The sequence below is a fragment of the Oscarella lobularis genome, chromosome 9, assembly GCF_947507565.1.
Source record: "Oscarella lobularis chromosome 9, ooOscLobu1.1, whole genome shotgun sequence".
Classification (NCBI taxonomy): domain Eukaryota; kingdom Metazoa; phylum Porifera; class Homoscleromorpha; order Homosclerophorida; family Oscarellidae; genus Oscarella; species Oscarella lobularis.
The window spans coordinates 1,817,681-1,889,132 of record NC_089183.1 but is presented as its reverse complement, the minus strand read 5'-3'; the positions used below and the strand labels follow the sequence as shown (position 1 = coordinate 1,889,132).

The window sequence follows — 71,452 nt, the reverse complement described above, 5'->3', positions numbered from 1 at the left end:
CGACGACGATTTTCGTATTCGGAGCCACGCGTATACGCAGATGGAAAGGCAAACGGAAAAAAAAGAGGAAGATCGTCATTGGATTCTTTATCCTGCCAACGCCTCCATTCATTTGTTGATCAGGTACGCTCCCACCAATTTATTCAAAAATCTTTGATTCAATTTGCAGGGTTTCGTTTGGTTACTGGCTGGGGCAAAGCTGAGTCTGGCGAGAAGAGGAGATAGGCCAAGATTTCTTTCTTTGTTCTTTCTAATTTTTTTCTCTTTAGCTTTTTCTCTGAACGGACCTTACTGAAGGCGAAACGAAAAGAAGAAACAGTCATCTTTTTGCATGAGTTTTTTGCATGAGCATAGTTTGTTGTTGCATGAGGCTTTTGATCTTCAGGGTATGGAGACAAAAGCAAGCGCGGCTTTCGAGCGACTCGCGCGCGCCGCGCGCTTTGGAGTTGCGCGAGTCGTCCGGGCCTACACGAGCGTGAGCACGTCGTCCGCGCGCGTTGTACGTCAGATGCACGCGAAAGTAGGGAACACCATGTTCAAAATTTTATTAAAGATAAAGTATACAAAAAATCTGTCTGGCGTTTCTGCGTATTCCCTCCCCTCCCCCTCCCGGTGTGCCCCACCCGCCCCATACAGGAGCAGGCGAGGCACGGATGAGACTGAGACTGCAGTCCCCACAGGTTTATGTGCCTGCTTGCGTACTCTGTCGAGGCATGCAGGCACGTTTTCTGTAGGCGTCATTCTCCTGGAGAGACTGCCAATGAAATATAGCAGCCTCTATTAGAAGATACACGCCATGAAGTTGGGCAGTTTTTCGGCTCGTGCCCAGGAGACGCGGCAGTTTAGACGTTATTGCCTCATATCCGGAGGAGGCATACAGGCAGTTTAGGAGACAGCGACTATGAGGAAGTCGCCAATCTCCGCGGTCAGGCCGTTGATACCGACCCGTCGTGCCGAGGACGTTGGGACCTTGCGGTCTACCTCTTCGTCACCTTGCTCTTCATAAATGGCTCGATCGCGAATCGAATTTCTAAAGGTTTCAAACGATAGATAATGGTCGTCTTACAAAGCGCACCGTTCAGGCAGCGAAGACGAGTAAACGCATCAAGACACGTTCTCGGTGCATTATAAAACGCGAGGAAGAGTATCGTACCTTGAGCATTGTCCGCTTCGAGGAGCGGGTAAAGCTACTTCGTTGCGAAAACGGTTCGGAGCCGAGCCGACCGTGTGCTCTGCTTGTTGTAGCGGCTGATGTCGAGCGAGGGAGATGGCTTTCATAGCTGCAGAAGCTGGAGATCTCACCCGTACAGTCCTTTTCTGCAAGCGAAGAGCCCCGGACGCGTACGATAAACACCCGAATAGTTTTACGCACGATCGCGCACACAGGATTCCTTTCACGATGCCGTTTGCAGTCGCTTCCTGCAAATGGAAACTGTAAGACATACCCGTACAAATGACGTAGGGATTAGTACGCTAAACATACGGGCATCTCTTTCAGTTTCCATTTGCAGGACCCACAAAGGCTAATGAAATTTGATAAAATTATAAGCAGAGAATATCTATTACACCTGAACAATTAGGAACTCCATCACGCCCCTTTATGTAGAGCAAAAGAAATTCTACAGCCGAAGAATTGTGAAAGAAAAGTGAGAAAAGAAGAAAAACAATTAAATTATTTTTTAATTATTTTTTATTATTTTTAAGTAATTAATAATGATTTTAATCCTAATAAAAAATCAGGGTACTAAATTATCCTTATGTGTAAGAGTTAGTCTGTCATTCTTAAGTGACTGTGTAACGCTCTATATGGTGTTGGCTAACACCTGCGCGAGGCTCGCCGGACCTAAGGGCAGTGAGGTTGAGAAAACACCAGACAAAGGTGTTCCGCGAAGCCCAATAGTGGTTCACTCCTGTGGCAAGCGTTTTGAACCACAATCTGGGATGCAGCGACACCTCCTATTTTAACAGTGTGATGACGCCTCGATGTTATAAAAAATCGAAATAAAGAGAGCCTTTTTGACACTCAATACAACAAAAACCGTGTGCTTTACAAGTCGCAACATGCAACAGTCAACTTACAACTTGTAACTTGAAACTGGCAACTTTTAACATGTAACCTGTAACATGTAACCTGTAACCAACCGGTTTCTAACTTGTATTTATCCAATTTTTAGATTCTTTTCTAGTAATCTGTGCGCTATTCATGCTAGGAGAGTGACGACAATGCCGAAGGACATCCAGCTAGCTCGACGTATTCGAGGAGTTGACAGAGCATGACTTTGCCAATACAGTACTGCAGTGTTATAACGTCTGATTGCAATAGCAATAGCAATAGCCCATATCTTTCCCTTTACAGTACCAGTCAATACACTATATACTAGCTGTGTACCCGTCTTCGACGGGTATATAAATGTGTCATCGTTTGTAAATAAGTGGGGATGATATGCGTGTGTTTCGGCGTTACCCAGGCCACACCAACGGGGAGGTGCACACGCGACGTGGCCCAAAAATGTTGGGGGTGCTGTTGCACGTGGTTGCTGATTACAGTGGTATGGTGAAGAAAGGTGTAATTTTTTAGAGTAGAACTTCGGTATAAACAACATTCGCTGTTTCATCTGATTCGGAGAGAATGTGGATATTGTTGGGGCTCCTTACTCTGGAGCAGGCAACGTAGAATTGCCCGTGAGAGAAACAGGGGGTAGTGAGGAAGAGGCCTACCGTTTTGAGTGTCTGTCCTTGGGATTTATTAATAGTCATGGCAAAGGAGGAACGGATAGGAAATTGTAGGCGCTTGAAAGGTATGGTGGTGTCGGAGGGAATGAGAGGAATTCTTGGAATAAAAATTGTCTCTCCCCGATATTGTCCTATGGCTATTTCGGCTTCGATGATGTAGCGGCGAAGTCGTCTGACAATTAGTTTGGTTCCATTGCAGAGTTTAGGGGGATCGAGGTTTCTTAGAAGGAGTATGGGTGTGCCGATTTTAAGTCGGAGTCTGTGGGGTGGCATACCCGTAGGAGTCAGAGAATTGAGGAATTCCGTTGGATATTGAACGGCGTCGTCGATTTCGGTAGTGGTATCTATGGATAGGTAGATTTGCTCTTCGGTTGGTATTTGGTCTAAGAGAGATTCGTTGATCAAGTGAACGCTTTCATTCGTAGGTGCTAAAATTGCACGTTCGGAAAGCCAATCGACGTCGAAAAAATTCTGGGAAACATCGGGAAAGACGCTGTCTTGGAGCTTTTCTAGGGTGTCGACCAGATTTCCGCAGGGTATTTTGATAAGACCGTTAGCGGGGTTAGGTGGAATTTTTCCGTCTCCAATTCGAAGGAGGAGATCGGCGTATTGACCTGCACGAACGTCGTGAAATCTGTGAACTCGCATGTTCTTTTCAAGATGAAACGTTTTAACGTAAGGCCAGAGGACTTTGGAAGATTTCAAGCAGGCACTGATTTCGTCGGCTCGGGTTCCACGTTCAATTATGGGAAGTGTTTGTCGGAAGTCACCTGCAAGCACCAAAAGTAGTCCTCCTATCAGTAGCTCATTGTGTTGCAGGTCTTGGAGTGTTCTGTTCAGGGCTTCTAGAGCTTGCTTGTGAGACATCGTGCATTCGTCCCAGACTATAATCTTAGCACGTCGAAGTAGTTCGGCTCTTGCGGTACCTCTCTTTATGTTGCAAATGGGCCTATCGGTGTTATGTAAATTTAGCGGTAGTTTAAAAGTGGAATGCGCCGTTTTTCCGCCTGATAGAAGTGTTGCTGCTATTCCTGATGAGGCTACTGCAATTGCTATGTCGCCTTGCAGTCGAATTTTCGCTAGGAGTAAATTGAGAAGAAACGTTTTCCCTGTTCCTCCGGGGGCGTCGAGGAAGACGATGCTTCCTGTTTCGTCTCGAGCGAGTTGCAGAATTGCGTCGTAGGCTGTGCGCTGGTCTAGTGTGAGAAGGGGTGTTCTGTGATCTACCATTTGCTGTAATTCATCTCTGTCATAGGCGTATTCGAGTGCGACTTCTCTGGGCAGATCGGTAGATGATGCGGGATGAGACCTATCGGGGGCAGGCAAGCTGTACTCTGTAAGAACTTGTCCATTTGGAAATGAGTGTCTTGTCTTCAAGGTATATAAGAGCTCTGTTAAAAATGGATTCGGCGTAGTCAAAATTGGGATTTTCGATAAGACGCCGTTGGTAAAAAAGGAAGTCTTCGGACATTGATTCTTTGTGAGTTTGCCAGAGCGCGAGTGGTTCCGACAGAGAACACGTGTGAAGCATTATGGCGAACATATCTCGAATGTGCTTGGGCATTCGGGTAAGTGCAGCTTCTGCAAGAGCTTGATCCCAATGAGCGTCGCATTCCAGAAGGCCACGTCGTTGGCACGCTTCCTTGTAGATAGCGCAAACGTCACCGTCGACGGTTTTGAGGTCTTGGAAAGACGTCGGTCGTCGGACTACGTGTAGGAGAAGGCGTAGGTGATAGCATTCCCTGTTGTTCGGGTGCACGGTGTAGACGCGTCCAATCGCATCGGATTGTTTGACGCCGGCGTAGTTTAGAACCGGTGTTCCGCGCTCTCTTTGTTTCCAGTTTTTGTTTTTCCAAACGTAATATTTGGGCAGTTCGTTGTACAGCAGAGTTCGGGCAAAACCGTCTTTGGAACATAATTCAAAAAATCGCGTGAGCGTTGTGTGCGGTGGCTCTTCTGCTTGGTCTTTTGCTGTTTGCGGAGTAAAATAAACTCTTTGTCCATTTTCTAGGTGAACGTGAAGTTTTTGCAATGTGGGAGAGTGATCGTGAATTGAGAAGGAGAAGGTTCGCCAGATTGCTTCGTTGGTGCTAATGTACCTGGCCGCTTGAAAGCACTTGATTTCATCGTTTCTATCTTGGTCACGCACGCCAAAAACAGCCATGTCTTGACCTTTGTTGATGTATTTACAGATGTACTTGACTCCTTTGACAGAGCTGCAAATTTTGACGTTAAGATGGCACTGGAAAGTGCGTAGCAGATAAGGATTGTACGGAACGACCACTCTGTTATCTATTGGCATGCTGCGTCTAGACAATCGTGCTTGGATTCCTCCTTGTTCGGGAGATCTTCTGCGGTATTGGGGATATCCGTCATTTCCGGTAATGGTGTGCTCGGTGAAGGACTTGGGAAAGTGCTTTGTGCAGTGGCGGTCCATGAGGTAGACCGCGTTTTTGCCATTCTATCAAGTAGACGTGAGCTCGACACGGACCAAGGACATTTTTTGTTGATTAACGACATCAATTTTTTAACTTTTAGGTGAAAGACTCTCGCTATCAAATCTTGGCGGTCCTGCGGCTTTTGGTTAGGAAGAAGTTCCGCGGTTATTTCGGGCCAGTTGGGATTGCACGTCATGGTTACGAAAAGGTCTGGTTTTCCGTAGTTTTTGACGTATGACATTGCGTCTTGAAATCGTTCGTGCATGTATCTGGGGCCTCCTATAAAAGTGGACGGGAGGATGACCAATTGCCCTATGTCTTGAACGTTGCCATCGTTTTGAATAGCGTCTCTAAGATGACAGTAATCTTCAACCCGGATAGTTTTTTGATTGTAGCGAAAGTAGTTCAGTCTCTGAGCTTCGATTTTCGCATACATATCTACGAAGTACTGGTGAGAAAGCTTTTTGCCGCGGAGGAAGACGTTGAAGTCGTCGTCTCGCATCATCATTCTGTAGCTGTAGTACTGCAAAGGTGATGCTCGTTTTTCGATGTTTTCTTCGCGCGTATTGGGGTCTATTTGCCAAATTTCTAGGTAGTAACCGTCCTCTCCTCGAGGAAAGAGGAGAGGATATTGCCAAGCATCGTAGCTACGGTGCGTTTCGTTTACGCGTTTCAGCGGACCGTCTCTTTGGGTAAGGATGACATTTCTGTGGTTTGCTTCATCTTCCTCTACAATCAAAGCAGCGACGTCTGCTGTGGATGGAGCATTGTATCTGCCGGGATGTTGTCCGGTCGGCGTTTTGTCGGCCCGAATGACTATCGTGTGGTTTCAAGGAATGTTTTGCTCTCGGGCCGTTTTGAAAACCGAAATGTAAGGGTTGCAATCGGCAAGCATTTGTTGAATGTGTAGAACTGTTTGGAAATTCAACTCCGCTTCTCCACTTCTTTGATTTCGAATTCTTTGGTGGGCTTGCTGAACGTAGTCATCGATGAAGTAGATTTGAAGAAATGCGGCTTGTTGGTCGTCATCTGCCGCTAAAGAGCCTATTCTGTGATAGACCTGGCCTTGAATTTTAAACGTGGGCATGAAACCGGGTTCAATGATTCTTCGATTAGCGCCAAACGAAGTCATTTGGAAGCAGGCGTTGTATTTACGAATTTTGTCTTGAAAAAGTAAGGCGTCGCTGTCAGTAGACGTTAAGAGATGGTGGAGTGGCGGCGGTGGTGGAAGCGAAGGGGGAAGAGAGACTTTGCCTAAGTTGCAGCACATGCAGGGGGTTTCGGAAGACCATTTTCGGGCATGGCATTTCGGACAGGTAGCTGTCATTCTTCCAATGTCTGCGTCATTGAAAGAGGCTGCCCGATCGTAGGTAAAAGCGCGTCGTGCAGTTCGAGGGCGTCGTCGAGCCTGGGTTACTGTTTCGGTTTGTGTACGTTCGTTGCGGACTGGTACTTGAGGAGACGGAATTTCATCGGGCACTGTAGCTTGAGGCTGAAATCTTACCGTTGTAAAAGGAGTCGACTGTGATGAGGATGTCGGTAGTGCTAATGTGCGAAGATCGACGAAAGGAGGTAACACAACACGCAGAACAACAAAATTGGGGGAAGCTACGGCACTATGGCAGTTGGTGGTAGCGCTACTAATGATGCCATGACGTTCTGCGCTGGGAGCAAGATAAATGCGATTATCATCAACGGTGGAGAGAGTGGTATTTATAGGTGGTGGAGGATTCGGGGCATCTTGGGGTCTATCGGAGTGAGAAGTACTACTTGCGGTAAGAATATCATGAGTGGTTGTGTTGGGGGTAACATAAATATGATCATGGCTGAGAGTAAGGACAATTCGATCATCATCGACGGTAGAAAGAGTGGTGGTATTGATAGGGAGGGAAGAATTCGGAGAAGTTTCTGTTTCATTGCAGTGAGAAGTGGCTGAGCAAAGGGTACTTTGAGAGACTGGACTAGACAGATAATAAAGGTGATCGTGATTCTGATTCTTTGAGTTGTTGGAGGACTGCTGAGCTTGACTTTTACGTTCAGAACCGATGGACTCTGGAAGGATGGAGAGCTGCTCTTCCTCAGAAAGTCGTTGGTTGGAACTTGGGAAATCTTCTCGGATTCGTCGCTTCCTTTTGGCGTTTCGAGAATTCCTGTCCAAATTGGCTAGATTATGGCGTCTTTTTCGAGTTCTTCGCTTTTTGGCTTGGAGAGCAGTCACAGAATCTAAAGAAGAATTGCGAATTTCGGGTAGCATTTCGGTCGTATTAGCGATTTTAGTGTTTTTTGGTTTAATTCGGAAAATTCGCAATTTGGGTAGCCTGCAGCAAAAGGCACTGCAAGGCTACAGCGGTCGACTGCAGCGATCACCGACAAACAAATACCTACATAAGAAAATAAGCATGCACCGTGCGTCTGGTAAAGAAAGCCTACCGGGTGAAGCAGTCGACTCGCCGAACAGCGAATTCGTTGTCGCAAAAGAAGCGAAGCGTCGTCGCGCAGGCGAGAGCTGCCCTCCACTGGATCGACGCCGAGAAGACTGACGAAAACGATCCGAGACGAAAGGCGCCGAGACGGCAGGCGCGCCGAAGAAAGTGCCAAGAGCGGACGGAAAACGGCGAAAAGAAGCTTAATCACGACGCTGCGACTTCGTCGTCGAAGAAGAACGGAAGCGTCGTCGCGGAGGTGAGGTCTCTCCACTTCGGAATGCCTGACGCAACGATCGAAGACGACAGGCGCGACTGCAGGCGCGACGGAAGGCGTGCGCGTAAAAACGTTCAGAGCCGACGGGAGACGGCGAAAACCCGCTCGAAGACGACGCTGCGACGGCGGGCAAGATGCGGCGCGAGGAGAAGAAGACTTGACGGCGTTCGAAGCCGCGAACGGTAGCGAAGATTCTTGCGAAAAAGACATTGCGTTGAGATAATCCAAACAAAGAACATACGGGACGGCGAAGGGAACCCGACGCTCTTAGGCGAACCCCGCGAGGGCCCCTCGAAGAAGCGAACCAGCCTACAACACGGTCGGACGTTCGACAAAGAGGCTCGCGAAGAAGCGCGACGATCCGAAGCGAAACGGCGGCAAATAAGGCGGCCAAAGATCGGCAAGATGGCGCCGTTCAATTCGGAATCTTAGCGCGCGCTCGGACCCTTAGCATCTTTTGAGTATAGATACAATTACCTCTAATATCAACTGGGTCCGTGTACCATGTGGCCATTTCCTTTTTGTAAATTCTAATTTCTAATTTCTAATTTCTAACTCTAAATTTCTAATTTTCTAAGTATAAGTAAGTAAGTAAGTATGTAAGTAAGTAAGTAACTAACTAACTAACTAAGTAACTAAGTAACTAACTAAGTAAGTATAACTAAGTAACTAAGTAACTAAGCAAATAAGTAAATAAGTAACTAAGTAACTAAGTAAATAAGTAAATAAGTAAATAAGTAAGTAAAGATAGATAGTTAATCGGTTGGCTAGTTAGTGAATTAGTTAGGTAGTTAGCTATACTTAGTTAGACAGACATTGCGTTTGAAGCCATCTCTCAAGGCATCTTGAACGAACAAAAGAAGACATGCAGCTGGGTCGTCACGTCTAGCCCCACCAGCTCGGAGCGAGCCGCTATTTTAATTAAGCGGAAAAATTTTGAGCTGCCACAAAAACGTACAAAAATACATTCCACGAGAGAAGCGCATTATTACTTTGGATTAGCCAGGTTTCCTGTCATTTAAAGCGGATTTTTTAATTAAATACTCGTAAGCGCGCATGTACAGCCCCGGCTTAGAGAACAAAAGCAGATCGATCGGTTTGATGGACGATTGGCCGAAAAACTAAATTTTCCGTATGACCGAATTTATGTTTGTGTTTAGCGACACAATGAGTATTGGAAGTGCGGCGAAAAAAAGGAAGTTCGTTTCAGAATTTTGACGTGCAACGTGGAGCTGTCGTTGACTCTTCACAGATCACTCTGCCCCCGAGCTATTAGTGCAAAGAAGAAAGGATCGAAACTCGATAAAGGTCGCCAGTCTGCGTTAGCGAAGTGATTGCTCATGCCATTAGCCGACCTTTGTTTGGCCGAAAGGCAAGCACTGTTGCAATGCTACCACGGTGACGTCATGGAATTTGACGGCGCGGTCTCCTCGCAAGGGGTCCCTTATGGAATCCGAGGCCGTCACCCGGTAAGGACTTCTCATCCCGTCCCATGTAGCGACGCGCGAGTGCGCTCCACAGCCTATCGGAAGAGAAGTTTCCGAACGAATTGGCTCACATGAGACGCGGTTCCTGGTGTACTCAAAAGTCCCGTAAGCTCCTAAGATCTTAAGTAGTAGAGTTTAATTCAGAAAATCATACACATTGCTGGTATATATGTAGATAAAGTTCGAACCCAGAGTATGACATCAAAGGAAAACCATCTCTCTGATCCTAGGAACAGCAAAAGACAGAAAAACAACTCTTACGTTAGCTCCAAGCCATCTCCAGCACCAGTGACAAAACTGTCGGTAGCCCATATGACGAAAACTTCTGAAAAGTGAAAAATAATATTAATTTTTATTAGGTATTTCATTATACTCGTTAGTCGGAGGGCCATCTTCTTTGTCTCCATTACGTTGGCGATACTGGAAGTAGGCAGTTCGCAAAACATGGATGTCCAAGCAGACAGTTGGTAATCCACTGTGCTCAGTAATGCATTGAGGAGGAGGGGTTTCAGCGCGTGCCAACTTCCACTATTTCTCTGCAGCAGAGAGACTCTGTGCTAGTAGGCATAAGACGGCAATTCCTACAGACACACCTATATATACATATATATATGTATATATGTGTATATACAGTGGGGTGTAAAGGTTAGGGGCACTTCTCAATATTGTTTTTGTTTCGCTTACCTTTAATTAACCCATAGCTTAGGGTTAGTTACATGTCTTCCATACCTCTTCGCAAGACTTACAAAAACCTTTTGTCATTTAAAGAAGACAAAACATTTAGATTTAGAATACATGTATTGCCTTTTGCGAGCTAAAAGGCACAGTGTCATTAAGTTGGTATTATGAATATTTCGCCAACTTTGTTTTAATCCTAAAATAAGGCTTTTATCTGCAATGTCTATGCTCACCTTCTACTCGAAGGTCTTCCAATCACTCTTCAGGCGATAACTGGGTCCCTCCGAAGCGTGGTTTTAGCATTGAAATTTCAAAAAACCACCGTTTGAAGTCAATCGGGCTGAATTCTAGCGTACATTTTAGTCCCTTTGATGCAATAGCGTAGAAAACAGTGCTCAGGGCTCCGTTCCCTAAAAGTCAATTGGACGATTGGAAGATTTTGACCATTTCGGGTCCTTCAGAATTTTCAAACGCTTTGATTACTTCTTAGTTGAGCACCTTTCTCTCGACGTCTAATTCGTTGATATCAACAAAGCATCTTCTTTCATTCTAGCAAGAATGAGAACAATAACGCTAAATTCTACGCAAAAATTGAAGTTCGATCACGCGAGGGAGGCTATTTTCAATGCTCGAGATAATGGATGACGAAGCCGCGAGTAGCGTCTTCTCGTTGTCGCCGAAACTAAAATTGCGAGCTCTGGCCAAATCCATTTGCCAAAAACCTATTCAATCTTTTGCACCCTTTCTTTTAGGTATATACCGAAGGAAAACTACAATCGCAATAAAGCGATTCTGGGAAAACTGTTCATTTGTGCTTTTCGACGACTCAAAGAGGGATCTGCTATATCTAAATGTGTTTTTACGGCACAAAAGCAGCGGAAGTTCGATCGCGAATCGCTGGAATCGATCTCATCGCTCAAAGGTCAAGTAGAAGTCAAGGTGCGATATTGTCTCTGCACGTGACAATTTTATTTTGCAGGTCCGCCTTTATCTAGGTACTGTCCCATAAACAAGGCAAACGAACCGTTGCGGCCAGGCAACTTCTCAAGACGAAAACCTTCGAAATCGCTGTCGTCGCCGTCACTTTCAGTAGGATTGAGTTGAACGACTGCTGGTGGTCCAGAATTCATTGCTTCTTCTGCGGTCTTTCTGAGCTCGCGAAATATTGATCGAACGTGGCTTACGTTCTGACGAGCCGTTCTTTTGGTGATGACTGGTGCTTTTAGAGCACAATTGACTTTGAGAATTTTTTCTAGAAATTGCTTACGTTTGAGGAGTGAAAATCTTCGTCTTCACTTGAAGAATCTTCCTCTAGTGATGAATCAGACGAAGATGCTGTTTCTTCGTCTTCTTCTGGTATTTCTTCCGTTCTTGCTCCTATTTCTAAAAATTTACCTAATAATGTCTTCATAGTGTTAGAAAATTTTCCATCCGCTGATCCATCTTCGCTTTGTTTCGCAAAGAGGTTGGCTGCGAAGAGATAAGGACGCGAATGAAATCGTCATCCGACTCGCAATCGACTAGCACCGCCACATCAAATAGGTTGCAATCGGCATCTTTTGGTGCCGACGCATTTGCGTCGATGAATTCAACGCTGGATGTATAGGCGGATATCTCTTGTGGCACGGTGATGTTTGCCTCGTTTTCGTCTTCTCTTGCGCTCGGTGGCAATTTGGGGAGAGGAGATGAAACATCTTTCACATTTGGCGTAGGCAGGGCCCCTTTCGGAGCCCGAACCAAGATTGCCGATTTGAATCTCTTCTCGTAGTCGGTTTACCGTTTCGGCGGGACACTCTCCTGTCGAGATAGGAGCGGGATTGTGCACGGCTCCAAAAGGGTATAGCCATAGATAAAGATTGCCCGGCCCTCGAGATATGCGCGCTGTTGTTTGCAAGCTGCGCCTGCGCATCGGGCCGCCGAGCATATTCTTCGGCCGTTACCAGTTTGTTTGCCCGGGCCTAATTGCTTGCGGCGTAGTCGCTGTTGCTCCAACTGCTCATCGTTGGACATTGCACCGATCGTTCTCGCTTCGGTAGTCGGGACCTCAGTGGTATCGTCATCGTGGCTCACCACGTGCCCTCTTGGGCCTGTCGGCGTCGATGTGCGACGCGGTAGTTCTTGCGTAGACATCGCTTCTTCGTCTTCTTCCTCGTCAGTGCCAACATATACGATATGATCCCTCAGTGAGAAGACAGCGCGTGCCTGCCACGGTGGGATGGACATCGTCATCTCACCGTACGTCGCACCCATAAGGGGTGGTCTGCCCTCTCGGCAGCGTCTTCCTCTACGTCCACGTCGTGTTCCCTTCAAACAAGTTAATTTAACGGCTAAAATGTAAAGGAAATCCACTTACGAATGTTGGCTAATCTCAATGAGCGAATGAAAATGAAATCGTTTCATTGTGACTTAGTAAGGCCAATTCCCTCTAATACGGGTCTGTCTTTTCTAGCAAAAAGAGATAGGCGGAAAGGTACGTGCGCGGTGTTCGGGAACACGTAAAAGTAATGCAGCGTCTCCAAGAAATACATAATGTAATGGTTGAGGGCAATCTTGAATAAGTTCCGACTGAGGTATAGATAGTTGATATGATTCGAGGGCCCTTCCGAAATAGGAGTTGCTGAGAAAGCCGCCTTCCGAATGGCTTCCGTAGTCGCCGATACTGTGATGTGTAAAACACTATTCGGCGTCGCAGACTGCCAATTATGCTTATAGTGGTAATATAGAGAGCCAGCTCCGCTTTTTCCTGAATAACTATTAGCTTTCCGTCTATACTGCCGATTTGCGTGGCCAGTGTGGAAAACACACGAGAGCGTCATCAAAAGCTGATATTCTGAAAATACCTCAGTGTTTAGTGGAGAACGATTGCACTAAGCAAGCTTCATCTCTAAGAAGTCACACGTCGTTCCCGCGAATGGAGCCGTCTCAGTTAATGAATTTGTCAGGTTGTCATTGTTGACATATTCATATCTCGGCTCCACTTTGCAGACAAGGCCCGCATCACGGACGCATTCGGCCCACCCTGAAACAACGCAGTTGAGAGCCCAAACTGGACCTCCCCCGAACTTGCAAGTGAGCAAGTGATAGCCCCTCCGGTCGATGTTTGCATTGCATTCGCAAGTGGAGACGCCCGCAGCAAAGGGAAGAGGATCACCCAACCTCAAAGATGCCGCTAAGCGAAAATCGCAATGTTTCAGTGCGAGCATCCATGAGGTGGGCAAAGCCTCCAACTAACGGCCAGCGAGTTTCCCTTGGCAGGAGCGAAGACGAGAGAGGTCGTGGTTGTCCAGCGCTAACGAAAAAACGCTTTCATGCGAACTTCATCTACTTCGGACTTGAGGCGGTGCTGAAGCTTGTCCTCCGGTGATGGTAGATCGCTGATACATTGAATCGGCGAATCCGAAGCTGAAGAACCCAAAAGCTTCCGGTAGCTGGACAACGCGCATTGTAGGGCGATCGAGACATACGACCCTGGCAGCAAGATAGCGTCCGCTTGTAACATGGAGAACCGATCCGGAAGTGATTGCACGGTATGGCTCCAGCCAGCCAGAAAGGAGGCATCTACGACAGACGATGGTAATGGGACACCAAACCCCCCCAAACGGATGGGAAGGGTCGCCTGTTGCCATTGAGCGAGCGAAAGATGGTTGAGGATGAGGGACGACATGAAGGTCGATTTCGTCATATCATCATGCAGTGATGCAGCTCGAGAGAGCAACTCCGATAGAATGGTTCTACCGAGATGGTTCAAATTCGTTGCATGACAATGCCGCAGAAGGAGCAACGCGCATTGAGGGTCTTCCAAAGCCGAAATCTTGTTGCAAAGCTCTTTCCCTTTTGAAGCCAATTTCAAACAACTGTCAGAGACGAAGTCGTCCGAACCAATTGGCGATCCCAAAATTATCGTGCCGTCGGAGCGACAAGGCAGCTGTTGCGATTCCGATGTAAACGTCGTCTTGCGCGAGAAGATTTCGCACTTGTGATCGGCTACGATAAGGTGAAGGTCGGAAAATGAAGACTTTAGCTGATCAAACGCTTTCAAAGATGACGATTCAAGACCGATGATGAAAACATCGTCGAGATATGCCAGGACAACGACGTCGGGATGGCTCTCCTGGAGACGTGAGATTGAGTCGTGTATTCCGACGGCAAACAAGACAGGCCCCAACGGGTCACCCTGATGAACGCCTTCCTCAGATGAAAGAACAATCGGACCAGAATCCGAAGCGAAAACCAGAGATCCGCGAAGACCATACATTTGCTGGAAATGCGGAAATATAGATGGAAAGTGTGACGCCAGGCGATCCGCAACAGCACGGCGACTGATCGAGTTAAAAGCATTCTTGACGTCAGTTTTCAAGACGACCCAATCGGCGTTCTGGTCAAGAAGAAGCTGAATGTGATGAATTAAAAGCTCCGATCCGCAGGCCGTTGAAACCCCGTGTTGAATAGGCGAAAAGTAATCGGAGAAGTGATCTCTCATTCTGAGGCAGAGTGCTTTTGCAGCGACACGGCGGAATGCCTCTCCAACAGCTATTAGACGCACGTCACCATTGCTCTTAGGGAGAGCAATGAGGCGCGACGCCGACAAAGCCCGGGAGGCAAATTCCGGAAATCGACCAGCAGCAATGAGCGAGAGAACCTCGATGAGGAGATTTCCCGTGACCACACCCGAAAGTAACATTTTCAGATGCTCGAAACGCCACCCGGATCAACCCGCACTTGAACCACGAGGAGACCGTTGGAGCGCACTCACGATGATATCACGAGGCAGCTCGACGGAATCGAAAGAAGCCGAGTCAAAATTCTCAAATTCGCCATCAGAGGAATAGCTCAGGGGGTGCTTTGATCTTAGGCGCTGAATTGTATCTTCATTTGCATCTGCGATACCACAGCTTGTCAAAGCGCGGGCAGCGCGAGACAGTTCGCCACAACGGCAGAGACGAAGGGCAGCCTTTCTCCTGAGCTGATCGTCGGGACAGCGGCGAGGGCTTTTCGGGCTGGTGTAATAAATCAACTCTTCCCAGCGATACGACAAGAAATCGTTGTACGCCTGACGGACGGATGAACGGCAAGAGCGTCGAGAAATAATCATCCGCGGCAGCAGAAGCAAAAGTTTCCATGCGTTCTCGTCAGACGGGTCGACAGAGATCTTTTTTAGCGGAATCTCGGCGCAATCGCGATAAACAGCTTGAAACCTTGACGGTATATCTTGGACTGTTGCAGCGACGGGGAGTCCCAAAATATCGTCAAGAGAAAGCGTAGACACAAAATGCCAAGCCTGATCTTGCGGTGAAAGCCAGGGATACTGGACAATAGGGATAAGAAACGCGCGCGTGACCTATTGTAACGTCATAATACATGCGTGACTCGGCACGCCCCCCTCCACGTCCGTTTGAACTCTCTTAAGTAATTCCCCGATTTCTCGAAATCCAAAAGCTCGAGAGCAAGTGAATAATTTTGGCAAGGTTGCAAAATGTCTTTTCAACATTCTCGAAAGTCGTTTTAAAGCAAAACGATGATGTCCTATAGACGATTTCGACCCGTTTCCCTACAGCACCCCATCACCGTGACTTTGTGCAATTGTTATGATCGTTCTAGAGGTTTTTAGAACCCCAAAGTTCATTCAAATTGTTGACAATATACCTCAAAGTGCAACTGTATTGCCCAAAATCATTACTGGTTTCTAACCGTCAAAATCGAGACGATTTTCTGCTAAGCACCTCTATTGGCAAATTGCAAAATTGCCTTTAATCTGGTGATTAGGAATGACAGACGATCTTGGGCAGGACAGTTGCACTTTGACGTTTATAGTCGAATATTCGAATAGACTTTGGGGATCTAAAATCCTTTCAAACAATCATAACAATTGCACAAAGTCGCGTGCTGAAGAGAAACGGGCCAAAATCGTCGTAAGCAGCCTCGTTTGATAAAAACGACAAAAGGAAATTAATTCGTAGTCAGTTCCAAACCTTGCCAAAATATTAGAAGGCTCTGCAGCTTTCAGATTTGGAGATATCGATAATTATTTGACAGAGGTCCAAGCTGGTGAAGGGGCGTGGCGTGTCACGCATCATGCGTCACAATGTACACCGCCATGCGTGCGTTTCTTATCCCTATTGTCTAGTATCCCTGGTGAAAGCGGCGAGATGATGGATGGGACTGGCGGGGTGAGCTGGGGATTATGGTGGGAGTTGTCATCGGTAATTTGCTGCGAAGTGGGCGTGGCAATATCTTGCGAGGCGTGGGTAACACCAGGCGATGGTATGACGAAATCCACGGCAGCGACAGCCCCCACGGCCGCACTCACGCGTAGCATAACATTTCGGAGTGTGGGAAATCAGACGGCTGTACCAAGGTAAGCATTTGGGACACTGAGAAAGACGAAATCGCTCAATCCAAGAGGGAGGCCAATCCTCTGCCCGGTGAACCTTCCAAAAGTGATCGAATAATCTCCCCGAGTTGCCTTTAAAGCCGCAGCCAGCAGCGACGCACAAAATATCGTTTCCCGACTGACCCGACATGAGAAAACCTATCCTCCACCGAAGTGCGCCGCGAAAACGGCGCAGGCGGCGAGCAGACGAGAGTATGACACTTCCAGCAACGAAGCCGGACACGCCGAGAACGATTTTTCCTTGAGAAACGGCTCTTTTCACGGAGAGAAATTTGAACCAACCGTTATATCCGGGAGAGAGCGAGAGAGAGAGAAGAGAGATTTATTGAGTGACAAGGAAACTTTAACAAAGGTGACGTGCACTAGGGAAATACAACCAGCAGAGACTACTAAAGAAAAAGTCTGAAGAAAACACTAGCGAATGTGAAGTTGAACTTCACACTCGGTCGACAGGTCAGGGCGGGAAGAAACACCAGAGAGACGAGATAATTTGTGGGACAGAACACTAGAGTTACAGTTTTGAAGGAGAACGGACAATCGTCTTCGCCAAAAGCACGCGAATTCATTTCTTCGTACCTTTCCCTCGGACCGCTCGACGTGACTCACGAGGAGGGAAAAGAAATCGCAAGCGTGTTTGCCCCAATGGCCGAAATGTTCAGCGACGATAGGGAAAAATTTGGCAGCTGATCGTGATGGTCGGATGTTAGAATCGTATTTCGTAATCTTTTTTTTGCGGATGGAGGCGGCGGCACCATCTTCGACGGCAGATCGACGAGAAGCTTCCGATGCCCACGGGTGAGCAAGTGATTTGTCAAGTTCAAAGGACTCGCCAGAGCCGGAACCGAAGGCTATGATGTCAGGACGGTTTTCGTTATTCAGATAGCTGAACCTCGGCTCAATTTCTCAAGAGAGGCCCACGTCTCGAATGCAGTCGGACCAACCAGTGACAAATCGGTTGTGAGCCCAAACAGGACCACCTCCGAACTTGCATGTCAGCATGTGGTAGCCATGAGGATCCATTGTTGATCCGCATTCGCAGAGAGACACGCAAGCGGTGAAAGCGAGAGGACAGCCAAGCCTCGCTGATGCCGCTAAACGAAATCCGTAAGGTTTTAGTGCGAGCATCCTCGAGGTTGGAACTGCCTCAAGCCATCGACCGGCGTGCTTGCCTCGGCACGAGCGCAACCGGGATAAATCACGGTTGTCGGCAGCAGATGATAAAATCGATGAGAGTGAAGCAAGTTGAATTTCGGATGACAGTAACTTTTGGAATTTTGGCTTTGTTGAGGCCAAATCGGAAAGAGTCTCCAAAGCTGATTCTGCGGACGTTGATCCCAGATGAGCGTGGAATGTCGATAGAGCAGCACCCAGTTGGGATTAATAGATGGCAACGAAAGGATGTCATCCGTTGTCCACTCGTCTGGGTAACGGTCCGGGATTGCATTCAATGAACTGCTCCATCCAGAAAGAAAAGCAGCATCACAGATTGTCGATTGTCGAGAGAGAGAGAGAGAGAGAGAGAGAGAGAGAGAGATTTATTTAAATAGACAATGCACAAGACAGGCCATAGGCTAGGACAATGTCAACAGTAGTAAAGATAGCTAGACTAACGCGGGTGAGTTAGCGGACGTGGGCCTGAGCCTCACGATCCGAGACGAGGTCGGGACGGGAAGAAGAACTGCAGATACGAGACAACTTATGGGTAATCACATTAGAGTTACAGTACTGGAGTAAGACGGACAGACGACGACGCCAATAACACAGGAACACGTTTTTCTTTGAGCGGCCCTCCGAGCGCTCACCAAATCTGCCCAAAGATTGAAGAAAATTTTGGGCGAGCTTGCCCCAACGACCAAAATGTTCGGCTACGATGGGTATGAAAGTGGAGGTCAAGCCTGAAGAACGCTGGTACGATTCGTATTTTGAGATCTTTTTCTCCTCCCTGATCGAAGCCGCCGCACCGTCCTCACTCGCTGAGCGGCGCGAGGCCTCAGAACTCCACGGGTGGGCGAGAGATATGTCGAGTTCGAAGCACTCCCCTGTGCCCGTGCCGAAGGCAACAATGTCGGGACGATTGTCGTTGTTCAGGTACTCGTGCCTGGGCTCTACTTTGCAAGCGAGGCCGGCATCTCTGACACAGTCCGCCCAGCCGGAGACAACACAGTTGTGCGCCCAGACCGGACCGGCGCCTGTTTTGCAGGTGAGCAGATGGTATCCACTGCGGTCGATGGCAGAGCCGCAGTTGCACGAGGTGACGCAAGCCGCGAAGGGAAGAGGATCACCCAGCCTCAAGGATGCCGCTAAGCGAAAATCGCAAGGTTTGAGCGCGAGCATCCTTGAAGAGGGCAAAGCCTCCAACCAACGGCCAGCATACTTGCCCTGGCACGAGCGGAGACGAGAGAGGCCACGGTTGTCCGGAGCTGCCGAGAAAACCGAGTTGACACGTACTTGATCGATGACCGACTTGAGTTGATGTTGGAGTTTGTCGCCAGCCGAAGGCAGATTGGAAACCGAAGCGATCGATGACTCAGAGGTGGACGAGCACAAACTTTCCTGAAACCGGCGTAAGGCGAACTCGAGGGAACACCTCACCGACGACCCGACAAAGGGGAAGTCGTCCACCGAGCACAGAGATGGAAAACGGTCGGGGAGGGCTTGAGATGTGTGGCTCCAGCCCGCCAAGAAAGCTGCATCCAGGATCGGCGAAAGCAAGGGCACACCAAAACCGCCCAGGCGAATTGGAAGAGATGCCTGAAGCCATTGATCGTCCGAAAGATGGCTGAGGAGCAGTGACGACATGAAGGTGGATTTTGAGAGGTCGTCATGAAGTGAAGCGGCACTGTGAAGCGCCGTTGATGAGATTGTCCTTCCGAGATGGTTGAGCCGCGTGGCGTGGCAGTGTCGCAACAGGAGCAGAGCACATTGTGGGTCCTCCAGTGTGGTAATTTTGTCGCACAGCTCTTTTCCTTGCGAAGCATAAAGAAGACATTTTTCCGAAACGAAGGCTTCGTTGCCGATGGGAGAACCGAGGATGACCGTGCCGTCGGACCGACGAGGGAGCTGAAGATCGGAGGATGCAGAGCGACGAGCGAAAATTTCACATTTGTAGTCGGCCACGACGAGGTGAATGGCGCCGAACAGAGACTTGAGTTGGTCGAACGCGTCCGCGGAAACCGATTCGGGGCCGATGATGAAGACGTCGTCGAGGTAGGCTAAGACGACAGCCTCGGGGTGTTCAGCTTGGACACGAGACACCAAGTCGTGAATGCCAACTGCGAACAGAAAAGGGCACAATGGGTCGCCCTGATGAACCCCTTCTTCCGATGACAAGATGACGTGCTCGGAGTCCGTAGCAAAAACGAGAGAACCGCTGTGGCCGTACATTCTTCGGAAATGCGGCATGAGCGGAGGAAAGTTGGCCGACAGGCGCTCCGCGATCGCGAGACGTCTGATTGAGTTAAACGCGTTCCGAACGTCAGTCTTTAGCACAACCCAATCGGGGTGCCTGTCGAGAAGCTGGATGTGATGAATCAAAATTTCGGAGCCATTTGAAGTCGAAACGCCGTGCTGGATGGGAGCGAAAAATCGGGCGAAGTGATTTCTCATTTGGAAACAAATCGCCCTAGCAGATGCCCGACGGAATACTTCGCCGATCGCGATTGGCCGTACGTCCCCGTTGCTCTTCGGAAGCGCTATGAGGCGCGATGATGACAAAGCGAGAGACGCAAACTCCGGAATATGTCCCGAGGCGACGAGGGAGAGAACTTCGATGAGGAGATTTCCCGTCGAGACGCCAGAAAGAAGACATTTGAGGTGTTCAAAGCGCCATCCCGACCAGCCGGCAGCAGAGCCCCGCGGAGATTTCTGCAGGGTGGTCCAGATGACGTCGCGTGGCAAGTCGATCGAAACAAAAGAAGAGGATGACCAGTCAGTGTCGTCTGCGTCAAAGATGTTATTGGTATAACTGCTGGGGTGCTTTGACCGGAGGCGTTCGATCGTTTCATCTGTGGCGTCAGCAAGCCCGCAACTCGTCAGAGCCCGAGCAGCCCGAGAGAGTTCGCCACAACGGCATAGACGCAGGACGGACTTTATCCTCAGCTTCTCGTTGGGCTGGCGTCGGGATTGCTTTCGACGGCAACTGGATGTCAGATCACCCCAGCGAAAAGCCGAAAAATCGCTGTACAATCGGCGGATGTTGGAATGGGACGAGCAACGACAGAGTAGCATACGCGGAAGCAGGAGAAGAAGCTTCCAACCAGATTCGTCAGACGGGTCGGCGCCGACCTTTTTCAGAGGTATTTCCGCGCAGTCGCGAAATGCTGCTTGAAACCGAGATGGGATGTCCTGAACCGTTGCGGCAGATGGAAGACTCAGGATGTCGACGAGAGAGCGACGAGATGAATTGCCAGGCCTGATTTTCTGAAGATACCGACGTGGCGGGCGAATTGATAGCCGGAGGAGGTTGTATTGGCTCGGTGGGGGAGTCGCCAATGGGGTTTTGCGGCGGCTCGTGGGAGTCTTCGACGGAAACGCGTGACGTGACAGTAGCGACGTTAGACGAGGCCGTAGTCGTAGACCTAGGGGCTTGAGATGACTGACACGCATCGACCGACTGACACGAGCCGTGGCATTTTGGAGAATGGGAGATAAGCCGGCTGAACCAATGCAGGCATTTGCTGCATTGGGAAAGACGATGGCGTAGTATCCACGAACGCGGCCAGTCTTCCGCTCGGTGGACCTTTCGAAAATGGTCGAACATCCTCCCTGAGTTGCCCGTATAGCCGCATCCGTCGACGACGCAGACGTAGCTTTCACTCGACATGTCGAAAGATGCGACGGCGAAAACCGAAGTGAAAAAAACGGTTAGAGGGACTGAGGCCTCTTCTCGAGCGAGGCGGTAGTCGCCGGAGGTCGACTGACGGCGCACGTGGGATCAGAATCCGAAGAGCGACGTCGAAACGATGCGCAGATGAAGCGACTTGACGTTACTGACGGGCAGGACGAGTAACAAAGAGACGACGACGATAAACACCGAAAAACCAGCAAATTCGGGAGCGATAGAAAAGGCGACTGATATCCGGGAGAGAGAGAGAGAGAGAGAGAGAGAGAGATTTATTGAGCGACAAAAGAACTTTAGTACTGGTCGGGGCCGGTCTTTCTTCTTCTCGACTTATCGCCTTGCCTAAACAAAACGGCGACGTTCGTGTCCCATCGCCGTTGGAGAAGCAATTGGTCGCATCGCCGCAAAAGCTATTTGTATGCATATAAAAAACTCTTTCTCATCTTTCTTTGCGCCTATTCAGTACGGAGTTTCGACATCATTTGGATCTGAGTTGGTCGTGCATCGCATTCAAGCTCTTCTTCACAAAAATCAAGATTGGCTTCTGCTTAAGACAGACGTCAAAAATGCCTTCAATTCTATTGATCGCATGGCAATTTCGAACCCTCTCTGGTCATCTTTTCCATCAATAACGCCCCATTTCTGTCAAATATACGGCCGTCCCAGCTCGCTCGTCTTTTCAACTCCGACCGGCGCGACTCTTTTTTCTTCGGAGGAGAGTGTACACCAGGGAGATCCCCTTGGGCCAGCGCTGTTTGCAACTGGAATTCATCAAAGCTTGGTCGAAATTCAGAATTGCCGATCGGACGTTTTAGTACTGGCCTACTTCGACGACGTTTTCGTTCTGGACCCAGGTCAAAATGTACTACAGTGCATCCTACGTCCGATCGAAAATAAGCGTGACTTTGGAGAGAGATGTAGCGGATGGAAGTCGTCACGCCAAACTCGGCGGACCGCTTCGCGATTCTCGCTTTCGCCTCCGGAGTGAAACACTCGTAAGTACCCCTTTTGCATTGCAGTTCCTTTTCCTTCTCAGCCGTCCCAAGAAGTTGTTTAACCTCTCGATTAGCAGCCAAGATACTTGTTGACGACACGGATATCAACAGGGGCCCATCAGGGAACGGAAAAAAAAGTTTGGCTGAAAGTACTTGCACAGAGACATACCGGCGCTGCAGCTGCTTCTCCATGAGCCACGAACCCACCGTCGATGTTAACACGCCCCTAAAATTTCGCGTGAAAAAAACGCTCTCAAAAGGAAAAAAATCGCGAAATTCGCTAATGTTTTTTCCCGCGAATATTTCGCGCTATACGGTATGAGGGTCTCGTTGTCTGTCTCCTAAAAGACCGCAACATCAATCACCGTAGAATTCTTCTCATAAGCGCTCATAACTCATAAGCGCTGATTGTTTTATAGGCGCATTCTATCGTTTCTGATTTTATGCGCTACTTAGCCGATTCGTTTGAACAGCCTGCTTAGAGCGCATGCACTTGAATCACTAACTTTACCGACAGAAATGGAGAAACAGCAACCAACCGCTCTACCGAGAGTGCATATGTCTGCTGATCATCCTAACCTTGATGGCCCTACCACGGGAAAGGGATGACGACCTCATCGTTGCTCCAGCACCGTAAATTCCCAAGTAAAAGCCCTCGGCTTGTATGACAGAAGCCGCACCTTAGATGCGGCTACTATTCGAGAGCGGCTTCTATACGAAAGCGGCTTGTATGCATCAGTAAGCTTTATTTGTCGCACATCAACTATGCACTCTAAGACAACACCTACAATGTCTTCGTTGTCCTCGTTGAGACTGTCTTCTTCGGACTGGTCATGCTCTGTATCGCTCGTCTGTTCACCAAAGACAACTGCTCCTTGATCCATCTCGTCTTCTAGCTCATGTTCTTCAGCGTCCACATTGCCTTGACCGGTACTTGAAGGATATCGAGCATAGAGACGTTCTAGCTGCAACCTGCCTTCTTGTAGGGATAGCCGTCCTTGAATCAAGTAATATTTTGGGAGGATGCTCCCGGCACTTGACCGCAGCATTCAAACGATCGCTTAATGAGGTCAGGAGTTAGGCTCACCCAAGCCTCAACAACCATATCACAGAGAACAGACTTCGATACAGCACGCATGTTTCCAGAGGCTGTGAACGATTTTTTTCCGTGGTCCAACCAATAATCATATTGCTCTCGCAAGCTGGATTTGAACACTTTGTTCCATGGCACGTCTGGAGCCTGTATGTAGCTTGTGCAACCCCCACGAATATCTGCACTGTGAATTTTGAATTTTTGCCTTACTTTATCAACATCACGGCAAACATGACAACGGTAGGAGTCCCATATTAGCAGCCTCTGTGAGAATGCTAATGCGCATAATACGCGGGTAAGCCAATCGATCGTCAGGTTGGTATTTAACCAGCCATTATCGGAAAAGGCTACAATGACGTCACGTCTAGCCTTTAGCGTCCGATCCTCGGCTGTTTTCCCCTTTCCCTTGAAAACAATGAATGACAATTTTTTGGCACCGCTAGCGACAGCTGTAAGTGCAACAGTGACGTTTTGCTTGTCGTGACCAGTTGTCGTCAGTGACACGGACTTTGCTCCAACACTGTCCACAGTTCTACTACCGCAGGCGTCGAACCAGACAGCTGTTTCGTCCATTGCATGAATGCTGTCCAAATTCATTTCTAGATGGTCTTCGAAATAAGTCCTAGTATAGCGCATAAATTCGATCACTTTTGGTAATAGGTTGGACGGAGATTTCTGGCTTTGATGTCTTTTCATTTTTGTTGTCAGACGGAATCTCTTCATTAGTTTATTGCACTATCCGGAGCTGCCTTCAAAAGACTCCGTTTTGCCCATATTATTTATGGTGGAGCTGTTTGGCTTTCTCCTTTATTTGCTTTCGCGTCACTCTAAAACGGCATTGACGCTTCTCGACAATCCAGTCAAAGAGAAGCCGCTCCAGATCTTCGGAAAGAAGTTGGCGCCCTCCACCGATTCGAGGCTTTCATCAAGCGAATGAGTTTCTGGCCAATGCTGAATTTGTTGTTGCCAAGTTTTTGGGGAAGAAGGACCAAGTCGTTTTAAAACATATCTGTCAATTTTACGTCTACACAATTTTACAACATAGAAAGATTTTATAGATATCAATTTATCTTTCGAGTTTTTGGAAGGAAAAAAAGTTGTCTTGCCCTCCTTCAATTGGTTTTAGTGCTGACGCATTTCGAGTCATCGTCGCAAAGCGACACGGAAGCAATCGAATTTCTACATCTGCAAAGAAACTCAATATGAAATTGCCAAATGTGTGTCCGCAGTTAATTAATTAATGCAGTCGTTTTTGATTTCTTCTGCAACTGTTTTTCATTGTTCCGTCTTTCAAGCCACTCTTGTGATGACTTTTTTCATCTTTGAAACGAGGATATCATTGTCAGCAGCAGTCGACCGTTTGTAACTCCTCAGTATAAAGAGTCTGGTAGCTGTCTATGAAAGCGAAGTATACAATCTGATGATGTATACTTTTGTCACAAAACCTGTTTGACGCGTTTGTTTGAATACCAGGAGTGCTATAAAGGAATGACTTTCATGGCTAAAGAAAGAGGAAGTAGCGAGAAAAAACCTATTGTCGTCTAGTTCACAGCTTTCCAGTATGGTGAAGAGACACATGCACAATTGTTGAGTTTTTTCACTTTTGGAACCGAGACTGCTTTGCACTGATAAACACGCGTAAAAGACAATGACTCTCTTAGACAAAGTTTCAGGCGCTTCTCTTCTTTTCGAAAAGTGTTAGCATGGAAGACAGCGGCAACGAATTTCAGCCTCCTAGGCGATTATCATCGACAACGGATGGCGACTTAGCGAAGTTGTTGATAAGTGGTGCTACTCAAAACAGGAAAAAAGCACAGCGTGAGTAGCTAAACTTCAACCACTAGGACTGCTCAAAAAACGTTTTTGAACGATTAGAAACTTTTACCGTTTTCAAGTTAAAATATTTTATATCTCGATGCCGGGAAGGATGAAATACGCTGGTGGGGCGGTATATACCATAACCGCCATAGGGAGGTTGTGGGTTGGTTCTTAACCTAACCTAACCTAACCTAACCTCTAACCTCTCTAGGGCGGTTACACTAATTGGTTAATTATGTCGACTTCACTATATATAGCAACTTTGGCGTAAACAACCAAACTCCAAAGAAGGGAGCGACCTAATCTTCGCAATCACAGTTATAGTAGGAAAAAAGTAAAGTAGTGAAAAAGAAAAAAGGAAATTAGCGCAAGAGAAATTTAAACTAGGGTCTACCAATCCTTAACGCGCTCCTACCTAGTCATCACACCACGCTAACCAGCACACAGACCTAGCGCTTCGCAAAAGTTTTATTAAGCCCGATAGCGTTAGAAAGAGCCGTTTAAAACTTGCAATCCACACTAGCTTATCGTTTTTGATTGGCTGCTTCATGCGAAACCGAATTCCGGTGCGTATACGCAGAGCTAGCCTGCTTTCAGACTCTTTCTCGCTTTCCCGGATGCTCCTCTCAAGCGAGAAAGGGTCTGGCCTGGTAGCGCCCTATAATTTCCTGTCCCTAGGGACACGAACTGCTATAAATAGCCCCAGTGGTGACGTTGCGTGAGGCACTCTCCTACTCGCGCACACCTGTGCAATGGACGTAGTAAATAAGAGAACTCTTTACGAAAGATCGCGACATGAAGCGGAATTCTCGTAAACCTTCAGGGTTTTATACAGAGGGTGGGTACCCTGGGAATATTCCCACCCTAGAACTTTTCTTCCCACCCTAAAAAATCCGACAATAATTGATATTATTAGTAATAAACGTGAGCGCTAATGATCTAATCTACAAAAGGATTCGCCTATTGCTTTTCTTAAATATGTCTAAAACTTGCTCAAATTTAACATCTTTTAAATCCGGTCCTTCTATGCTTATTCTCATGAGTCTTTTAAGATTGTCATCAGTCAAGCGGCTTCGCAGACGCGTCTTGATTAGCTTCATTTTGCTAAACGATCTCTCTACAGTCGCGGTTGAAACGGGAAGGGATAGGATAATCTCTAACAGTTTGAAACACTCGGGAAATATACTTCTATACGCTTCGCAGCCAAACATAGCCGATGCCAGCTGAATCATTGAAGGGTTAGGGGTTTCTTTTTCCATTTTTTTCTTTTCCTGTACCAGAGCTTTTGCAAACATGTGCCATTCTTCCAGCAAGGTTTCTTTGCAAATTAACGCTTTGGAGACAAATCGGGTGCTTTGGAATTCTATTTCAGCATCTTCTCCGTAGAAAGACGCTAGTACACCAATTTTCTCTTCACCGTACCCGCGGACTCTGTCTATTGGTGGCAGCTTCAAAGGATGGAATACTGAACTTGCCACCAATAGGCTCACGGTTTCGTCCGAAAATCTCTTTTTAATGTTCGAAATTAACTTCGAGATGTACGGAGCGGCAATCTTATCACTGAACTGTTCGGCACTAATCACAGCTGACGTAAATCCGAATTTATCTGCTATAGTTATTCCGTGTTCCTCCCGAAGCGAGGTCATTGCCTCTTTCGATTTCGTAATCCAGACAGAATCTTCATCTTTAGCGGACCTCAGTTCTTCGTAAATATTACTTAGAAAATCAGGAAGCCTTGTAAAGTCAGCATTTGAAGCTTGCATAAACAGGTTTAGTTTAGTCACTATGCTGAGAACGTGGGACAACATGATCACACTCATTATTCCCACAGTGCTTGAAAGAAGGGTAACTACCCCAAAGGCTTCGTTGTCTCCATTGGATTCGTATAGTTGTTGAAGTGTAATAATGAGGGAGGGCAGATCTTTGAAAATGGCTTTGATGCAACGCTCGTGAGACAGCCACCTCGTGTCGCTAGGTTTTACAACTTTAAGCTGAGGCAAGTTAAGAACTGATGAAACCTCTTTAAGGGCTTCAGCTTTTCTGGGAGAGTAATAGAACAATTTCCACAAATTTGACATCATTCCGAATACTTTTTTTTATTTCGGGATTACTCGCCGCTGCTTGTACACTTGCAAGCTGCAGCCTGTGACACGAGCAGTGAACGTAGAGGGCATGAGCAGCCCGAGTTCTAATTCTTTTACCAACTCCTGTCTTTGTTCCGGAAAACGTTGCAGCCCTGTCATATCCTTGGCCTACAAGCTTCTCAAAGTCAAGGCCTGTTGTCTCTATAAAGTCCGTAAGTGCTTTGGCCAAAGTTTCTGCATTAGTTGCTTTGACGTGAATGACATCCAAAAAGTGCTCTTCAGGCTTTCCGTCTACGAGCCATCGGCAGCACACAGAAAGCTCCTCCTGACAGGTAATGTCTTGCGATTCGTCAGCTAAAATGGAAAAGTAAGAGCTCTTCCTGATACTGCTGTGCAAGCCATTCAAAATCCAATCATCAATAGCTTTAATCATATTCGTACAGGAGAACGAAGACGTGTACTGTGCATTTCCTGCCCCACTTTCAACATGCTGCTTCAGAGTGTCATCACCATTTTCAATTTGAAGACCTACTAAATCAGTGAATGTAGTGGGGTGGGGGAAGTGCTCTTTTGCCATAAAGTACACCGAACGAAGAAGCTTCAAAATAATGGAACGGTTTTTCAGCCGTTTTTCCTCTTGTGCTTTTCTCACCCCAGCCAGCTGCATGCCGAACACTGTACGACCTGAAGCAGCGTGTTGAGATGCAACAACAGCATCTTTGTGCCACTGAGAGCTGTTGTGCTGTTTCAACATTTCTGCTCCATGATTCCAGTTTCTAATGCCTCTAACTGTCCAAGCTCCCTTAGCTGAAGAAGGTGGTTGACCATGTGTTCGGCAAATAGAGCAAAACATTCCTTCATCAGACGACTCGCACAGCAGCCAGTCGTACGTCTCCTTCCATTTTGGTCGAAAAGAAAGTCCAGCCTTGTACGATTTTGCTTTCCGCCGCCTCTTTGCCTCCTTAGACTCCGTTGTGAGAGCGGTTGAAGAGTCTTGCACATCCGTTTCATCGTCGCTGCTAATCGTGTAGCTGTTCTCGGTAAGGCTGTCGTCAGAGTAAAAGAAACGCTTTGCCATCCTGTTTTAATCCGGGTGTCAGTTGGAGTAAAGTACGCTAACTAATGCGACCCTAAACTGCTTTTGTAAACGCTTCTCAAAGGCAGGAGCTTCAAAGAACGACCAGAAAAAGGACAGAAAGAGAGCAATGGAAAAGGCAACGTGCTAAAAAAGCATCGCTGCAAGGTCAAAATTTAGCGGAAAACAGTGCTTTGAGTGGGCGTGGTTTCTAGACATTTTTCCGCGGCGCAAAGCGCCGCGGGATAAAAATCTTCCCACCCTACTCAAAAATCCTGTATAAAACCCTGACCTCTCTTCGTTGTGATGCCACTGCGACTAAGTGCGCGAATGAATCAAAGCCGTTTCAATATTCGATCGAAGCCTACGTACAGCACTTATTCGCAGTTGATAGAGGCTAACCAGAATTCCGTTTCATGTCGCGATCTTTGGTGAAGAGTTCTCTTATTTACTACGTCCATTGCGCAGGTGTGCGCCAGTAGGAGAGTGCGTCACGCAACGTCACCACTGAGGCTATTTATAGCAGTTCCTGTCCCTAGGGACAGGAAATTAGGGTGGTACCAGCCCAGACCCTTTCTCGCTTGAGAGGAGCATCCGGGAAAGCGAGAAAGGGTCTGAGACGAGGCTAACGCAGAGCCGTACAGTTGATTTCAAGTTGCTTGAGACTGAGCGAAGGCTAGAAGAACCGGAAGTGTGTTTACGAGCGCGCGTTATCTAAAATGGCGAACCAAACTACTCGTTTCGTTTTAGTGCCCAGCACCGCCACGTTTGGTGCGAAAGATTGTCCACAGGGTATCTTGCGCCCCGTTTCGCTCAGTGTTCGCTCAGGAGACGTTGATGGAGCTTCGGCGTCGATGGCAAGGATCGCAGGACAGGCTCAACTGCCAGCAACGTACGGCATTAGAGTCAAAATATTTCGCCAAGGCAGTCGCAGTAGCAAAACTTACGCTTTTCGGAAGTTCGATCCTAATGGAGTGAAGAGCGTCACCGACCTTGAAAGTATCTTGAAGAAAGAGTTTGAGTCGGAAATTGGGACAATCAATAGCTCCTGTTCTGAAATTGGCTACATGAGAGGAGGAACGAAGGTCAGTTTTCGAGACCGGGAGGATTTGTTGCAGGTGCTAAACAACCTTCGAGAAGGCAGCGATCTAACGCTGTGGATTAGCGTTACTTCACGTCAGGCTGAGGACGATGAAAGTCACGACAGCGATGAAGATTCAATTGCAACAAAAGGAAAAGAAAAAAAGAGACGCCGGCTGGACCCAAATGCATCAAAGGATAATCGAATCCATAAGCTAATGCAGCAGCTGCGCGACATTCATGGAAATAAGTATGCATCTGTTCAATATAGACTTTGGGCGGAAATGTCAGATATTGGTTCACATGATTCGTTGAGCGAGCCACCAAACGTACCAATGTTTAGTGGTGAAAGGAAAACACGTGCTTCGCATAAGAAGGAATCTCTCACTGTCTCTGACATTGGCACGGCTATTGCTTCCGTTATTTCTGGTGCCAACTCGATCAACCATGCATCAGCCGTTGCGACCTCGGCCCTATGTCCTTCTCAAAAAGCTGAAGTTCGAGGAAGGTACATAAGCCAAATGAAAGATTTGCACAGCCTTTTGCAGCTTGGCGCTATTAGCCAAGATGAGTACGACTCGCAGAAAAAGAAAATACTTGGAACTTTGGATGATCTCTAAAGTTTGAACTTTAAGCAGTAAGTATTTTTGTTTTGCAAAGTTTGCTAATTAGGTTTGTTTTTTTCTGAAGTTTGAACAGTTTCTCTGCGTTCTGAAACGGTTTCTTTGACTTTAAACATTCTTGACTTGTTTATTTAATTGATAAAGCTAAGGATATCCAGCATGACTAATGTAATTAGCACAGTCAGCAATCTTCACGGTATTGAATGCTGCAGCAACGGCTTCTCGCTCTGATATCTCGTCTGGAACGTTTTCATTGTCTCTTTTAATAGCGTACTTTACTTTGGAGAAGACTTCTTCAATTGGGTTCAGGTCGGGGCTATACGGCGGTAGAAAACGAATTACGACGCCCACTCCTTCAAGCAAATCGATCACTTCGGGTACGTGGTGAATGGATGCGTTGTCCATTATAATCACGCTGTTGGGGTTAGAACCATTGAATGGCAGCAGATGTGGCAGCAGCGCCCGCCTGAGAAATAAAGCAAAGGTTTTTCCAGTTACACTGTCATCGAAGAGTTCGAAATCAATAATTTCTTGGGCAGACATTGCAGCTATCGCGTTGATTCTTTTTCCTCTTGTTAGATTTTGTGTTTCTATGGCAGGCAACCCTGCTATTGAATATCCGAATCGCCTCCTAGAATCTCTGCAGTCAAACCCCATTTCATCAATAAAAATGAACATGTTGCGCTTGTACACGCCTCCATCAAGCATAGTCGTAGCTCGGAAATTCTCCCGTAATTCCTCGGACCTTTGCTTGGCCACTCGCTTGATTTTCTTCCGAGTCAAACCCAGCCGTCGAATTGTTCTACCAATTGTGGCCACACTTGTTTGCCTACCCGTATGATCTCGAACGGCTTCCTGTAGTTCGCTCAGGTAGGTGCTCGGTTTTTTCAGACAAGTTTGCAGGAGGAAAAAACGTTAATGCTGATGAAGGCTTTGCTTTGGTCCTCGTCTTTGCAGCCAATGTCGCACGTCGCCCGTTCTTGAAAGGAGGCGAATGTACCTCCAAATCGATGCCTTACTAATGTACAGTTGTTCCGATATGCTTTCGACGGTTTTTCTTTGATGCAGATACATCCAAACAGCACGCCAGCGAAGTTCTTGAGGAAGTGGACGCGGCATCACGTTTGAAAAGCACGGTTACGCTGATTCGTGTTTCCCTACGCATGCGCAGTATAGCCCACATCCGGTTCTGCTGACTTCGCTTCACTCTCAAGCAACTTGAAATCAACTGTATATAGAGAGAGAAGTGACACGAGCTTTCAATCACGTGATCGTCACGTGATCATTAGGGACGCCATTTTGTATCCAACACTCCTATCAATAGCGCAACGTTTATATTATTCTAAGTGAATCTGTACTTAGTTTACAAACAAAAAGTCTTTGAATCAATGCGCTCTACTGTCTCACGTAGTTGTAGCGCGTCTTTTCCCTCCGTTTGAGACTAACCTTCATGCACATTTTTGCCGGATGGATCCTATCCGGCTTCTAACACCTTTTTTCGTACAAACGGGCGTAAATATTGCTTAAAAATGCTTAAACGGTAGAAATGATTTCAGAGTTTTTTTGTTACTATTATAGCATGATTTAAATGAAGCTAGCATTACCTATTCAACAAGTAGATCAAGAATGGCAGAATTTTGATTTTTTGGCTTTGCCAAGTGTGTAAAATGACGCCGTTCCAGAACTGGGAAAATCAAAAGTCAGGCAAAGCAAACGTATTGTTGAGTAGCGCACGCTAGATTAATCTAAATCATGCTATAATAGTAGCATAAAACTCAAATCATTTCCGACCGTTTAAACTAAGCATTAAATAGCATTTATAAGCGATGTGTAGGCCCTCTTTTCCCTCCGTTTGAGACTAACCTTCATGCACATTTTTGCCGGATGGATCCTATCCGGCTTCTAACACCTTTTTTCGTACAAACGGGCGTAAATATTGCTTAAAAATGCTTAAACGGTAGAAATGATTTCAGAGTTTTTTTGTTACTATTATAGCATGATTTAAATGAAGCTAGCATTACCTATTCAACAAGTAGATCAAGAATGGCAGAATTTTGATTTTTTGGCTTTGCCAAGTGTGTAAAATGACGCCGTTCCAGAACTGGGAAAATCAAAAGTCAGGCAAAGCAAACGTATTGTTGAGTAGCGCACGCTAGATTAATCTAAATCATGCTATAATAGTAGCATAAAACTCAAATCATTTCCGACCGTTTAAACTAAGCATTAAATAGCATTTATAAGCGATGTGTAGGCCCGTCTGTACGAAAAAAGGTATTGGAAGCCGGGGAAGGATCCATCCGGCAGAAGTGTGCATGACGGTTAGTCTCAAACAAAGGCACAGTGCGGAGTGAAATTACGAAGGACAGCACCGATTCAGAGACTTTTTGAAAACTAAGTACAGATTCACTTACTAAGTTAGAAGAATATAAACGTTGTGTTCTTGCTAGGAGAGTTAGACACAAAATGGCGTTAATGTCCGGGGTTGTCACTGCTCTCTCTATATACGGCTCTGCGTATGCGGTTCAAGAGTTTTATTGGATTTTGAAAAGTTATTGGCTATTGTTGTGCTAGAATCGGAGACGAGACCTGAAGCACAAGGAAGAGGAAAAAGGGGCTCACCTGCACGAAGGTGTCCGGAAACGGCTACCGCAGGAAAGATTTCATGAAAAGAAGGCTCGAGTTTACCACGATCGCAATATTTCACGATGACATCAGATAAGACGTAAAACGTTCAACTTTATTTTTGGAAAAATTTGTTTGTTTTTGAAAGGTGTAAAGTCCCTGAAAAGTCCGTCAAAGTGATCGACGAAGAGAGGGACTGATTTTCCGCGCGGGGTAGACCTATTAAGCCCGATAGCGTTAGAAAGAGCCGTTCAAAACTTGCAATCCACACTGGTATCGTTTTTGATTGGCTGCTTCATGCGAAACCGAATTCCGGTGCGTATACGGTAAAGAATTTCTGTGGATTTTGAACAGTTATATTTGCACTAGAATCGAAGACGAGACCTGAAGCACAAGGAAGGTCAAGGCATTAGCGACAGTACTGCTCAGTATCTATCAAAAAGTAGGGGCGTAATATAATGCATGATGAGGGGTCCACAGCAGTACCTGTGCTGCAACTAACCGTATTTTGGAGTACGATGTCAAGTGGATGCGCTCATGCGTAATCTTTGGCAACAGAGACAATCCAGCTGTCAGCATTTTTTGCTCTCTATCATGCAACTCTGTAATGTGACTCCACGTCATATACTTGCCATGAATCTAAAATTCTCATTTCCTAATAAACCAAAAATTACTTCCACTCCTACCATCATAGTATTAGGATGAGAGTGCAAAAGACAGTTTCTGGTTGTCTTTACTAAATGCGGAACATCAGAGAAAAGGTACAACTAACGTTGATCTTGGCTGTAGCGGTTTACAACGCGATATGTTGGGACCTCGTCTTCTGCTTTATACCATTGCATCCGAAAAATGTTTGATGCGCCGCCGTTGCACGTGACCACAATGACGCTAAACCCGCATGCTTATTATTTCTAGTATCCTGATGGGCCCAATAAAAGCTAAGTGAATGAAGAGCTTGGTGCTGCGTTGCATGCTCTCTTCCCTACCTATAGAAAGTTTTTTAGTCTCTTAATAAGAACCTGAGTTTGGTTGAGTTTATTAAGAACCTAAGTTTGGTTGAGTTTGACAGTAAGAACCTAAGGGCAAGTTCAAATCTCAGTGATTGAAGAACTTAGTGCTGCGTTGCATGCTGGGAGCTGAATGTAGATCAAATTCGGTAGCCTTACAGAGGGAGCTAGATCAGACAAAGCAGCGGCTTGCTACCCTGGAAGAGGAGAACAGGAGACTGCAAGCTCATGGTAACCAAGCACAAATGATGTTAATTAAATACCAAACCCTCAAAATAATTTGGCAGACTTCCGACGTTTGTCCGTTCTTTTAAAAGGCCCTCTACCTTCACCACGTTTTAAATCATGGACCTCGGCTGTATAGTGGTGATGAGATGAAGACCTTCTGCGAAGCCCATGCGCCAGGGTTGTTTGATCTCCTCGAAAAGGTCATATCGAGCGTTTATTCGAGCACGTTGGATCAAGACGGACGGGCACGTCAACGTGTTGTGAGCGAAGTCTATAGGCTGGCCTAACTAAACAATCAAGTAATTTATTGATAATAGTACTTCCGTATAATAATTAACCTGATACTGTACTGTAGCACATCACCACTTTTGTAAATGATTTCGGCCTTCACCTCTCTCTCTCCGGATGCTCGGACGCAGTATTGGAGTGTGGGCGCGCGGTTGGAGTGTGCGGACATCCGCAAACGGTGCGCAGATTTAGAAAAGTCCTTGCAAGCGATAGCAAAGGCCTTACCAATACCTTCATTGAGAGAGCTAAAAGCAATGTGGTCATTTTGGTCATCGGCGACTTCAACTCGGTTCAATCCATTGCGCGTCCTACCTCATCGGAGACATCGACTGCGATCCATATGGCCACATGCTTCATTGACGTCCACGAGTCGATTACATCGCTTCTACTTCCAGGAACATCTCCACACTATCACCCTTCCGATGACGTCTGCAAAGGGGCCGTGAACATAAGGCGAGTACTGGACCATTTTACGGAGTTCTTGAATCGTCAGAATGGAAGGACGTGGTGTTCGTTTCTTCCTCGGTCGTTCCAAGATTTGAATATCTCTGACATTCAACAGACGCTTCTTGATCTTAAATAAAGTCATAAAAATTGAATTTTATATAAAAAATAATCTAACTTATTAAGGTGTTACTCAACACCCAATCAATGCGACCTTGACCTTCTTTCCACCACTAGACTAATAGATGAAATTGAGCGGGTAGGCATGACTAGTGTCCTTGCTTAGGTAACAAATGCTTCTAAATAATCTCAAATCCACAAGTGAGTATAGCTATAACTGTCATTACCAATGTCATTGAAATGCATCCATCTTCGAAACTGTTCAAATAATTGTTATGATTAAATAAAAAGTAATCGCCTATCTTTAATTAAGGTATCTGGAATGCCATGCTCTCCCTTCTACAGGAGATTCCCCTAGGTTTTTCTTTCAAAAAACTCATTGCTCAGGTATAGTCTCCTCTTATGACTGCACAGCTTTCCCTCAATCCGAGATATGATCTGTAGGACGAAAATGACAAATTCGTTTTGCTTCTCCCTTTTTTAGGCCGATTTTATTTTCCTGAACGCCGTTGAAAATCTTTTTACGCTGTACCACCGTATCATTAAAGGTAAATTATAATATTAAAATTTTCATAATTATGTACTAATTATTTATCTGAAAATGTCCTAAGGTTTATACAAATAACTGTGTGGGCAACGAAAAAACCTCCCAAAGAAGCCTCGCACTCAAAAAATGAATACGATGCTGGCGGCGTTGATTGGGGGATGGCTCCTAGTTCGAGAGAAGATTCTAAACCTTCACGCGTCTGCAAAGATCTGGAATACCTCAATCTACGATACTCATTCTACGATATCTGCTCGACGATATCGCATCTCTTATCTTCTATTCTGCGATTCACAGAGGAAGTCGCTTTCAGTTGTGGCAAGACTCAATGGCTCATATTGCAATTATGTTTATAATCCAGCAGAGGCATCACTATAATCGAGCAATGATTTCAACAATCAGTGACTGCCTTCACTACGAAATCGCGATACCCCAGTGGCAGGCCATCTTGACCAGCTACCTCAACATTTTCAGCGAAAAGAAGATAGAAGTTTTTAAGTCTCTCCTACGAAGCCAATGTCCATCATGGTCGAATGCGGAGCAAATTCGGACACGTCATAAATGCGAGAAAGTTCAAAGCCGATTTCGCTCTGAATTTTCTGAGTTCTTTTAAGGGAAAAGAAAATCGTCAAAACGTCACATATTTAGCAGACAAGACGGTCGAATACCTCACAAAGACATTCGCTACCCTATACCGAAACATTGGGCAGTCTAGCGAGATTTAAGCAGAAAAAAAGGAAAAATTTTAAGCTAAATACGCTTAAATGTACCGTCGACCAACGATGTCTGCCACTAGGGTTTTCCACAAAGAAGCCGCCTTCTGTGCGACTCTGAGTGCTGCGACTCCGACAGCGACACTGCAAAAGTGCTCAGCTATGGGCACTCATTTCATAATAGCTGCATGGCCTCACCTTCATGCAATATCTGCGAAGCGTTTCTGCTTGAATCGACAAAGGATCTCGGAAAGAAGTTTTCGACGAGTCTCCGTACGCGTGGGCAACACGACGAAGACGAAGAAGAGCGGAAAGCACAGGATAACGATCCCGACGACGACCTAGAGGAAGAAGCCCACTACTACTTCTCGAATGATTTCATCGATCACTTATCAGCAGAACTGGAGGGCTTGCCATCTGCTGCTACGAGACCCAAATTCAGGTCTGCAGTGCACAAGGCTCGACAGACAGACCATTATTATGCATAAACGGCTACACTCTGCAAGCAGTTGGTGTTAAAAAAAACAAAATTGATCAAAGTGTTAGGTGCTTGCCACAAACGTCGTTGACCGAGTTTAGCCGGACCTATGTAGTGTTCTCTGAGAGTAGAAGTATTTTTGTAAACAACGACAACAGCTTCCAAACCTTTCCGAAGTCGAACAAAGTAGCAGTAAAAATCACCTGCAGGAAGGAAGAAACCCCAGTAAACCTAGATTTACCAAAAAAAGACGCATGCTATCTAATACGCTTGTGAAAAGACAGGCTGAAACAGAGGCTATGCAGCTAAGAAAACGGCGTAGATAACCTTCCGTAACTCTTTAGCATCCAGGACATGCGCAGTGGAAGTCCGTCTTTCTGTTGGCGATGGTTAAGGGGTCTCCCTGAAAAGCAGCCTAACGCCTAACGCCTGAACCCAAACCCTTTCCACTAACCCTAACCCTTACCCTACCCGCTAACCCTTGAGGTCGATCGCCTTGTGATGCCGGACGCGCTGACCAGCTAGAAGGTTACGCTTTTTTTACAACTCTGGAATTTGCAGATCTCAGCGCAGTCATCTCACCATCAATCGAAAATATTCCAACCAATCTGCAGGGGATCGACCTACAGTGCTGTCGTCTGGTTTTCAAAGATATCATCGCGGATCCAACAAATGTCGACCCGCGGAAGCTGCTTTATCTTTTGCCTCGTCTGATCCTTCAGCCATCACAAGCGGAGGGGTCGGACGAATTCGACCTCGATCGAAAGGCGCGGATCCGTCTCTTTCTTGAGAAGAAATGGGGCACTCTTTTCGACTCCTCTCCTCGCTGAGCTGTCATCGTCGCCGGACCGCAACATCGGCGATGAGGAAGCGTCCATTGGTGTGACTTCGTCCTCCCTGAATGCGGCGGTCGAAAAGAAGGTCCGTCACGGTGAAATTTCTCGTGCGGGCCATCTTCTCACTAGCAACGGTCTTGCCTCGCCTTCCGACGAAACTTTCCACAAGCTGAAGCAGAAACATCCGCCTTCTTCGCTTCCGACAATACCCCGCACTCCCGAGGATGTCACTCCACTGCAGGCGTCATTTCAGACGCTCCGTCAAGTGCTCCGAGACAGTCCTCGCCGATCAGGGGGAGGATGCGACGGTTGGCGGTTCGAACACCTTCGTCTACTACTTGAAGATCACGAGCTCCTCCTTAGCTTCTTGACGGTTTGCAATCTGTTTCTGGCGCGCGCGATACCGGTGGATGCAGCCACGGCCTTCTCTGGCGCTCGCTTGATTGCCTGAGCAAAGGTCAGTCGGATGTCCGTTCGATCGCCATCGGCAATGTTTTCCGTCGGACAGTGGCTAAGCTCGCTTGCTCGTTACTTCGTGATCGCTTCGGGTCGTACTTCTCTCCGTTCCAGTTTGGTGTCTCTACTCCCGTTGGATCAGAGAGGGTGGTACATCTTCTGCAGTTGGCTTTGTCTCAACATCCGGACTGGGTCCTACTCAAGACAGATACTTGTAACGCCTTTAATTCCATCTCTCGTCAGCGTTGTGTGGATCTTGTGAGTGCTGACTTTCCAACTCTACAGGCTTTTGTCGCTGCCTGCTACGCCGTTCCTTCTTTGTTGGTGCTCCTTCATGAGGACGGTTTGCGATGCATCCGGTCGGAGGAAGGAGTGCAGCAGGGAGACCCTCTGGGCCCTTTCCTGTTTTCTCTGGCGTTGCAATCGTGCCTAGTGGAGGCTCAGGCGGCAGTTGGTAGCGGTTTCGTCATCAGTTACCTGGGCGACGCGATCATCGCTGGCCCTGTTGACTCAGTCGTCTCTTCTTTCACTGTCCTTCGGCAGTGCATGCAGGAAGTGGGTTTGATCATCAGACCGGATAAATGCGAGGCGCTCTCTCTACAAGCTGACGCGTCGTGGCCGCTTTATGACATTGTCTTTACTACGTCAGGGATGTCGGTGCTAGGTTGTCCGATCGGCTCCAATACCTACCTGGCGGAGGAGTGCGAACGCATTGTCGCGAAGGAAAACACTTTTCTCGAGCGGCTCTGCGGCCTTCGCAGCATGCAATCCGCATTACTTCTTCGCTACTGCGGTACGAGACGGATCAACCATCTTTTACGGGCCATTCCACTATCAATCATCCAACCGGCGGTGCAACAGCACGACTCCAACATTCGTTCCTGTTTTTGTTCCATCATCGGCTGCCAGTTGGATGACACCCGCATACACCAGTTACATCTCCGGCTCTCCCAGAGAGGCCTAGGTTTGCTATTAGCGGAACGCGCATCTCCTTGCGCCTTTCTGGGCGCTTGGGTGGCAACCTTGGCTTCCTTGCCGCAACGGCTGGAAAAATTTCCATCACCTCTCGACATCTCCGTCAATCCGTCTAACGACCTCTACTGCGGCCACGTCTTCCAAACGTTTTCCGGCTTATTACAATCTCTTCCCGCAGTCTCGGAACTTTAACCATCCATCGATTCTCTTCCGTACAAGCATGTCAAGCTTTAACGGACTCTCTCTCGATTCATTAATGGTTGATGCTGCGCACGACTTCTTGCTTCCGGCTTTTGATCGTCCCTGTCAAGCTCGGACGCGGAGTGCGGCAGGTCCGGACGCGGGGGGCATGGTTGGATGCCATCCCGGCCTCGAGACATCTGTCCTTCACAAATGCAGAATTTCAATCGGCAGTGTCTATCCGGCTAGGTTTGCCCATCCCCGTGCTTCGTCGTCTGCCCCGTTGCACCTGCTCCACTGATTGGGATCCAGAGGGCTACCATGCCCTCACCTGCCGGAAGGACGGAGGACAAACTCGCCGCCACGACAAGATACAACACACGTGGCTTGCTCTACTCCGCTCTGTCAACCTCCACTGTGAGCTTGAGCGTGAAGGCGAGTTCAGCGACTTCAAGCGCCCTGACCTCAGCGTATACGACTATCACGACGGCAAGAAGCTCCTTCTCGACGTTTCAATCATCAACCCTCAACGTCTGGGATGCCTTCCACAGAGCCATTATACTAACGGCACAGCGGCTCTTCAACGTGACAACGAGAAGCGTCTCAAGTATCAGGGCGAGGCAACGTCACTTGTCTTTCTTTTCGAGCCCCTTACGTTTGAAGTCTTCGGCCGCTGGAGTCCTGTCGCCGTCGAATTCTTCAAAAAGATCGTCCGACGCCCTTCTCTTAAATTCCTTGATGATCGTCCGGCTGCGTCTCGTTACTGGCGTCGTCGTCTGGCTGTCTGCTTGCAACGAATGAATTCTCAAATCATTCTCCGAAAGGTGGCATCGTTGGTGCCGGGGTGCGCTCTAAGCGATCGCCTTGGCCCTCATGATACTGATATTGGGTTCTTCACTCGTTAACTGTGTAATCCCTCTTTCCCTTCTTGCTCCCTGTCCCTTAATTTTCCCCTCCCTCCCCCTGTCTGGTTTATTTTTCTTCTTTCTGCTTGATATTCTTTTGTGTGTTATTAATTACAACCCTTGATATACTCGACATTATTCAGAAGGTTCTGCGAAGAAGGGTAATATCTTAGGCAATGGCTTCAATCGGACTTATATGACGCCTCTCCTCTAGGGTCAACAAATTTTGAGAGTAGACGGAAAAATCCAAGTATCGCGTCTGATTTACGCTATTGCGTTTTACGTCTATCGACGAAGGTGGGCGGTATTATTAAGACAATTTTGAGTGATGTTGTCAATAACCATATAATAATAAAAAACATGTAAAAGAAGAAAATTCTAAGATAATGTTCCACCTTTGTAAATGGCTAGCTAAATTTACCAAACAGCGGCATAAAAAAACGCGATTTTTTGCGCAAAGTCGTAAACGAAGTTTGTACTTATTAGTAAACATGCAAAGTAACTAGAAATGCGCTAAACAAGCGTTCTTGCACAGAAAACCACCAAATAATTGCGTTTTCTGTGGGCGTGTTGGAATACTATGACGCGCTAACTAAGTCAGCGAGAAACGTTTCATGTCGAAAAGGGTTTTTAATTAACAGACAGACAAGCTTGCTTTGGAAGTGAAAAATGTTTTCGAAACCCGATATTTGCATTCACTTCTTAAAAATTGACTGAAAAGGCCAAAAAAGAGCAAAAGCGAGCCTATTTGAAAAATAAGCATGCGTATGAGGACGCCATTTTTGATTATCGAAATACTGTCCCTTTATAAAAGCAATGTATATAAAAGGCTTAACCCTTCTCCCTGTAACGTCGCCTTAAATGGCCCCCTAATAGCACCCCTAAATTCCTCTTTACAAAATCACCATCTGGACAAAAACATGTGCAATGAGCTTCAGATAGATGTTAGAGCAACAACAACAGCGAAAAAACAAAAACCCAAGAAAATTTTTTTCGTTCTGTAGTGCTCTTCTTTATTTTCTATTTACAGTGCAGGTTAAAATCGTTTTATTATGTGCGAAAATTAACAATCTTTACCTTAAGTGCCAGTCTTGAAAGTAAGGGACAAGGCAAGAGTGATATTCGCACTGTTTGCAGGTATAGCGAGTGCGTTTGTTGCACTTACTGCTAAAGCAGATTCCTCTGTCTTTGGTTTTGCCCCCGTAAAGTGGCCATCTCTGAAACGTCCATCGGTAATTATCGACACTGCCAGGTCTTTGCCTTGCGTCAAATTTCGTAAGGAGATCAAAAGCAAGGGTTTTTCGAAAGCTAATCTGGGACGACTTTTCTCCCGATGTCACAATTTTCAAGATGTGCGCATTGACTGCCGCGGATTCGACGAGGTACCCGAAAATTCGCATGTACCATCTCATTGTCTTCAATGAAAAAGAACAGGTGCGACGATGGTTGTATGCAAGGTCAACGCCGCCCATATATTTATTGCAATAGTCAATTGAAGCAGAGCAAGGGACGTGTGTAATGTCTCCGGTTTTTCTCATCGCTTTACGGTCGTAAATAAATTTTCTGGGCAGATGGTTTTCAAGATTGTCACTGGTTACTTGTATATTGCGAAAATTCCGCCCACGTTCTTGACGATGATCCCCTTGCCGCTGACTTCTTGTCCACCTTTAGGACTTCCTTAGGACTTCCTTAGGAAAACCTTTGCAATTCGAGCGAACAGTTCCAATGCAGAGTGTGTCGCGTTCAAGAAGTTTTGCGCCTAGACGTGGGCTGGTAAAAAAATTATCGAAATATAGATGGTACCCTTGTCCAGGAAAGGTTCGGCCAGTTCCAGCGCCACTCTGTCTCCTAGACCAACGTTTGTGTCGGCGCCTTTTTCTTTGCCTCTGTACACTTGAAAGTCGCACAGATATCCGTTTTTAGAATCGCACCTAAAATAATATTGTTACTGATGGATTGATTATTGAACTGTTTTCACCTACATCGACCAGACTTTTATGCCGTATTTGACAGGCTTTATTAGCATGTATTGTCGGATAGAAATTCGGCCATTGAACGCAATCATCGCTTCGTCTATGTTCACGTTATGACTTGGGCAATACAATTTCTGAAAAAGCTCTTGCATCAAAATAATAAGCGGACGAATTTTTCCCAAGACATCGTAATCATCGTGTTGTCGGTCGTGAATCAGCTTGCTGGGTTTGGGTTAGTGGAGAGGGTTCGGGTTATCGCGAAGAGATGCCAGGAGAGGCCGGATCAAGCCGAACTCGCTCCCCTGGTGAGTGCGCCCGCTTAGCGCCGAGCTGGCTTCCTGTAGTATACGCATTTCTCCGTTTTCTCTTGCGTAGGTGGCGATTACGAACGATAGAGAAAGCTTTTTCGCAGAAAAGCAAATTCCATAACGTTTTTTTTGAAGCGGAACGATTGCGACGCTTCACCGCGGTTCGATACGACGATATTCGGTGCGCCGAGCCCAACTTCGTGGCGAAGAGCGACTCAGATTAAGGATTACGATGCGACGAGCGCGATTGAATGGAAAAAGACCGATCGAAAGCGCGAATAAACGATTACTAGAGATTTCGACGACTGCGCGCGATGACGCCGGCGAGTTCGATCGAATACGATGCGCTTTTCAGTTATTTAATAAGAAGAGAACGACGGAAGGCGCAATGAGGCGATTCGAGCGATTGCGGCAATAGCACGATTGCGGCGGGCCAATTAGTTCGAAGGCGATGCGATTCGGCGGCCGCTTTGGAATGAGATTGAGGGAAAGACAATAAAGAGCGAGACGAGGCGAATTCGATGCAAAGAAATGTATTCACGTGAAGCGGCGAGCGGTTTCGGGCAGACTTCCCTTCTTCAGGCCGTGAATGTACAGGAAAAGAATAAAGAAAAGGAAAAAAAACAGCAAAAAGTGTGTGATAAAAAATGAGAAAAAGAAAGTTCCGACAAGATGGCGGCCATTAAAACGCACGAGGCAGGGCGGGGCTTCTAGATTTTCTGGAACTGACCGTAAAAGGAAATCGACGCCGAGTTAAATGGGATTGACGTGACTGACGCCTATAAAGAGATGATAAGGATGACGCAGACTTGAAATCAGTATGAAATGACGATTAATGATGCCATTTGACAATGTGCGCATGACAAAGTACTCACGCGGCTTGAGCGTGACGCGAATCCGATGACGACATTTGTTATGATTTCAAAAACCAAGAAGAATTGACAAATACGGTCGAACGCGAAGACGAGTAAGAATATCGATCCATTGGACTGTGCGCTAGTGATGCGCCGAAATCGATGACGAAGGCGTTTCGAGCGATGAAAACTGAAGCGATTCGGCGACGAGCGATGGTAAAATACGTTCCAAAACGTTGTAATGAATTCGATTAGGTGACGCGCGCCCTAGTTTGCGCTTTCGAACAAGGACAAATGGAAAAGGAAGACGATAAACGCAGATGATCAATTTCGCTGACGAATTTCGACGAAAACTGACAAGAGAGCGCTTTGAAAGCGATAGACGATGTGATCCAAAATGTTTCCCGAAGCGACGGATGCATTGCGGATCCCAAAAAGAAACAAATGAGGTACATGTATTGACGATTAGAAATCCATGAGAAGATACATTCTTCCTGTTAAGGATGTAATTTGCGGTGAAACTGTGACATGTGGGTACTTTCGGAAGAGAATATGCCGCTGTGCGCCAGTGCAATTGGCCGCACGTGCACTGCTTTGCTAATACGCTGAACAAAATAGCTCAGAACTTGATCAGAATAGACGACCGAGTATCACTACTCCATAAGAAATGTCGCAGCATCGTTGGCTATTTCCATCGAAGCACTAAAGCAAGTGATCAACTGAGGGCGTTTCAAAAACGCAATCATTTGTCTGAGCACAAGCTAGTCACATGACACGCGGTTTCTGGTGTACTCGAAAGTCCCGTAAGCTCCTAAGATCTTAGTAGTAGAGATTAATTCAGATAATCATACACATTGCTGGTATATATGTAGTTAAAATTCGAACCCAGAGTATGACATCGAAGGAAACTAATCTCTTATCCTAGCAACAGCACAAGACAGAAGAACAACTCTTACGTCAGCTCCGAGCAATCCCCAGAACCAGTGACACAACTGTTGGTAGCCCATATGAAGAAAACTCCTAAAAAGTAAAAAATAATATTACTTATTATTAGGTATTGTATTATACTCGTTAGTCGGAGGGCCATCTTTTTCGTCTCCATAAAGTTGGTGATACTGGAAGTAGGCAGTTCGCAAAACATGGATGTACAAGCAGACAGTTGGAAATCCACTGTGCTCAGTAATGCATTGAGGAGGAGGGTCTTCATCGTCTAATCTTATGCCAACTTACGCTATTTCTCTACAGTAGAGAGACTCTGTGCTAGTAGGCATAAGACGGCAATTCCTACAGACACCTACATACAGTACCGATCAAAAGAATTAGGCCACCCTCTATAATATTGATATTTATTTGTTTTCTTCCAAACGCTATATGCTTATAGGGCAAAAACTACTAATAATAACAACCTACGAGCTAGTTCTAGTTTTTAGATTTAATATCGCGTGTGATCGCCCTTGGCTATAATAACGGCAGCAACTCTTTTGGGCATGTTGCCAACAAGCCTTTTTGTGACGTCTGCCGATATCTTTCCCCAAGCATGATAAACCGCTTCTTCTAACTCTTTGACGTTTTTTGGTGAAAAGCTACTTAGTTTATCTTTTAATATCGTCCACAAATGTTCGATGGGGTCATAGATAGAAGAATAGAGGGATTGGAAACTCCCCTTCATCACGTGACCTTTCGTGGACCCAGGGTAGTTACGCTAACGCCAGGATTCGTTTGACTTTTTTGCTCGGATTGCAATGAACACGGTACGATACTCTTGTCTAAACTGCGAGCACAACGATTGGAATTGCATGTAGTCGCGCGTACGCAGGGTTTATTTGGATGTGATCGGCGCCTCTGACTGCGGACGAGTTGGCGACCTCCCGACGCCATTTTCGCCGTTGCTTGTAAACTCAGTGTCTTTGCTATGAACTCACTAACAGCACCGGCGCGTTCTCGCTCGACTAACTTAAAGTGATGGCGAGGAGGCCCTTTTTTAGGAATGCCCGTAGTGCCGCGACTGCGGACAAGTTGCGATATAAGCTGTAGTACGCTCTTTGTGTCTATCTCATTATTCCAATTCCTGAGAAACTGCGATGCACCAAGAGCCCTGTTTTCAGTCAACTCTTTTTATCCTTAGGGCTAAAATGAACCGAAAAATATGAGAATGTGATTTTTGATGTACTAGTTTGGAAAAAGTGCCACCACCAAAGCGATTGCGTCTATGCAGACGTAAGTATTCCCGTCATCGCCCCCGTCAAAGCTCGGCCAAGTCTGATAGTCGCATCCCTTTCTGACCAGAACGACTATAATGTGTAAGAAAGGCCTTTTTTAAAATTGGGAATTTTGACTGGTAAACCTTTAAGCAGAGAGATTCAGCAACAGATTGTGATAGAGATTGGAAAAAGTCTTTGCTTGGCCAAAGCCTAATACTGTCCAAAGTGACTCCCATTGAAACATCTCACACAAGTTCGTCGGAGAATGCAGCTTCGACAGATATGACGACCGTCATCACTCATCGCGTTGTGATTGACAGTTCGGGCATTGCTTCTGTGGCGGTCAAAGACAGAAACATTGATGTGAATTCGGTGTTTGCGGATAGTTCTTTGGACCCAAAGGAAACAAAATATGACAAGTACTCTGCTTTCCTGCAATTCATTGACGAATTGACCCTGTGCCCAGGATGCCCCGAGCCACACTTTGTAGAGATGTGTAAGGGATCGAAAGGAAAGTCCAGAGATCGCTCAGGTAAGGAGATGGGCTACTTACGAAGTCAGTTCTAACAGGAAAAATAAAAGGCAAAAAACGTCGCATTTTCCGTTCAACGGGAGTACGGGCCCCCTCACACGCATAGCTCGCCACGTGTCTGAGTTTGGGTCCATATGTGCTCATGAATATCAAATTATATATATGGTCCCAAAATGGTCTATATAAATAATCCCAACTTATATATACACACACACATATATATATATATATGGTTCCAACTTGGTCTATATATATTATCAAAGATTTTTCTATATATCGAGTCAAACGATATATATACGCGAATAATTGCTATATATTTACACATTTAACAGCAATCACTTTTGTCACCTTTGGCGTTCCATAGTACTCGACGTTGATGTGGCCGTCGAATACTCGAAGGAGAAAATTATTGTAGGAAACAATCTATTCGCTATCGATTTCAACGCCTGGACGCACTTCGATTGTGTGTTCTCCCCTAGCTGGCGATTGTCGTTTGTATTTTAGATACCTTTACTTCCTCTCTGTTTTTGATATGACAAATTTTGGTAAAGCGCAGTCTGTATTATAACGGTCGGCCATCGGCCATATTACGCGCGAGGAACGACTAAGGTCGTCCACTGTTTCTCCAGAACTGACATTTTGGCCGGTCGTTTTCGTACCCGCGAGCACTACATAACGAATACGCATGCGCTCGTGCAAAGCACACTATAAACACGTGCCATTGCAGGTGTAGCACCTCAGTCGCGCCTTCAGTCGTCATAGCTAGCCGTAAGAGTAGCACTGGCGCTTCAAGTAGTTTGACGAAGTCCAAGAAGCAAGTCGCCATCGCAACGTTCAGTAAGTGGAAGAGTCATTTCAAACGCGAGCATCAAACGCTGTCGCGGCTGCGCTGCGATGTCCACTCCGCAGACAAGACGCTCGTGGCTGTGTTGTGGCATGAGAATTGCAAGAAGCACGAGAGTTGTATTGCTGGGCTGAATAAGTTCTCCAAGGCGTGGATAGATGGATCCAGCAACCAGAAAACGAGCAACATAATCGACCATGCTACCAGGGAGCAACACCAAGCGGCGCCACTATCGTTTCTGCCCAATCTGAAAACTGCACTTGTTCTATGACGCCTCTTCGTTCCTATCGCCGAATTTCGTTTTCAACCTGCCGTACGTCGTTCTCGATGACGATCGAATTCCAAGCCAAGCGACACTGACTCAATTTTTCATCTCTTGCCCATTTTTTTGCGCAAGGCGGCTTTTCTCCCGGGAAATTTCGTAACACTTCGCCCGTTACTTCATCTTCTCTCTGCTCCTGCGCCAGTTCTTCCAAATTCCTCGTCGAAGAGAAATGAAGATTACGGACGATCCGAAGCGAAGACGACGTCTAAAAGAGTAAGAATATGTCAAAAACGTTTTGATCCTTTAGATTATGCGCTAGCGATGCGCCGAAACCGACGAGAAATGGCGAAGACGTTTCGAGCGTTGGAATCCGAATCGATTCGGCGACGAACGATGGTAAAATACGTTCCACAACGTTGTAATGGATTCGATTAGGTAAAGCGCGCCAGTGCGAATGACGAAAAATGAAAGAAGACGACGAAAGACCGTTGAATATCGATTTCGCTGACGAATTATGACAAAAACTGACGAGGGAGCGCTTCAAAAGCGACAGACGACGTGATTCGAAATGATTCTCAAAGCGACGGCTAGACTGGGTGCCCGACTAAATCAGATAGTGATTGATGAAGCCACTTGGCGTTCGGGGCAGGGAACACATTACGTCATCGGCATGCGCACACTTATTTTTTAGGACTTAGTCGCAGATGTAGTTGCTCGTGGGTTGAACGCGTGCACGTGAGTGGGATTCCCGTGCGTTTGCAGCCCGCCTTGCCCGCCATGAGTTCTTTCTCTTGCTTGGAGTCCGAATGCTCGTTTTCGGCAACCAGAGTGGCCCAGCTTCGACAGCATTTAGCCGAAGAGCACGGCAAAGCTGAGTACGGCGTTGTAGAGTCGAAAGAGTTCGAGTGTTTTGAACGTGAGCATCAAGACAGCTAGGACTTCTTCTTAAAGGACTTTTTAAACTACCAAGACTGGAAATCGTCGTACGAGATAGACAATCTCACTTGGTTTGTGAAAAGTTGCGGGAAGAAGAGATCTCGATCAGGAAAGTATACGGTCGGGACAATGAGTTGCAATCGTTTTGGTCACGAGAGAAAGAGCAGAGGAACGGGCAAGAGGCAAATGAAATCGCAGGGCACTTCAAAGCTTGGAAATACATGCACCTGTCAATTATCTGTCAATGTCTATGACGCTGGTAACATAAGTGTCAAACTGTACCCTTCTCACTATGGGCACGAGCCCGGACATTTGAGATTAAGTGACAGTGCTAGAAAAGCAGTAGCAACCAAAGTAAAAGTCGGCATACCTGCTAAAAGTCGGCATACCTCCTAAGAGAATCTTGCGCGATGTTCGTAATATCAGCACTTGCGAAGAAGGAGGGATCAAGAGAGTTGATCTACTTACCAGGCAGGACATACGTAATATCAAGCGTGACTTTGGCCTAAAGCAGGAATGTCATTCGGACGACGCTACCAGCACTTTGATCATGACAGAAGATCAATGGAAAGAGAGCGTTATTTTTTCCAAGTATCGAGGTGACGTCGCACCAACCATTGAAGGCCTTCCCAATCTAGACGAAGATGACGTTATGCTGGTAATTCAAACGTCTTTGCAAGCTCAACTGTTTCTTTCGTACGCTGAAAACAAAGCCGTCTGCATGGACGCAACTCACAAAACAAGTGGATACGCATTCCATCTAATTACACTGCTTGTCATAGACCAATTTGGTGAAGGGTTTTCAGTAGCTTGGTGCATCACCAGCAAAGAAGACGAAACAGTTGTGTCACTGTTTCTTGCAGTACTGAAAAAGAGACTTTCCGATGCAAGTCCCTCTCCTAAATGGTTTATATCTGACGACGCCAGTCAATACTATAATGCTTTGGTTCGCGTCTTTGAATCGGATTCGAACGTCCAGCCTAAAAAATTGCTTTGTGGTTGGCATGTTAAAAGAGCGTGGCAAAGTCGTCTAAACTCCGTCAAAGACATAGCCGTTAGAGAGCAAATATATAAGCAACTAGAAGTACTCTCCCAGGAAGCTAACCAGGAAGACTTTCACGATCTCCTAGAGGGCTTCATGACCAGCCTGGCACAAAACAAGTCTGCAAAGGATTTCTCCGAACTACTTCAAAACTCATTATAACGGAAGGCCAGAGACGTGGGCATTATCGTACAGACTCGGAAGTGGCGTCAATACCAATATGTTCGTCGAGGCGTTTCATCGCGTTCTAAAGCATGAATATTTAGACGGAAAAGTCAACAAGCGCGTTGACAATCTTATCTCGACGTTGTTGCAGTTTGCCAAAGATAAGTCGTTTGATTTAATCACAAAATTGCACAAAGGCAAAGCAAAAGGAAGCAGAATTCACGACATTGCCACGCGTCACCGAAACAGCTTCGATATGTCGTTCGACTGCGTTTCTGAATGTGGCGACGGTGTGTGGACTGTGAAGTCATCGAATGCGGAACTTTGCGAAAGTGACAGATGCTATGAAGTTAGGCAAATGCAGAAGTTTTCGTGCTGCCTTCAAATGTGCTCTCCGTGCGGTATTTGCGTTCACGGATTTAGTTGCACTTGCTTGGACTCCACTATTCGCACAATTATCTGCAAGCATATACATTTGGTTTCTCGATTCGTGGAAAGACAAAAAAGCGAAAATGACCAACATTCTTGTAGAGGTGAAGAAGACGGTGGCATTATTACGGAGCAAAGCAATTTTTCCGTTCCTGAGTATATGACTGCCGATGAAATCATGACTGCTCTAAAAGAAGCCGAGCCGCTACGTAAAGAAGAGAGGAAGACGTCTAATTTGGCCGAAAAGTGTCTCCTCATCTTGCATTCTATAGAAGAGAAACTGAAAAATTGCAGGGGCGAGGAAAATTTGCGGAGCTGTTACAGACATTTGAGAAACGCAGAAAATAGTTTGGACATAGAATTTGACGCAGACTTCCCAGAAATTGATGAAGAGACGGCTGCTGAACCGGCAAATAAGAAAATGGCTTTGCAAAGACCCTCAGTCAAGAAACCGTTTTTAAAACGTCTAAAACAAAAAGTTTTATCACAGAAACTGCGACCTCCAAGTGGTGCAGAGCGTTCGACGGTGAAGATGACGCTCGAAGGCTTGTTTCTCACCGACAAAGTGAAATTGAGTGAACGCGATGAAAGTAATTATACTTACCGTAGTTGCATATTTTGTGACAAACTTCGTTCTAGATCTCATGATGCATTTTTGCTCTCATCTCGCTTTTCTACAGCTGAAGAAAACTGGCGAAAGAGTTTCAGTGACCGGTGTTTCATCAATAGACAAATTCCCCGAGAACCTTGCTTGCGACGAAAGTGTGCCACTAAGCAGCCTTGAAAAGTTGTTTACTCCACGGGCTTGGATAACATTTCAAGAAAGGTGATATACGCACACCTACGTACAAGTTTCTGACGGGTAATTAAACTGCTTCTCCATATAGTAAAAGAGATACGCGAGCTGTGGAGATGTCATGCCTGCAAGAAAAGCACGGGTCAGACGGTCATGATACAATGTGAGGGCAAGTGCAAGCAATGGTTTCATATGTTAGTAAAAACACGTTTGAGATTACTTTAAGGTTTGGGAAAGAGCACTTACATTTTTTGTATTAGTGAATGCGAAGGAATCAGAGAAGAAGTCCTGAGCCGAATAACCTACTGGTCATATCGTGCCTGCACTGCCGAATCGCTGAAGAAAAGTCCAAGGGCAGAAGTCATAAGTCTGCTTCGAAAGGCATCGGCTCAGATGACTACTAGTAAAACGAGACGACCAATACAATACTGTACCTTCTAAAAATTTGTTTTGTTCCAGAAAAAAGTGACACGCTTGCCAAAGTCCCTCCGCCAACGAAGAGCATTGACGTTTTCTTAAGAAATCAAGATCGACTTCGATTTCGAGTGATGGGCGACGGCAACTGCTTCTTTCGCGCCTTATCCGTCCAACTAACCGGCAAAGATACCCTGCACAAAAGATTACGATCATTGATCGCGCAAGCTTTAATAACGTTTGGAGAAACGTATGAATACCTATGGGATAGCAGCGATGAAGAGCCCACGTTTGAAAGTTATGCAAAAAGTATGAAAAAATTATCGACGTGGGCATCGCAAGTCGAAATACAAGCTGCTGCCGATCTTTTTAATGTGGAAGTTTACGTCTGCTCTCCTCATTCAGGAACAGAAAGCTACGAGTGGCTGAAATTTTGACCTAAGAACAATTCACTTATTTTTCAACGACTAGACCAATCAATAGAACCATTTGTAAAACTTTTGACTTTTCCACATGGATCACATAGAGCTGGCACACACGACACACACACCCGGATATAGGAACGAGAAGAGATCCTTTTCGCTCCGCTATTCGAGCCGTTCTCCGAAGTTTTTCGCATTCCCGCCGCTGATCGACTTAAAGGTTCAGAATTTCAGGCCGATTGCGGCCTACTGTGGCAGTTTTTGCCGCGTGTTCGTCTCGTCCGTTCGTCGATCGTCTTTCTTTGTGCTGTTCTCCGCTCATTTTGTCGTAAAAAGTTATTTATACGTTGTTCGTCATCTGTTTGCGCTGTTTCGGGTAGCCGAAACGCGTTCTGCACCGGTTTTCGTCATGTTCGTTTTGTTCGTCCGCCATGATGTGCTGAGTCATCTTCATGTAATCGTTCCTGTCACGCGCAGTCTTGAAAAGAGTCTGGGCAGTTCAACAGAAAAGCTGAAGACGCAGTCTGCTGTCGCTCGCAGCCTTCTACCCAATTTTTTGCGGCCTCAGCAGGACTTCGCTCGACGCGAATTTGTTTGTCTGCCAAAAGTCTTCGCAAGTCTTCGGAATTGTTCCCACCCTTGGTCTATTCTGTTGTTCCCGGTGAAATCGTTCTACTCCTTTTTGAAGACGAAGCCTACCTTCGATCGCAGCCTTCAACCCCTTTTTTTGCGTCCCCGGCAGAGCATCGCTTTGAGAGGCAGTGGAATGCTTTCAGTCGGCAAGTTTCTCCGTTCTCATGTTCGTGTGGTCAATGTCGTCATCTGTATTTGTGCTGGCGGTCAACATTTTAGGTCATAAGAAGACCTCGCAGAATGAAAACATAAACTTGCATGTGCATGAAAGACAGAAATTTTGAAGAACACACACACACACACACACGCACACACTGGTTGCCACTACGACAGCGTTTCTCGACGAATTGGCGAAGTGAAACTTCTCAAGCCCACAATGCCTGAAGAAAGGCACGAATATGTCACCATCGACTGACGTTCGTATAATGCAAGAATTAAAGTATTATAAAAATATATGGTGTTCGAACTTTGACTCAACACGTAGTATCCCTTGCATGTATTAAAAATCACGAGACGAGACGCGCAAAGTATTCTAATCCTTGGAGAATACATAAAACAATTACATTACGTGTTCGAAATATTGAAAACTCTTCTCACTGAGATATGTGTAATATGATGCAAGCGCTCAGCCCCGCCTTCAAGTCACAGTATAAAACAGCCTCGCTAAAAAACAGTCGGACGCTCGCTCTCTTCTCTACAGGAAACTAATTGTAGACTCCGGCACTGCCCTAACGAGCCGAAACCGGTCTGTCCCTTGAGTAATAACGATCCCAAAGCCTAAAATTGAAGCGAGTGTCCGATTTGTGTTGAGCGAGGGCATTGTGAGCATTTAACTCTACAGAACCGAAAAAGACGAAGAACAAAAAAATATCACGGCAAAATGATCACGCCGCCGAACCACCGCCTCGTACGTTGACTCTAGAAATAGCGGTCGGACATCAGACAATTTCCGACCATATTTGTTGTTTGGCCGAACCATATGCATTTTGTTCGGTCATTTTGACCGATTTTTTTGGCGCAATTCAGTTTTATTTAATGATGCGAATATCATTTTTCAACGCCTTGTCCTGCTATCGCTTTTTGCTTTCGCGCGAACGTTACCTGATACATGACAGAACTTTTCGCCTGCAATCTTGCCCGTATACGAGCACCTTCGACTCTCGCTATGTCTAACGCCAAGAGAAAACGCTTAGAAGATCGCGAAGCCGGCGCCAAGGATAGTGTCACAAAGCGAACAACAAGCCACAGTACGTACCAGAAATGGAAACCCGAACTGGACACCTAATCCGGACGATATCGTGGCTTGACTGCGCTACGGATATGTCGCGGGGAACCAAAATCGACACGAAGCTCCATTGTAAGGCGTGCACAAGTTTCAAACAGAAGATCGAGAGCGGTCGCAACTACAGCGAGAAATGGGTAGTTGGAGCGGAATCTGTCCGTGTGCCAGCAATATCCGCGATCACTCTGCCAGTGAGCAGCACAAGCATGCCATGCTGCTTTTGAAGAAAGAGCAGGCTCAATCCAAGGGAGAGAGCAGTGCGGCGTACGCACCTGTTGCGCAAGCAATGGACACGCTTCCGGAAAGCGCGCTAAAAAAGCTAAGAATAAAATTCGACATTGCCCATTTTGTCGCCAGAGAGAAGTTGAATTTCTCCAAGTACCAGTTATTATGTGATCTTGCAGAACATCATGGATAGACCTTGGACGCGAGTACAGAAATGATAAAGCGGCAAAACAGTTTTGCTATTACATGTAGCCTCGCGTGCGCCAGGCCCTTCTCCTCTGATCCCGGATAAACCCTGGGAGGAGAAGGGCCTGGTACTATTCGTCTCCGTCATAGGTCACGTGTAGCCCCCTTTTGGGGGCGCGGTTGGCCATGTGACTGTTTAAATATGTGGCGCGACACCTACCAAATTCGATTGGCCTCCAACTCGATGCACGCTTGTCACACCTACTTAGTTGACTCTGCTTCTCCAGTTTTTGCCCTAACTCTACGTTTATGGAGAGTTTAGAAGATCGCTGCGCGTGGTAAGGTCTCACGATCGATCTCGTGCACGCAAAAGCACTAAGCACTCGTTCATACCTTAGGCTGAAGTCTTCCCTGGACGCGAGCGGCCACAGCGACGCCATAGATGTTTCAGAAGTGCAGGCGGCTATTCGTAGACGTTTTTCTAAGCCACGTGGAGATTGGACGAATCGTTCGGAAAGCGTTTCCTCAGTCTGGACGAGAAAAGCGAGGCTCTAGCTGGGTCTATACGGGAATTCGAAAGCGTCCGAAAATTACAGCACAAAAAGCTTTCAGAGAAGGTACAGCGCGAGTGGCTTTTTTTTGAATAAAACGTCTTCTTTTAGCTGGAACTCAGACTGACATAGAAGTTGACTGGGTCTCTGCCAGTCGCCAATTGTCGATGGAAATGGAGCGTCTTATTTTGTTGTTGGGCGATGATGTCTCAGTGACCGACGTTCAAAAGAAAATTTACCAAATGAAATACTTTGCTCCCAGTCTCTTCAAAATCATTTCGGACGTCATTGCCTCTCTCATGAGATACGACAAATCTCTTGGCCCTGAGACCACGACGATTTTTCCGTGTGTTTGGTTCTGACAATGATGATGAGGCACCGTTCACAAGTTGCAAAAGGAGCTAAAAGTTTTTGCCTCGCTCACTCTATGTTTCTTCTAAGTAACGCAGCTAGCAAAAAGGTGAGCCACAAAACAGATTGGGTGACCGCTTTTTGCACCGCATTTTGATCAGGTCATGACTGCAACAGCTGCTCTTGGACTTGCAACGTCGTACAGTCAATGTTGGAATCATCTAAAGACCGTTGCTGCTGGGTCGTCAATTCCGGAATTGCCCGACGGCCACACCCGTATTTTGACATACGACAACTTGAACATGACAAAGAACGTAGCACACGAATTGGTGAGCATCCAGCATCTCTGGGAGGCGTCCGATTTTTTAATTAATGTTTCACAGAAAAGCATATTGAAAGGTGGGACATGACCACACGATTGATAACCGACTTTCCTCCAACCAGCGCTGCATCTACTCCCTTTATTCGACGTCGAAAGGTGTCAATCTTCACTTCTTGAAAAAATAATTAAATAAATTGTTGCCTGAAGGTTACATCCCGCTGCGAATTGAGTCCAGCCGACATTCTTCCATCTGGTGACGACAGCATACAATTGCTTGACGCGGGCAAAGAATTCATACTTCGTTTCCTCACGAAAAATTTTTCTGCATTTTCACATCTTCAAAGCGTCAGCAACAAGTCGCAACCATATAAGAAGCCTGTCAAACCAACAGTTACTCCTCTGAAGATAGTCGACGTTAACGAAGGACGGACCGATGGAAACATTGAAGTGCTAGAAAAGTGTGCGTCAGATTTAAAAAAGAATGACATGTCTCCATTGGTAGGACAACAAATTCTTATTGTGCGTTGAGTTGATGACTTACATGTAGGCCATTGTTGGAGACCAATTAACGTGTAAGAACATTCGCGGGGTAAAGCGTCTTAGGATGCCAGAGCCATCATACTTCGACAGCCTGCATTGGGCTAAAGAATCCCCCGGTAATGCTTGAAGGAAAAACAAATTTTTCTCTTTCCTCAAATGACTTTCAAATAGGAGACTTTCATTTCATTTGGGAATGCCTCGGTTTGTGCCTGGAGAGTTTGTGGAGTGAACAGAAGTGCCCAGGGTCTCTCTGTTACCTAAAGGAATTAGTTCAACGTCAGTCTGTTCAAAAAGACGCTAAAAAGTTTCAGCCTTCTGACGAATTTTTTACACACGTGAGTCTCATTTCAGCGGGAAAGGGATACCTGTTATCAAGTCAATCGTGCATTAGGTCTTTGAAGCCCATCTTACTGCTGCCTGCTGCACGTATTTTGGGATGAAATCAGCATCTGAAACCTATCATGTTTCGGAAGCAGATGAATTAGAGTGGCTAAAGAGGCAGGCTGAGAATATCGTACACCAAACGATTGCAGTAGCAGACCCACCTTTTCCTGAGAATGAGATTGATGAAGTCTACATGCACCACAGGGCCGTTCTCCATATGGGTTTTCTGTACAATAATCTTTGTGGAGCAATACGACTGGAGGACCTGAAATCTTTCGAATGTGGCGCTTTTGGCTTCTTCATTTGCTGGGAGGCCACAGAGTTAACTATGCCAACGAAGCTGCCAATTTCATTGCCAATGTTGCGGCAGACTGGCCAATTGACATAGCAAACACGCACGTCAATTTCCGTACCGTTAACATGACAGGAACAGTTGGAGGAGGAAAGCCGATCGATCAGCTGATCGAGCATTATAATCTGTAAGACCATAGCAGGCCATTATTTCTTTCTAAATAAGGATCATTTTAGAATTATTAAAAATTCGGTACGCTCAAGCAGAGCAAATTAGACAAAGTCTCACTTAGGCCTTGTGTCTGAGGTTGCCTTAAAAATACTTGAAAGAGGGAGACAGTTTGAAGAAGCCTTGGGGCTTTCGAAGATTTCGTCGCACTCAACACGATCATCTAAGGAAGACATTTATAAAATGGTAGAGAAAATCATGGAAAGCGAGGTGCCCTCGCGTAAAAAACAGCGGAAGTTCGAGGGGTGGGATTTTGTCGATCCGAGACGCGAAGGCATCTTAAAAGTCGAGAAAGGTTGGTTAAAAGCTTTCCTGGCGCGACAAAGTATTGAAGAAGAGGCTGTAGATGTCAAAAAACACATTTCAGATTTGGATGACGTCATGCTCATTTGAATAGTATTTCATTGCTGCTTTTCCAAACAGTATGAATGGTCTGACTCAATTTCATGCATTCTTTGAAGGCGATATTCGTTAAGGATAGCGAGCAAATTACCCGCTAATTCCTCCGATATTCCTATTATGGCTACGATGTCACGAATGGTTACCAATTCGTCGACCGTATCTCGCACTAGGAGAAGACGGGAGTCGCTTAGGACGGTCTCGGACCCCACGAACGCCAGTCCTTGCCTCTCGGCTTCCCTTTTCCGCCACAAACCCAGGGTGGACTCTAGAAGGGCGTCGTTACGCACGCGAATAGGCGTCTTAACAACTTTTTTTGAAGACGGCCGCTTCCGGGAGCGTCCGCTGTAAAGGAAATATCCGTTTGGGTCTAGCTTATTTCCACAGCATACTGAGCAGCACGGAAAACCCGCTTGATCACGAGGGTCGAAACTTGACTCGAGAAGGTTGCACATTTTCTGTCGAAGGCAGGTTTTGCTTTCCAATAAATTTTTCAAGTCTGGCTGGACGTCTTTTTGACTTCAGGCTACGGGTCGAGAACAGACACACGCAGGTCGATTTCTTCCCGTCTCGACCGCTTCGACCAAACATCTGAGAGTCGATGAAGATCGAATCATGACTGCACGGATATGAGTTTTACCTGAAACATTGTTGATACTGTGCTGGGGAGTCCAAAGCAAATCACAAGGCGCACGTCAGGTATATCTAAGCCCTTAATCTTTGTCGTTAAAAGACTAATAATGGGGCCTACGTTGAAATTACCATGCCAAAGCCGATCGTTGCAATCACAAGAGGGAAACATCCATTAGAAAATGATTTTTCAACTGCTCGCCTTGTTTGTGTTGTTAGAGACGAATGGTGAATTGCAACTGCCTTGGAAGAGATACTCTGAAACATCTCCCAAAGTTCAGTAGCAATTTTCTTTGTCTGTACAAAAATTATTGTTTTTTGCAGATTTTCCAAGTTCTCGATGACAGGTTCAAACGTCTTCTAAATTTAAATTCATGTTTCAAGGCAACAGGCACACAACTACCACATTTTTACTTACTTCATGGCTTTGTTTTGATGGCAGAAAGAGCAAGTACAAATTTCGTCTGTTCACGGGCACCAACACGTAATGTGGACTGATCAAACCCGTTCTTAAAGAAAGCAACTCCATGTCATTCTTGGTCAGTGTAGCCGTTAGAGCTACAATCGGACAGCTGGAATGCTTTCGTAAAATATGAAGCTTTGAAAAGTCAACTTGAAACTCAGTTCCCCTTGAAGAAATAGATACATGCATCAGACATCCTGCAAAAAAAGCAAAAAAGTTTTACGATTCTGATACACAGTGAGCTTCATCAATGGCAATCAGCTTCAGTCTGCGGTGAATTCTTTTGTCCATAATTTTTACCCAAGACGAGTCTGTGGCACATTCCGGAGACAGATGAACTAGAATGACCATTTTAGGTAATGTATGCAAATGCAAAAAGAGCAACTAGATTTTACAGTATTGACAGTTCGCTAATTCTTTATCGGAGAGTTGTCTGATTTGCGGAGTTGCCGAGCATGAAAGGGCAAACAATCCAAGTTTTCCCAGTTTTTCAACCTTGATAAAAGCGGTGACTCAAAGCGAAAGACATACGCTATTCACTATGAAATATGAAGCACCTGCTCTCTCATCAGCGCACTGAGCGGAGAGATGACGATGCAGCAAGACGTGCCTCCAAACAGCCTCGGTGGGAGAAGGTAGCATAGAGATTTGCCCCCGTTTGTCGGAAGTCGCACAACGACGTCTTTTCCTTCAGCTAAAGTCTCGATCGTCTCTAGCTGTCCCGGGCGAAACGACTGTAAGTGGAACTCATTCGAAAGAACTTCTGCGGCTCGCTCTGCGACCGTTGTTGTGCACTCCATACCCGTCTAAAAATTCGCTCCAACTCGCGCAGGCGCAAGAGGCCAATCGAATTTGGTAGGTGTCGCGCCACATATTTAAACAGTCACATGGCCAACCGCGCCCCCAAAAGGGGGTACACGTGACCTATGACGGAGACGAATAGTACAAGGCCCTTCTCCTCCCCGGGTTTATCCGGGATCAGAGGAGAAGGGCCTGGCGCACGCGAGGCTAATTACATGGAAGAATCAGAAAAAAAGATTTAGAAAAGCAAATGTCAAAAGCGCATTTTTCAATTCTTATGGACGGATCGACGGATACAGGCAACATCGATGAGGAAATGTTTCTTGTACTTTACTGCGATGTTAATTAATGCCGTGAGAATCAATTATTAAAAATTGCTCCTTAATTCTATGAAACTAAATAGAACCAATACTTAATTAAAGAAAACGAGGCAACAACTCTTTCCATTCATCATACTACGTATATGCGAAATCTGTGATGAAAATTTCACAAGGTCTTGATTGAATAAAATCTTTTGAAATTTCTAACAGCTAGCTCTTCAGATACAGATAATACATATTTTGGCGACGTCAAGGAAGAAGTACATTTTCTGTGTGACATTACGGCATGAAGAAGAGTAATTAAATCGTCTAGATGGCGTTCATGCAGAAACGAATTCACACATGCCAACTAGTCGCTGTGACGCTGTGTGAGCTACTCGATCGTAGCAGGAGGCAGTAGGCGACAATTCGCCCAGATCTTATGTACGATTACGCTTTGTGTCGCGTGAAAACATCTTTTCGACCATTCGACTTTCCAGCTCCATAGCCAATCACGTACGAAATTGTGTAACTGTGCCACGCGTAACTCAGAGCCAAACGAGCAGATAGTAACTGGCATCAATGGTACCATATCCCATTCATCCAATAATATCGCGTGTCGAACACGTCTCGCCCTGCGCAATCGTAGACGGCAGAAGCGGAGCGGCAGCGGCGGCGAAATTCGCTCTAGGAAAGCTCGCTCTAGCTTGCTAAATCTGGTGCGACTAGCTCTGGCTCAACGGCTGCGAGGTTGGAATGGATTGATTTCTCGATCGTCTCGCCAAGAAAACATGACGTAACGCGTAGGGTCTTCTTTCGGTCAAATGCATCGAAATAAGTGATAAGAGTTCAATTTTGCGCAGAATAATCGATCAAAGTGGCTGTAAAAAAGCTTTGGACGCACGATGGGTCGGTTCAGACGAGAACGGCTCTGCATGGTGCATGTCTCGCGCGTCACTATCGTTTGGGCGAGCGGTGTCATCGCTTTTCCGCCCAATTCAAACGTCTCTTGGCTTTGGGCATAACCGACGGAAAGAAAGCCAAACTGCTCAAGAACGTCGTCGGTGCAGGGAGCCTTCTTTTCTTTCCTTCTAGCGCGGAGAACGAGGAAAGTCCGCTTGTTGAAAAGCATCGTTTCGACTACGAAATAAAGGATTTGGGGAGAGCTCTTTGAAAAAGGATATTAACAAGGTTGGACGCGATGCCGCTGCGTTTTCTAAACGACTTTGCCGCGCTCTTTCGATTCCTGGATTCCAGGTTGAAAAGAAGCGCTATGGAAACGTAGTGTTTCAACAGCGTCTCGCCCATCTATATTTGATTTTATGCGACGTTGGTGCTTCGGAGGGGAGATTCGACGAAGTGAAGAAGCTAGCCCGAAAAGGGCTCAGCAGTTTGCACCGCGATCAATGTCCGAAGAAAGAAATTATTCGCGAATGCTCATGCCTCTTCGTTTGTCATCTAAGCTATTCTTTTCCTTCATAAAGGTGGGAAATGTAGAAGCAATTCCACCTAAAGGTAGGCTCTTATTTCACGTTTAGAGTGTCTTTGCATAAGTATCTTATTTTTTCAGGTATTCGACATCTTTCCTTTCTTCTTCGCCGTCTTTCCGGTCGTTGTCCCGTTTCCTTTGGGCGCGACGTCTGTCATTTTGTGATCAGTCGAAATCAATCAATCGCTGAGGCAAAGAAATTTGGCTATAAGAAATTCTTAACAAATTATTCTGTTTTAGGAAACTGGGATGTCGAGTATTGTAATCTATGCTGTCATAAAGGTCAAACATTTTTTAAATTATTTTATTAACAGATTAGAGCACACTATGTGAAGAAATTGGATAGTTTTAACAGTGAACTAAAAAATTTTGGTGAGAAACTCTATGGAAGACTTAAAAGATCTTTTCTTATTTTTTTCTATTTCACACAGGCGTTCTAATTACAGCGGGTGACGCCGCGAGCGGTGACACGCAAAAGTAGAAATTCTGATTTAATTAAATGACTTTTATTAGAATCAATGCAAATACTGAGATTTCACGGTAAGTTTGACTTTAGTCGAACAGAGATGCATCCCCACCACTGACGACGTCGCCGCTGCCGCCGTGACCGACGACGTCGCCGCTGCCGCCGTGACCGACGACGTCGCCGCTGACGCTGTGACCGACGACGTCACCGCTGCCGCCGCCTTCGCGGCCGTTGACGGCCCCACCACCGACGACGTCGCCGCTGCCGCCGCCATCGCAACCGTGGACGGCCCAACCACCGACGACGTCGTCGCCTCCGCCGCCCTGGCCGCCGAGGACTACGTCCATGATTGGCAAAGTAAGAGTCACTTTGTAGCCAGCTCGTTAATAATATAATTTCAATAACTTTTTCTTTTAGTCATTGAGTTGGGCAATTTTTCTAAAAGTAAGAAGGAGACAGTATGATTTTATTAGTTTTACCTATTTTTACAAGACAAACATTTAAGTTTGCTTGAACAGCTACACATAGCAGCTGAAGGTACGCTGTTATTCTTGCCATCTTCGCTGTCAAGTTGATTGGCGTTTGTATTTGGCAGTCGTTAAGCTAGAAGTGAAAAAAAAATTATAAGAAAGGGGCAAGATGTTCAGGCAAAAAGAATTATAGCTATAATCGATAAAAAGTAATACACTTTAATGTTATTTTGAGCAAATTAGGAAAAATTAATTTTTAGAGTTCAATTTCGGGACATTACATCAATTAAAAGCTACAGCAAAATGTGAGGGCACCGACACTGACCTCGCCTCCAGTTGGAGGCTTTTGAGGAACGAAAAATGTAATGTGCTACCGTGTATTGCAGATCTCGCAAAGAAGATAATAAAATTCGCATTCGAATAACCCAAAAAATATTCTGTAGCAGTTCAACATTTAGTACTATCTACTGTGAAGATGACAATAGTCACCGTTGCTAAAACCTGTCCGGGGTGAGTGCATTCATTATCATCAATTCTATGCAACCAATGCTCAAGAAGACCTCCATTTCTAGGAACAAAAGATGTACCCTAATACCTATCATTGCAATCGGAGTACATATAATTGCAGTCGGAGACACGGAGAGTCAATTGAGACAGGAGTTTTAGAAAACTGCGTTTGCTGCATGTTAGCTCTCGTTCAGGAGAAACAGAAGTTGGAAAGAAGCTGGTCAATGGCTTCTCTCTAGTTTTGGCTACAAAATAAAAAGTAAAGGGAATTAGTTTGTTAAACGCCAATGCCTCCGAATTGATCTTGAGCGCTTTTCCTGCTCTTCAGAAGAGCAGTTACGAGCTGATTCAATGCCCAAGATTTGGGGGGACAAGAATCTCTGTGGAATTAGGCCGGTCGCATCGGCCGACGTCATTAAAAGTTTTAATCACTGACATATTGCCGCGAGATATAAAATTGGACAAGTACGACGTGTTTCGGCCGCTTGATACTCGTGTTTCTCCTGATCGCAGTCACGGTGGCAACTTAACAGTTCACTACAAAAATGGCATTGCAGAAAGTTGCATTCAAGTTAAGTCAAGTTTTATTCAATGATTTATCATGTCATCAGAGCGGCTAACAAATGCAAACTTGAAACTTTGCCAAAAACAAGACAGTGGGGTTTTACCGTTCTAACCCATTTTGCAGAATTCTTGGGCGACAAAGAGCCCTTATCGTCATGCCGACGGCAGTCATGGATAACTAGCAAAAAGAATTCCATATTTGGTAAGAAGAGAACAACGGGGAAAGTGTCAGTACAGTCAAACCCCGTTTATCCGACCTTCGTTTATCGGACGTTTTCGCTTAGTGACAAAAATTTAAAAGAACAGAACTTTTGTCACAAAATAGTAAGAAAATAGTCCCGATTATTCGACACTCGGATTCCGACACTGACATGGCATTTTATGGTCTTATCCGACAGCGCATGCGCATTTCATGCAGCGAGCACGTGGAAACACAGCAAAGACTGCAGTTTCGGTTTCGCTATGAGAAAACGAAAGCGCGTGGATCTGTGTGGTCAGCAGAAGCAGGAAATATGTCGTTTCAAGCAAGAGAATCCAAAAGCTACTCAGGAAAGCATTGTGGAACACTTCCAGAAGAAGTGGAAGCTGAATATAGGCCGCTCGTCTGTGAGTGAAATTCTTTCTTGCAAAGAAAAGTGGCTTAACCTTGAAGATGGGCAGAAAAGAGTAAAACGGTTTCGTAGTGGTCGTTTTTCAGAACTAGAAACGGACTATTTTTATGTGGTTTGGTGAAATGGAGTCCAAACAGGCAATAATCTCGGATGAAATATTAAGAAGAAAAGCAGAACATTTTGGCGAGTTACTAAACGTCAGTAAAAACGAATTCAAGTTTTCAAGAGGTTGGCTAACGCGTTTTAAGAAACGCTTTGGAATCTCGTTGCGTCGCATTCACGGAGAGTCAGCTAGTGCTGACCTCGACGTCATTGTTTCTGGCAGAGAAGAGCTAAGAAAAAAACTAGTAAAGTATGCTCCTGGAAACATTTTTAATATGGATGAATGCGGTCTTTTCTACCGGATGGAGCCAAATGCTACCCTTGCCACAAGACCTGTATCTGGAAAAAAGAAAAATAAAGATCGTCTTACTGTAGCCTTGTGCGTTAACGCTTCTGGAACTGAAAAGTTAAAACCTCTTGTGATTGGAAAGAGGAAGCGGCCTAGGTGTTTTGGAAAGAAATTCGACCCCAATCAAATTGTTAAGTACCGCAATAATAAAAAAGCATGGATGACATCCATTCTATTTGCGGAATGGCTGCACGATCTTGATCGAAAGATGAACAAAAGTCGTCGGCAAATCGTTTTAGTTCTAGATAATGCAAGTTCACATATTGCAGGCGAACTAGAATTAACCAACGTCACTCTTGTGAAATTGCCTCCAAACGCTACTGCACATCTACAACCACTTGACCAAGGGATTATTAAGAACTTCAAGACACATTACAGAACCATCCAGACGCATCATGTTCTGGAATGTCTTGAAACTGATCATTCTACCAAAATCGACGTAAAACAGGCTCTCTATTTTATCGAGAAAGCGTGGGATCTTGTCAAACCGGAAACTATTTTCAACTGCTGGCGGCATGCAGGAATAATTTGATCTCCCGTCTTTACGCAGAGTGATAATGATGAAGTTGAAGAGAATAGTGACGTAAAAGAATTAGAAGGTTTACTTGGGCTTTTGCCTTCAGATGATTTTGAAATGCTTTCAGCATTAGCTTATGTTACTGTTGATATAGAAGAAAGCACAGGAGAAACATTGACTGATAGTGATATAGTTGAAATTTTGATTTAGGCTAACGACGACAACGACAACGACGACAACGACGACAGCGACGACAAGGATCGAATGGAGTCAAATAAAACAGTGTCTGTTCAAGAAGCGCTTTGTTCCATACATGTTCTTACCGCTTTTCTTGATCAAGAAAATGCTCTTTATCAAAACGAAATAAGACTCGTTCAAATGGTCCATCAAAAAATTCAGAGAATGCGCGTCACATCTACACAGCAGAAACAAACTTCTTTGCATTCGTACTTTAATAAGAGTAACTGAATTACACTTTCGAATGAGTGATTGAAGTGCAATTCTGTAATAAATGGTTTAAGGCACGGCGTTTGTTTTTTAATACGACAGGTGCGAGTAATAAGCAAAATTGTCGGATTATTTGACAATACGACAACTTCGATACTCCGACAAAAATAGTTAGAACAAACGTCGTCGGATAAACGGGGTTTGACTGTATCATGTCTTTTCACAGAGGGCACCTGACGTACCTGCCTTCGTTTATATCAGCAAGGGGACGCAGAAGCAAAAGGAAACGATGATGAGAACAATGTCGGATGCAGGGGGACTATACCTCACGACTTACGGTATATTTTAAAAAATCTATACCGGGTACTTTGATTACGTATACTCATATATTCGAATGTTATTAGAAATGACGGTGACTACTTCCAAGGACGATTTTAGTTTAGCCGCCATTGATTGGGTTTCTGACGCAACTACACTTTTGAAAAATATTGAATTTATATGTATGTTCTTATAGGATTTGGCTATTTGGATGAATGCCCCCGATCGTCGAAAACTCTCAAGGGGATTTCCCAAGTTTCAGCAAAACATCGGATAATTCTAACCGGAACGCCGATCCTAAATAATTTGATTTTAAGGGAACCCGAGTTACGTCAGCGGTATCAATAATACTTTTTTTAATTAAATATTTTATACGCTGTTTACCTTTACGACTCAGGAAGATCTGCTGGGGACGGTCGCGAACTTCAAAGTAAAATTCGAGGAGCCAATCGTGAAGGCAAATTCCCTATAAATAAATACATAAATAAATAAAATTAAGACGATTTTTTCAAGGGACAAAAACGAGAGGCGACTGACGTTGAAAGAGCTCGTAGTCAGGAGCGAGAGGACCAACTCCAGCAGATCATCGAACCGTATATTCTTCGTCGGACCAAAAAGGAAGTTACTGTATTTGCAACGCGTTTGTTGACTTGGCTTGTTATCTCGCAAAATTTCCTAACGGCCTCACGATAGACGAACTGGCGTTGACGCATGTTTACCCAGTCACCATCACGGGTTACCCCTCCCTCGAGGCTGTAATCGCAACTTCATCCAACGTCATCTAAAAGAGCCCGAGAAAGTAATTCGTGTAAGATTATGCTTCTGTGGGACACATCTTCTTGAGTGATCCGACGTTTTGCAGTACCAAACACAATACGCGGAAAAAAAGCGAAGTTATTGAAGAAATAACGATTCATGGCGGTGAAAAGTAAAAATGGAAGATTTGAAAACCCTTTTTTAATTTTTTTTATACAGCCGAACTTTTCGCGATTGGAGAGCATGCAAACCGTAAGAAGCAGCAATAACCTTTTTTGCTTTCAATTAATGACATTTTTTTAGAGAAAGTCCAAATAGATCGTTTAAAAGGTAGTCGGAAATTTTACGTCGTGGAGTTTTACAGCTTAGTTACTTTAATGTTAATTTTTAATTGCATGTATGCGGGCGGCAACATTGGAGGATGTTGCCCGTCTATTATGCAGACTGCAACATCATTTGGCGGCAAAATCAGATAATGTTGCATTCCTTTTCGGCCAGAATGCATCTATTTTCCAATTTATATTGGTTTCATCTCTTCTTGGTCAGTTGCCTTCTTAAACCCAGACAGGGCGTCGTAAGATCACCGTCTCTATAAGAGACGGCGTCGTAAGATTGCCGTCTTTTATTATGGCACGACATTCGTGCCAAAAGTCCACAGTTGTCATGTCATTTAAAATGCCATTTAAAATTCTATGTAAACTGCCACGTAAACTGCCATTGAAACTGCCATGGAAACTGCCATTGAGTAATAGACTTCCACGTCTTTCATTTTTATTCGGGTCTTTTAACGCACTGCCAATCAAGATGGCTGACGTACAGGCTTTGCGACTAAACCTATGTCAGCGCGTTCTTACTATTGTCGGTCTGCTAGAGCGGAGTGATGAAGCGGGTTTTGCTAGTGATGACAGCCGTTATTCGTGTCTTCTTTGCCTCAATCAAATCGTCGTTCATGTCGTTGGTGTCGTTCATCTTCTTCCAGATTCTGCGGCATCTACGGTTTTGTCATGCCTTCGAGCCTGCCTGGAGTGTTAGCAACAGCTTCTGTCAGATGCAGAAACGCCGTCGCATGGATATTGTGCTCCTACGTTGAGATCGGCCGTAGGAAGACCAAAATTTGATATAACTGAACGACAACTTAAATATTTTCTCGAAATGGACTTTACAGCACCAGAAATGGCCGAAATGTTTGGAGTTTCCGTTCGTACGATTTGGCGAAGAATGCGCGAGCATGGTTTGACAATTCGTGCATCATACACGCAATTGTTTGATGCACAGCTTTACCAACACGTACGGGCTTTGAAACAACACTTCCCTGACGACGGTTACCGGTGCATTCTTGGTTTATTACGATCAAGAGACATTCGAGTTCCAATCCGGCGAGTAAAAGAGCTAGCCCGCTGCGATCCAAATTGTGTTTGCCTTCGGTGGATTACATCAGTTCATCGACGCAGGACATTCATGCAGACATTGACGGATATTCTCGGATGCCAGTATATCTCTCTTGCTCAACTAATACCGTGTTCGAATTGTTTTTGGAGGCCGTTTCTACCTATTAACTTCCTCTTCTCGTGCGAAGCGATAAAGGGGGAGAGAACGTCGATGTAGCGTCGTATATGCTTCATCATTCGCATCGGGGAGTTCTAAACAGAAGTATGGTTGTCGGCCAAACCGTGCATACTCAACGGATAGAACGCCTCTGTAGAGACGTTTTCAAGGAGGGTTGCAGTTCTATAATAGAATTTTCGAGCAATTGGAAGAATGCGGAGTTTCGAACCCTCTTTCTGACGTTGTCCCTTTTGCTCTCCATTACGTTTATGTTTCCCGAATTAGTCATCACCTTCAGGAATCGGCATACTATAAGTATATGTTAAACAACTGCGGCGAGTGGGATACGGTATTTAGAGCACGCTAAATGGCGTATCCCACGAGCATTAGTAGTTGTTTAATTAGCTTATGTAATGGGACGCGATTGCGAGCCCATCGGGAGCGCGAATTCAAACGCGATCTGCTACTTTTAACCAGGAAGAGTGGTATATAGACCGGAAGAGTGGTATAACCGAGGTATACCACTCTGATGAGCGCTTCTGATTGGCTCGCAATCACGTGCCATTATATATATATAAGTGGAGTTGGGATTTCTCCAAGTCAATTATGGATTCAAGGAACGCAGTCAGTTTCGCAAAGCAATTTTGCGCCAGCTAGAAAACTTTGACGTAAAATCCGTCAATATTTAATCAGTTCTACGCTGCAATAAATGTTTCCAGGGCATAATTATTCCTGATGACTACGGCGTCGACTACGATGGCCCTGTCCCGGCATATGACGACGTTGGCGCAGTTGAAGTTCCTGAAGTACAAGATCTGTTGCCAGAGGAATGTTATCAAGAATTATCCGACATTGCTGATCGGGTGCCAGAAAGAAACTGATATGGATTAGACAAGTACTTATTGGTGAAACGTTTTGTGGACATGCATCAAATGCCGGCACAATAGCGCACGGTAACACGAATGGTTCCGAACGCGTGGCATGTATTCCGCCTGCGCGTTTTTCATACCACGTGCATAGAGGCATCGACGCCATTTTGACGACAGTCTTGAAAGATGAAGAAAAACATTCAACAAGCGACCGCGCTTCTTAGAGACGCTGCTAATGCACTCGAATTGTCTACGGAAGATACCGATTCAGACAAATCACCCAAAGACCCCCTTGAGCCAGGCAGTAAGTTCGATAATTTCTGCAGTACGAAGATCGCCAGGCTAGTTCTTGTCTAACGTTAAGGAGCACGCGTTTCAAACACTTCGCCGGTTTGAAGCTCTTCGCGCGAAGGCGCAGGCTCGTACGTTCACGGATGCTGTCCGCACTCCTATACCCGTCACCCTATAAATAAATGCAATCTCTTAGATCTCGTTCGCTGTCTGTACCGTCTGTTGCCGAATATCACGCGAAACTTTTTCGTACAAACTCGCAGGCAAAAAAAGTCGGTTAAGAGAATGTCAAGCGGGCGCCACTAGGGCAAAAATAGAGAATCCCGGTGGAATGCACTCGAAAGGAGCTGCACGAGATTATCATACAGGCCTACCATCGCTTGGAGTCCGCAGGCTATGAGTTTTTTAGGGGAGCAGAACGGTAAAAAATCGTCCGGATGAGATAAAAAGGTCTCAAGTGGATCTGCGCTAAGGTCGGACAAGCTCGCTGCTATCTTCGCCCAATTAGTAAAGATCTCGATTTAACTCCAATACAAATCGTTGAAGAGTCGGAAATGGTTATCTTAGTCACTCTTTCTCACTTGCTGATTTTCCAGTTTCTTAAAGGTAACGATGACCTGAAATTCTGTAAGAAAGAGTTCCCAATGGACGACCTGCGTGATCACGTAAGCAATTGTGAGATGCAAATGATAGTTATGATTATGAAGTTGAAAAGAGTAGCATTTTCAATCTGTTTCTGTATGGCCGACCACGCTGACAAGTACAGTGAGTCCGCTCTAATATTTTGTGGCTCTTAGCGATTTCATGTCATACCTAAGAACAGTCGTTAATTACCCATGGCACTTATACTGAAGGTTCTCTAGCAGACCTGTTTGCTTGTGCCTTTGCCGAAAAGCATCAAAGGAAAGGCCCCAGTGCAACAGCTGCAACTTTTGAAGGCGATTTTTTAGAAGTAGCAGAATGATGAAGTCGGCCGTCGTAGGAAAACCGGAAGTGGCGCCGGAGCCAGACTTGCCGTCGTACCGCTTAGGAGGCCGTGCCAATGTGTCGAATAACTCGAATGATGTAGGAGCAACTGCTCGAACGGTCTTGCAGTAGTCAGCAAGAATCAACTCGGAAGGAAAGGTTTCCGCCAAAGGTGACGTTTGAATTCGAGCCAACTCTTCCATTTCAGAAGCCAGGTGTGCCGATACACGCAACCAATCAATTTCTAGATACGACGAGGTGGGACGTAACAAATGAAATTATCTAAAAATATCACCGACGTTCGGTAGCCTGAGTCTTAGCTGGGTGCGAATCCACAGGATCCATCTAGTAGTTCTCGATTAAAATTGGCTCGGAAGAAATTAGAAACGTACCATCTGGCTGATATAAGAGCCCAACGTAATGGTAGACACGAGCAACTCCAAGTCTTTTCCTCGAACAGAAAGGGAACGCTTCCCTTACGATCAAACCAACCTCTCGATCAGAAAGCTTTCCGCATTCGCCTTCTATCAACTTCTGGACCCCTTGCACAGGCAGGGAATCAAACTTCACCGTCTCGCGAAGCCTATAGGTAGTCCTAGCACATAGGAATAATACGCAGGCTTACCTTTTCGCTAGCTGGGGTCGATAATCGGCGTTCATAGGCAAAACGCGAAGCGAAACGATGCGTTCGAACGAAGCACGCGACTTCTATTCGAAATCGAATCATGACGACACAAATTAAGAGTAATGCGATGACCTGATCACGTGCCAAAAGCAGGACATAACGTAGACCGTTCAGGCTCTCCCTGGAATGGGGCGCTAATGCGCGCTGAATACGGGGAGAGCCTGGCACGCGAGGCTACCGAAGTGGGGCATCCAATGTTGAGGTTGCTGCTGCTGTGCGTGACGTATTTCTGCCGCAAGTTGCATCTGGACCAAAATGAGAAACGCGTAATGTACGGCGTAACGCAGAATGCCGGGATTGACGGGTATAGCGGAATGGTGGTCACGTTTCATACCATGCCCAAAAAGAATGCGATAACAATATATGAAGAATGTTCTGAGAGAGCTAATAAAAATACCGGAATACCGGTAGTAGACAAAAACCACTAAAAAGCTTTGTATGAGACCACTATTGTGGAAGTACGGCATATGGGATGGAGTTCGCGACAACTTTAAATACAGCTTACTGCACTAACATCGAGGCGATATGGACTCAATCGATTCGATATCGACTCAATCAATTCGATGAACTCGATATCAACTCGATACCTACTCGATATCGACTCAATGGACTCTATGGACTCGATATCGACTCGATATCGACTCAATCAATTAGATATCGACTCCATTAATTTGATGGACTCGAATATCGACTAGATAGTGTACACATTAAGACTGAACGTACTTTACTATAGATTGCGTGGGCGCGGTCTCTCACTTTGTGTAATTTTCGCTAACTCGATCTCTTCTTTTTTTCGAAGATCTGCGAAAAAATCCTCCTATGGAACATATCGGAGACGAATTTGCCGGTCACGATTACATATAGCGATAGCGACGGAGAGGAAATTGGCGTCTTTCCCGTGAAGCTGGTGAAGGTCTTGTCTGCGCCTCCGAGAAAAAAAGCACTTCGACAAGACGAATCCAGATCGTGGGAATACGGTTTTTGATGATTTTTTGAATTAACTCTACAACCAGGGACAAACCTACGCTCTAAAAAAGAGCCCAACGCTCAAAATAGGCATAAATAGATGTTCTAACCCAGGCTAACCCTCACCCTTATCCGGGTAACAAGGCCAACACCTAAAAAGGCAAACAAGCCAAAGCAGTTAACCAATAAAGCTAATCGATGAAAAAGCGAAAATGTTTGAAAAAGCCCTCTAAAAAGAAAAGTAAAATAAAGAAAATTTCCAAACATCAAAAGACGCCGAAACCAACGGCAAAAATTGCAAAAAATATTTATATCACGGCAAAAAGTGGTCATTTAAACTCCACGTTTGGCCTGTTGGCCTCAATCTTCTTCTTTTCATCCTGTTTTAATTAAATAAAGTAAAAATGCGTCTTGCTACACTTTTTTCGATACACGAACAACGAACCTACGCCACAAAGAAGTACCAATACTTTGAAACTCTTACCCAAGCAAGTCAAACCACGTGCCCTATCGCTACCTGTCAAAAAAAAGTCCGCACAACGGGCAAAGCCGGGTACTCACCTTAGCGGGAGTGGGTCTTGCTCCCCAAAGCGTACCGAGAGCGGGTCCACAAATACGATTTAGGTTCCAGGAGCGCAGACATAATGGTAGTGTCGGAAGTAACACGGAAAGTTACGCCTTTCCAAGTGTCTGCCACAGGGTTCATCGAAAACCTTAGAATCTCCTGCTCCCGACCCGGGCGAAGCCGGGTAGTCAGCTAGTTGATAGCTATCGATACCTCACGAAGTATCGATACAGGCAAGCGCAGGCTCAGTATCGGTGGTATCGATACTTGGGTATCGATACGCACATCACTACACCTCTCGTCGTCTTTCCTTTCGAGAAGGCAGTAAATGCATTAAAAACGGTTGATAAAGATGAGGCGTTTCGGTAGCT

At 45.8% G+C, this 71,452-nt stretch overlaps 3 protein-coding genes, 2 long non-coding RNA genes and 1 pseudogene across 6 annotated transcripts in view; 2 read left to right on the top strand and 4 right to left on the bottom strand.

Moving 5' to 3' along the window:
* LOC136191116 (uncharacterized) overlaps window positions 1-281 on the top strand; it is a 526-nt gene extending 245 nt beyond the window's left edge. For both annotated transcript variants that reach the window (XR_010670744.1, XR_010670745.1), the window contains exons 3-4: window positions 1-123; window positions 170-281. The exon at window positions 1-123 is cut by the window's left edge and continues 17 nt beyond it. This is a non-coding gene — a long non-coding RNA (uncharacterized lncRNA). The remainder of the gene's footprint in view (window positions 124-169) is intronic.
* Window positions 282-632: 351 nt separating this feature from the next.
* LOC136191147 (uncharacterized) lies at window positions 633-1,519 on the bottom strand. Its single transcript, XR_010670773.1, has 3 exons — window positions 1,484-1,519; window positions 1,154-1,419; window positions 633-1,030 (listed from the first exon to the last, which is right to left on the bottom strand). It is a non-coding gene; the product is annotated as an uncharacterized lncRNA (long non-coding RNA).
* A 180-nt stretch (window positions 1,520-1,699) lies between these two features.
* Window positions 1,700-5,035, bottom strand: LOC136191397 (uncharacterized). The gene is made up of 3 exons (XM_065979723.1): window positions 4,833-5,035; window positions 3,009-4,042; window positions 1,700-1,725 (listed from the first exon to the last, which is right to left on the bottom strand). Exons 1-3 carry the CDS (start codon window positions 5,033-5,035, stop codon window positions 1,700-1,702), a joined length of 1,263 nt encoding a protein of 420 aa, XP_065835795.1.
* Window positions 5,036-26,117: 21,082 nt separating this feature from the next.
* LOC136191396 (uncharacterized) lies at window positions 26,118-26,819 on the bottom strand. The gene has a single exon (XM_065979722.1). It carries the CDS (start codon window positions 26,817-26,819, stop codon window positions 26,118-26,120), a length of 702 nt encoding a protein of 233 aa, XP_065835794.1.
* Window positions 26,820-27,204: 385 nt separating this feature from the next.
* On the bottom strand, window positions 27,205-28,335 carry LOC136191395 (zinc finger MYM-type protein 1-like). Its single transcript, XM_065979721.1, has one exon. The coding sequence runs from the start codon at window positions 28,333-28,335 to the stop codon at window positions 27,205-27,207; it is 1,131 nt and encodes a 376-aa protein (XP_065835793.1).
* A 9,446-nt stretch (window positions 28,336-37,781) lies between these two features.
* Window positions 37,782-39,831, top strand: LOC136191393 (uncharacterized; annotated as a pseudogene).
* Window positions 39,832-71,452: the final 31,621 nt, after the last annotated feature.

Coding starts and splice junctions, on each gene's coding strand:
- LOC136191397 (XM_065979723.1), bottom strand. CDS start 5,035: ATGCCAATAGATAACAGAGTGGTCGTTCCGTACAATCCTTATCTGCTA. Junction 4,043..4,832: donor AAGTGCTTTCAAGCGGCCAG/GTACATTAGCAC, acceptor TGCCCCCGATAG/GTCTCATCCCGCATCATCTA. Junction 1,726..3,008: donor CAATTCTCTGACTCCTACGG/GTATGCCACCCC, acceptor ATTTTTTATTAG/GATTAAAATCATTATTAATT.
- LOC136191396 (XM_065979722.1), bottom strand. CDS start 26,819: ATGACCTCGCTTCGGGAGGAACACGGAATAACTATAGCAGATAAATTC.
- LOC136191395 (XM_065979721.1), bottom strand. CDS start 28,335: ATGGCAAAGCGTTTCTTTTACTCTGACGACAGCCTTACCGAGAACAGC.